We start from the raw sequence: 72,089 nt of genomic DNA, 5'->3' as shown, positions 1-72,089 counted from the left end.
CGAAATCCATCCGTTGTTGATATATTTATCTAGTGTTGGTGTGTATCCTTGCGCGTGCCACTGAGCCTCTTGCATGAATGATTTGCATAAATCTTGCCACTGTTAACCAATAAAAATGCATTATAGAAACAAAAAAGAGATATTGAAATCGAATAGTATTGAGCTAGGGATTATGAAGTCTTACTGATTTTCTCAAATATTTAATGATGAGAATGTCTTGTTCTTTGAGAACATCGCATGCCATCTCATTTATGAAGTTGTTGAGTGTGAGAAAGCAAATTTGCATATAGTTGGGGAGTTGATTCACTGCTTCTAGATCCCATCTGAAAAAAAAGAGATGTATATAGAAAATGAATTTTAGTGGTATGTATCCATTTTGTAGCTTAAAACCATAAGATAAATAAAATTGGATCGTAATCTAGGAAGAAGAAATATGTAAATGATGGTGGAACATGCTAAAAATGTGAGAAATTAAATGCACTTTCATTTGCCTAAGATTATTGTAAAGAGTCTATAAGTTCTAGAACTTATGATGTAACTTACCTGTGAATAACATCATTGAAGAGGTGTAGTTCATCCAAGGTAGCATAGACATCGAATATATCATCGATTAGTGTAATTAAGATGTTTGCTTTGGTGGCCATGATCCTTGAATATCCATATTGAGGTTGTGAGAGTCCACCAACTAAAGTCCACAAATAACACTCCACTATTCTATCTCTTGCAAATGGTAGCTTTTCACTTAGTCTTGTTTGCTTCCACCATCTATAAATATCATTCACAAATAGTAGTAAAGTTTATGAGAGAATATGTGAGAAAGCACTACTGTTATAGATGATTAATTAATTAATATACCTGGAGATGAGTTTGAGTTCTTGTTGATGCATTGATTGAGTAATGTTGAATTCCAACTTTGCCAGCTCAAGAATTGTTGGATTCATTTCGGATCTTCTCCCATAGGCTTCAATAAACCATCTTGCATTCGGCCTTTGAGTTCTCCAATGGATTGGGAGATCCAGAGCATATCGAACCATTTCTAAAAGATTATGATCATCATCTCCTTCATCACCAATTTTCTGCAGATGTTTGGTGGCAAATACATTGGCCAACTCCAAGGTTTCTTCCCCATGTGTAAGTAGGAAAGAAGCTTCATACAATTGCAACATTCCTCTCTTATCATCACAAAGGCTCGTTTTGAAATCGCCATTCTCATTCTTGAAACAATCAAACACATCTATCATACAACAAATTAACCCCGTAAGTTCTAAGCCTCAAACAATTATATCATGTAGTAGTATATATATAGAGGAGTATATAATAAGTCATAACATGCACCTTGAGAAACTCGAAAACCATGCTCTCTAAGTAGTCTGAATTGAAGAGATGTTGAGTACAAATCCCTTTCCGTTGTATCGTCATGATAAATAGAACTCAAGATTTGAGTGATTTCTTGTTCGAAGTGATGAGATATAGCGAGCCTCTGCAGATCATCAATCAACTCCAGTCGTCGATCACCTTCCATTTCTTGGTGCAGCAACAACATCTTCGCTCGCGCAATCAGCTCAGCAACTCGCTTCGAATGTCTCTCTTCCTATAGTGATATTTAGTATTTACAAACCAATTAATTAATTTTTTTTTTATAAAAAATAGTAACTAATTAAAGATGAGAAATAAATGGTGGTGTACCGTATATTGGGTGGTGAGCGACTGAATATAGTTGAAATCCCAAAAGGAAGGTTTGTAGTTTGCAGATCGTCGAGTAGGGACTGGGACAGTCGTCGTCTGAGCGGAAGGCATAGCATTGCAACGGGTGGAGGAGCTCCTCGGCCGGGTATACAACGTAGTTGTAGCTCCGCCGTGGAAGGTGGTGTGGGCTGGCTTGTGAGGAATTGGAAGAGATATATGCATGGATAAATTAACCATTTTGGTGAATTAAGATGATTTTCTTTCTTGCTCGAAGTTGGATGTGTTCGAATTATGGTGTTACAATCTCAACTATATATAGCACTACTAGTTGCAATGGTTAGTAGATGTGGATTATTGTGGGACCATGGGTAGTTTTTTATACAAAAAGTATTGTGTAAATGTATAATGAGGTCACTCTAATAATTTTACCATTATTATAGTTTTATTAAATCAAAACCACGATTCGGGAAGGTTTTTAGGTTGCGAATTGATAATATTTTACGTAACAAACTATGGTGTTGCACTCCCAACTATATGTAATGTTGAAATGGTTAATAGATGTGGACTAACATAGACATTAGACAGTATATAAAATATAAAGTTGAAGTGCTACTTCTCCTTTTAATTTTATCTTTATAATAAAAAAAATTAGTAGTACTGTACTATATAAAAGTGTATCCCCCAGAAAAAAAAAAAAAAAAAAAAAAAAAAAAACAAATAGTACAAATGAACATGAATAACACATGTTTGTAGATTTTTATATTTTGAGTGGCTTATGTTTGTAGATTTGTACTACTCCATGTTTTTGTGGTTGTAGAAACAAATTAAGATGAACAACATGTTGGGAAGATTTTTATAATACGTGGCAGCCTCTGGTTATTAAGGCCACGTTTGTACGTATGCTTCATACATGTATAGAGGAAGAGATAAGAAAGGTGTGATTAATCAATCTAATGGAGTAACGTATCTATAAACCTCACATGAAGAAAGCTACATTTGTGGCCACCTTTTTGGTACCCAAATAGTAGGAATCTGCAATACCCGAAATAGTAATTCACGTTTAACTCCCTATACTACTTAATTCACGTTTAACTCCCCGGCGCTGCAACTGATATGCGCTGCAACTGATATGGCAGTCGACTCGCGCAAGTTAATCTTTAATTTTTATAAATATTGCTTTCTATAAAAAAAACTTGATTTTTTTGCAAAGAATATAACTTCATTTTTAACGTGGGACGATCATAAGCCTATTTAATTGTCAAAAGTAATTTATCAAACTCTATAATAAAAATTTATATAAACAATAGAAATAAGTGCTATGCATATGACAGTAGTTTGAAAATTGTAACTACTGCTTTGCCCCAGTTCAAATTTTCATGCGACATAGTCACATGCTACAAAAATGAACTTTGATATAATATTTTTGAATTTTATTATTTTACTTTTTGATATTTTGGCATATATTGTGCTAGAGATTTAAGGTTATCTCCTAGATAATTAAGTTCAACCAAGGATAATGTGTTTGACACCGACGTACAAACAAAATAATTCCTAACAGATATCGATTCTGCTGTTCTGAAATTTGGATTTTGATTTGGGACTCATTTTGCTTAATTTATAATTAGTCTTCAGTTCTTCACACCTTTACTTTTAGGCTTTAGTAATTGATATATTTCTAGATGCCAGATTATTAATTTTTTACGTATTTAATTTATTAAATTTAGGTATTGGACCATAAATATTGTTGTCTTGTTGGTTTGTATTTGTTGTATGTTTATTTGAATTTTGAGGCATTAATTGTTAGATGCTAGATTATTAATTTTTTAGGTATTTGATTTATTGAATTTTTAGGTATTGGATAATAAATATTGTTGTCTTGTTGGTTTGTATGTGGTGTGCATTTATTTAAATATTTAGGTACGAATTGTTATATTTCTAGATGCAAGACTATTATTATTATTTTGGTATTGAATTATTTAAATCTTTATTCAAATAAATTCAAATTCAAATTACAAACCAATTGCTTCTGAACTAGAACCGGTTCTGAAATTCATGAAAAATTGTACTCTCTCTGTTCCCTTATAGTTGAGTCATTTTTCCATTTTGAAAATTCCATCATAGTTGAGTCATTTCTAACTTTTTCTGTTACTTACTTTACTCTCTCTTGCTTTATTCACTTTCTACTTTATTCTTTCTATTTTTTTTCTCTCTCTTAGTTTTTATCTATTTATTTAACACACACAATATCTCTTTCTTAAACTTTGTGCCGAAAAGTTTCGCTTCAACTATAAGGGAACGGAGGGAGTAACCGACTAACCGGACAACCAGTCCAGTTAGAACTGGAACTAGCCGAATAAGCACACCCCTACGCCTTCTTTCACTTGAACGCCTGTACGATAGGGTTTTGGAAGATATTTGAAAACCACAGTGACATCGATTTAGAGCAGCAGCCGAAATTCCTCGTGATTTAGATGAAGTTAACAAGTTCTGAATTTATCAATACTCATCAACAAGAAGTAACTCCTATTTAATTACTCAGATGCAAAGCAAAATTGCTCAACTGGACGTGTATGCTGGAAGACATTTTGCAGAATTACAACACTCATCGGCTCGAGGAGTTAGGCTTTTTTTACTGTGAAAAAAGAAGAAGAACCCAGCTTGCTAACATAAGATTTGATTTGTAGGCACGTGGAATAGCTGGCATAAAGATTTAATAGCACTACTGAACGAAAGGATGCCAGTCATCCATTCCCCTTGAGTTAACTTCAATAAATTACTTAGTAGTAATTAGTAGTAGTACTACTAATTATTATGAATGAATTTCTATATTCGATTATTTTTAAAAATTTACTCTAAATGGAGTAGAAATTATGGATGAAAATTCGTATTCGATTATTTTAAAAAATTTACTCCTTATATTAGTGACTTTATTCTACTCCTCCTGGTACTTATTAGCCTTCTTCATATGTCTTTATAGTTGATTTAAAATCTGAGTTCCCTCTTCATATCAGTGCTTCATTGTTATTTATTTTCTTTGCCTTGATTTTAATTAAGAGAACTACAAAAAATATTTAGCGAATGTTATTTGCATATTTATGGCACCTTGTAAAAATTAATATATAAAGGTATATACGAAAGTTTTAGATACTTTTTCATCGTTTTAGGACATAGTTTTATATTTTCCATTTTCTTTCCTTTAATGGATATTTTAATTTTTAATATATCCAAATTATTTATTTCTCTCTACTTCTTAAACCAATTATGATCGAATCTCTTCATTCATAATCTTTCCATGTTCTCTACGTAGAGGTGAGCATTCGGGTTTCGGTTCGGTTTTTTGCCTAAATCGAACCGAATCCGAAAAACCGAATTTAGCTGAAAATCCAAACCGAACCGAAACCGAAACCAAACTAAAAAAAAAACAAATAAACCGAAAAACTGGAATTTTTGAATTTTCAAAACTGAACCGAACCGATAAACCAAAAAAACCGAACTGAATTTTGAAATTTCGGTTTGGTTCGGTTCGGATATTCGATTTTCGATTTTTTTGCTCATTCTTACTTTGAGATCTCATTAATAAATCCAAAAGACCAAGACACTTTTTGTTATGATGGAATGAAATAAGGAGAAAATGAAATGGAAATGAGAATAGAATGAGAATGTGTGTTGAGGGGAACAATTATTAAAATTTTCAAAATTTTAATTTTATTATAAAATTTAAAAATTATAAAATTGAGATAATATTAAATTGAAATATAGTATAATATATAATATATTGTATAATGTTGTTAAAATCTAAAATAAGAAAAAAGGAAAATGATATGGCCACTCTTAGCTAAATGAAAGAAATGAATATTTTCATATGAAATAAAATGATGATTCCAAAATGAATGATGACCCCTAAGAAAATTACCAAGCAAAGGAATAAAAATAAAATGAAAGTAAGAATACCATCCATTCCATCATACCTAAAGAGTCACAACCAATCTAAATTTCTCCCTAGACCAGACTCAAATTTTCCACTATTCAAGAAATAAAGCTACAATTCCAACAAGATAAACCAATTATCTACTTATACGTTGTTAATTTTATACAATTCCTCACACCAACAATTTCTTGGCAAAAGCAAAAAACTATTCCAATGCTATCTTTGAATTCACAATATCAGTTGGCTGGTTAGTAGATTCTTAAAATTTTAAGCGGTTGTAGAAAACAAATAGTAGAAAATAACATGATCAACGTGTTTGGAAGGTTTGATGCAATAATAAATTAAAATGTTTTAATGGAAGATGCCCCTTTTAAGACGATAAGTTTGTGAGTTGTAACTTTGGCTAGTAGTCTAGTAGTGCTAGACATAAACAACAAATGTCGAAAGTTACGTGACACCCTCACATTATTAAGGCCACCTTTTTGGTGCCTATGTTTGGTACAGCCGTACGGGTAGTCATATGTTAAATTATTAGGTTGGGCCCAAATTTGAATGGCTACAACAATACCATGTACCGGCAGCTTTGCACGAACACGGAACACCAATAGAAGGGGTGGTCGGTGTTGGAGATTTCGGGATTACAAGAAGGAATACAAGAAGAACTGAAACGAAAATTTTCGAAACTAATGAACCGTAAAGCATGCAGACACAAGCTCAACCCTCGAGAGGTATATAAGCATAAGGATAGGTAGCTTTTAGCTTTGAACCTTCCATAGTCAACGCCATCGGATACACAGGCGGCCTAGTAGCGCGATGCTTTGAACTAGTCCCCCACGGCGTGCACCGAGACAATGGTGTTAACACTTAAACACCTCAACCTCATCCGTTCTCACGTTTTGTGTCCTTTGCGGCCTTGGACACCACTTTGGATTCATAAGTGTGTAATTTGAAGCGGCCACACTTCACACTTACATAGGTGATTCCTACTCAAGTATCTTGCCCTACTCGGTCTCTTTGAGAACTCAATCTCCTTGAGATCCTTAGAAATCATTAAAAGTCATAGACTTATCCTCACCACAAGGCAAGTTTTCAAACACTCTATTGCTCTCTAGGGAATAGATGTAGATGAGTGTTTCTCACGAACTCTCATAGCTTAGTTTTCCCATTGAACCAAGTTCTTGGGATCTCCAGTCATCTTCTCAACATAATGAGATTGGGTTAAGATGATTCCATCGGATGTTCTTAGAATTTTCATTCCAAGAATTACATCGGCTAGACCCATGTCTTTCATGTCAAAGTTTCTCTTTAACATGGCTTTTGTCTCGTTAACCACTTGAGTGGTACTCCCCATGATTAACATGTCATCAACGTAGAGACACACTATAACGTACCCATTATTAGTGCTCTTAATATAGACACATTTGTCACACTCGTTGATTTTAAACCCATTTGATAACATCACATTATAAGAGATAAATGCTTGCCGTAATACAACCCAAAAGAAGAAATACAGAATGTAGAAACTGAAACTAAATTACAATATAAGAATTCAAAACTATAAACCGTGTAATATGAATCTTATATATTGAAGACTCATTAATTTGCCCTGGACTTGTTCTTGTAAATAAACTCAACAAATAAACATGATAAACCAAGAAATGGAACAAGAAAAACGGATAAAAGGATAGAGGATGGATTAGTGTTATAATTTAGGTGAAGAACAAGAAAGAATTCTCAAAGGCACTTTCACATACAAACACCTAATGGCTCCACAAACTAGCAACACAAGAACTAGCAAGCATATCTTTACAATCAACCTTAGCCCGGCAAAAGAATGAATGCAACCCAAAGGAATTTGATAAGTCTTCAAAGATGAAGAAGGTGAGCTCTCAAATATGGAAAAATTATCTCTTACAAATATTCAAAAGCTGCTTGAAATGAACCCTAGCAAGAGTATTTATACTAGGAGTTAAAAAGAAGCAAAACAAAACAAGACTTGGTCAAAAAGTCATATTTCGGATAAAACACCCGACCGGGTGATTCCCACGGCTCATTTCACTCGCCCGGGTGAAGTTTCTGGACAAAATCTGATTTCTCGGCAAAAAACCCGACCGGGTGTTTTTGGGTTGGCAAAACACCCGCCCGCGCGTTTCTTTCTGCATTGCGCGGTTTTCTTAAAACGATCATAACTTCCTCATCCGGGCTCCGATTAAGGCGTGTAAGGTACTCGCGCGAAGCTCTTTTGACAATGAAGACAATGGTGGTCTTAGAAGAGAATTTGGACACCATCTTGATAGGTATATTGATGTTTGAAACAGACCCCAGCTCCGGTGTGGTTCATTGGATGCCTTCGTTCCTTCTATTGGTTTTGCGCTTCCCGGATTCACATCATCCTCTCCTTCTTTTTGAAAGGATTTGTCCTCAAATCCGGTTCTTAGATTCGTCTTTCGAACACCCGGATTCACATCATTCTCTCCTTCTTTTGAAGGATTTGTCCTCAAATCCCGATCAAGCATACCTACAAAACCAAGTAAGTCCAAATCAAATATCATAGTTCTAGAAGATGGACTAGGCTTAACAAAGGTGTAGAGAGCTATATAGCCAAGATTAAAAATCTCCATGTGGAGTATATCTAATGCATATATGGTCTCATCAATCATACCATCATTGTGATCATAAAGTAATAACGATATTGGAAAAATTCGGCCACTAGAGATTAGGAGGCTATGATCAAAGAATGAAGCTTGCACCAAGTAAGGAGCATAAGATCTACACTCTAACCATAATGCACATGTAAACTCAATATCACAAGTAATGGTACCATCAAAAAGTTTTCTCCTAACACATTTGTGCATCTCATCAAGATATTTTCCATACTCTAACAAGTCCAAAATATAAGCACATGATATGAGACACACAACTCTAACAATCCTTTTATAAGGTAATCCAAAACAAACTCATTTGTTGTAAGACCTTTGATAAAGGATCCATAAAACATGCCAACTCCATGGAAAAGTTTGATTTTTATGCAATAGTTTGATGCAGCACCGCAATCGAAACAAGCTCCGGCGAACTGGAATAAGGTGAGGGCAGAGCTTCGACAGAAGAAACTATGCAGAGAGGGAGAATGCTTATGCTGATGTTGGTCTAGCTTCTAGTTGGTGTGTATCGTCTTGGATGCTAGAATGCACAAATGACTAGACTATTTATAGGCTCCATCCACCTGCAGGGGTCAACGACTTGAATCTCGGATGTATCTAGACATGTACATCCTTTGCAAATCTAGTCAGAATCAACTTGAACAAGTTTGCAATCTAGTCTGTGCCAGCTCCAGCCTGATCACTTCGCTAGCTTGAAGTCCACCAGCTTGATCAGGGCAGTTCTACGACTTGATCAGATCTTTGGTCCAAAAAGTAATACCTTGGCGCCTAAGAGCCCAAAGACCAGGTCCAAAAAGTAATACCTTGGCGCCCAAGAGCCCAAAGACCAATTTCCAAGATCCAAGTCCACGGGCGGGGCGGGGCTCGGCTCGGCTCGGCGGGCGGCAGCGGCGCGCGCGTGTGCGCGCATGTGGGCTCTACGGCCTCACTTGATCCACTAGAATTTATTAAGTGTAGTAGAACACTTAATTTATACACCTCAAAGGAAGCCCTCACTTCCAATGTGGGACAACTAACATTAGTTGTTTGCTCCCTACATTCAAGACTCCAAGCTTACATAAAGCTCAATCGTGCTCAACTTTAATCCACTATTTCTCAGTCACTGGGAATCGGATTTGAGAAAGTGAATATACTACGATCATCTTCGCGGAACGTAGACCGATGTTGTAGCATTTAATTTTTGAAAATTAATGTCTCGTCACATTTATTATTCGGTCAAAGTTCATTGACCGGGCACATTTAATCCATGATTCCAACATCCAAATCATTTGTGCATATATGTTGAAGTTAATTATATCAAATGGAGTAACACTTTGATTCTGTTGGATTATTGATCGGAGATGACTAAGAACAGAGGGAAGAAGAAAATGAGAATTGCTAGAGAGTTCTCTGAGATAAAATCGTGTATTGAATCAAATTGGGGAAATTGCAATTACAATTAAGAAAAGCCCTAACTCCTTTCTTCAGCTGAAACTAACAGAAAAAGTAAAACAATAAATCCTACGGCTAGGATTTAATCTTCATTAGCTACATCATCGGACAGCTGTGAGACATCCACTTCACTCTCACTTAATTGCATCTAATCAATTAATCCTAAAAAATCTCCACCTTCATTGCTTAGATGGAATGATCACTGACTACACACACCAATCAGCTTAAGACAAAGTTCAAACTTCTCCTTAGCTAATGGCTTGTCAGCATATCTGCAGGGTTCTCTGCAATGTTCACCTTGAAAAGCTTGACTCTTCCTTTCTCAACTTCCTCTCTATCAAAGTATAGCCGCACATCAATGTGCTTGCTATGCTCATGAAATACTTGGTGCTTTGCCAAACTCAAAGCCCCATTGTTGTCACAGCCTATAGCTATTGCCTGTTGCTCTACCTCAAAATCAGCAACCATTTCCTTGAGCCAAAAACATTCATTCACATCTGATGTTAGAGCAATGTACTTGGCCTCTGTTGTAGATAGGACCACCATATTTTGCAAACCTGACTTCCAGCTCTCAGCAACACCATACATCGTAAAAACATAGCCGGATTAAGACTTTCTGGTGTCTATACTCCCTGCAAAATCACTGTCACACAACCCCATCAGAGCATCAGTTGTAGCATCTGCATCAGGTCTGAATAGAATTCCTAAGTTCTCAGCTCCCTTGAGGTATCTAAGCACCCATCTAAGAGATAGACAATGTTCTCTTCCATGGTTACTCATGAACATGCACATCTGGCATGGTTCCAATCGTGGCATACATCATACTCGCAACAATGTTTGCATATAGGATTGTCTGCAGCTCCAGCTTTTCTTCCATGCCTTTGGTGCTTGCTCTACTGATAATCTAAAATGCATAGCCATGGGAGTCCCTACAGCTTTGGAATCTCCCATTCTGAACTTAGAGATAATTCTGGAAATGTAGTCACTTTGATTTAGCCATATCTGCCTTTTCTCTTTGTCTATGATGATATTCATCCCCAATATCCTTCTTGCACACCCCAAATCTTTCATGTCAGAAGCAGACTTCAGATCCTTTTTCACCTCTTGTATCTCCGTCTTACAAGCACCAGCCATTAGCATGTCATCAACGTATAATAGTAGCTCGTTGAAGTCCACTCCATATTCTTGAGTGAAATCTCTAGCAACCAAACAAGCCTTGAATCTGATTTGCTCACCATCTGTAGATTCAATTTTCCTTTTGAACAACCATTTACAACTAATGATCTTCCTGCCCTCCACCTTATCAACCAATATCCAAGTATCATTTTTTTTAAGTGAATCAATCTCTTCTATCATTGCCTTTAGCCACTGATCTTTCTCTTCACACTGCATAGCTGCTGCATAGGAACTTGGCTCTGAATAACAGATGTGTTCAGCCACACATAAGGCAAAATATAGCATTTCTGAATCAAGAGACCTAGCTGGTGGTTCGATATTCTTTCTCCTGACTCTAACCCGAGCTAATTGGTAGTTTCTTAGACCATCTTGACAATCACTGTCATCAGCATGATCTCCTTCCCGTTCATCCCCAGCTCCACCTTGAGTTGTGTCATCCCTGATCTGACCATCATCAGAGTCAGAATCAGGCTCAGCTTCATCTTGAGAAGTGCTTTCTAGAATTATCTCATCATTTGGAGTTTCTTTCTGGATCTCTTCACTGACTTCCAGATTCTTGTTGTCCTTGTTGAGTGGCATCACATTCTCCACAAAGACCACATCTCTATGCTTCTCAGGCTCAATACACCCAAGCCTATAGCCTTTAACTCCAGCCTCATACCCTATTAGAATCACTGTGGCTTATAGATAGTAGAGATTTCCTCTCCTTTCTCCCTGCATAACCAATTCCCCATCTTTCTTGATGATCATCTTCCCCTCAAAGGACTCAAATGAACATCCCTTGTGTTCAAGCAACCCAAGTGATATGAGGTTCCTCTTAACTTCAGGAATCAGCCTCACATCACTCAAGATTTTAATGGAGCCATCAGCCAGCTGCAATCTCACACTCCCGACTCCTTTAACCGAACAAACTTGATTGTTTCCAAGAACCACAGATCCACCACTCGTAGTTTCATCAAATGACTCAAACCAGTCTATGTTCGGACACATATGAAAACTCACCTTTCATCATCACATTCAGCACCTGAGGGACTTCATTCTCTTGCACATGATCAGAGCTGGTAGTCCCCTGCGTCGCTTCCTGCGCTTGTTTTTTTTTTCAAGCGTAGCAATCCTTTTTTAAATGACTCGGATTCTCGGAGAATGTAATCTCCTTATCACAACCATACAAGATCGCATCTCTCAGCTGGTCATAGGAGTCAGGCAGCGCATTGAGGGCCAAAATAGCCTTATCCTCATCACTCACCTTGACATCACAGGCCACCAAATCATCTACAGCCTTATTAAAATCCTCCAGCTGCTCAAGAATTGATTTATCACCAAAAAAACCATAGGAATATACCCTTATTTTCATGTATAATCGATTAGCCAGATACTTACTACAATAGATCTCATCTAACCTCTCAAGAATCTCAGCTGCGGTCTTCTGCTCCTGAATTTCTCTCAAAACCTTATCACCAAGGCTCAAGATAGCCACACCATAGGCCTTGGAGCTGCATCTCAGCCAGCTTCGCCTGTGCCTTCTCATCCAGAACAGGTGCCTTCCATGTGCTCTGGGGATCAGACTTCTCCAAGACCGCTGCGCATCCCTTATCGATCAAAATTGCTTTAATCTTCATCTTCCATAGGCAGTAGTCGTTCTTCCCATTGAATTTGTTTGACTCCAAAAGCAACGCCATTCTCGAACAGATCTCCGACTTCTTCCAACGATTCTCCTCCCTTCCCACAGACGGCGCCACTTGTTGGATTATTGATCGGAGATGACTAAGAACGGAGGGAAGAAGAAAATGAGAGTTGCTAGAGAGTTCTCTGAGAGGAAATCGTGTATTGAATCAAATTGGGGAAATTACAATTACAATTGAGAAAAGCCCTAATTCCCTTCTTAAGCTGAAACTAATAGAAAAAGTAAAACAATAAGTCCTACGACTAGGATTTAATCTTCATTAGCTACATCATCGGACGGCTCTGAGACAGCCACTTCACTCTCACTTAATTGCATCTAAGCAATTAATCTTAACAGATTCTATCGGAGGGACGCCGACCTCTTTAATTAATTCCTAGTTTAACTCATTTTTTCTTCTTCTTTTGCTATTCATTTGGCTGATCTTCTTGCTTTAGTACTCCATAGTCCATACTAATATACATTAAAAACCGCATGTATCTTTTCTTTTGTTAATAAAAAAGTATAGTACTATTGTCTCTCTTTGCTAGGGGTGTGCATTCGGATTTCAGTTTGGTTTTTCTTCCAAATCGAACCAAACCCGAAAAACCGAATTTAGGCTAAAACTGTAACCGAACCGAAACCGAAAACCGAAAAATCGAAAACTGAAAAACCGAAAACCGAACTTAAAAGCCCGAATTAAACCAAAAAACTGAAATTATATAAAAAAACCGAAAACACAAAGATGGAAGTGATGATACATCCTCTGCCGGACAAGAAGGAGAAGAAAATTCAGATCCCTGACATACTTGGATTTTGCTTGGTTTTAGAGAGTAATCTTGCATGGTTTTGATCACATTTCGTCTATTATCGGATATGATTATGATTACTTCTCCATTATTTTGGTATTTGACCATTTTGTAAAGAATGTGTAGAAAAATGTACAAAACAAGTGGATGTGCAATATCCTTAGTTCGAGACAGTTTTTCTGGAGATTTCGAAGTCCAATCAGCCCGTAATTCATACCATTCTCTTCGTCTTCGAAAGAGCTTCATGTGGGTATCTTACACGCCTCAATCGGAGTCTTGTAGAAGAAGTTATGGCCATTAGACGAACACTTCCCAATCCAGTGAAAATGCCCGACTTAGGGAAGAAAACGCCCGGTTTGAGAAGAAAACGCCCGGGGACAGACTAAACACCCGGTTTGAGAAGAAAACGCCCGGGCACGGCGCCCGGGCGGGTTTTTTGCTTTATATATATGTGCAGCGCCTAGGGTTCACGGATTCAGGCCCATCCGCCTCCTACACCATTCTTCCGCCTCCAAACATCCATATACATTAATTTTCTCCAAGAGCAAGAGGAGGGCGATTGAGAAGAGTTCAACCATCAAGACGAAGGATTCTCAACCCCCAATTCATCTCCGGGACATTTAGTATCAATTTACTTGTGTTTTCCATATTTTCTACCGATGATTTTGTTGAATTCTTGTTAAACATGAGTAGCTAGATACATTTGTGCAGCTTTGGGTGAAGATTACTTTGAATATGTTTAGATTTAATTGAATTGAACCTTCGCCTAGCTCTTGTGGTTATTTTGCTTGTTCTTGTGCTTTTATTGTTCTTTTGTTTGGCCAACTTTAGAACCATGCCCGTTTAACTAGATTAATCGAGAGATAGCTAGTTTTATGTGGTAAAAGGAACAAGTACAACACATGGTTTATCTACACTCAAGAGAGGGGACCCTATGTGAGGGGCTTAAGTCTTAGGAACTTAAGGAATTAGAATCTAATCTATTGGAAGGAGACTTTGATAGTTAGAATATAATCAATTGGGTAGGTGCACTCGAGAGAGGGCTTATCCTATGGTAGCGACTTTCCTAATAATCCTAGAGACAAAAATAGGTGAATCGATCTTTTAATGTTATGCTTGGCTCATGTAGTTATTTTTTCATTCCCGCGCCTTTAGATTCATTGGATTAGCTACTCGTTTGAATGCATCTTTACATTGTTACAATATACGAGAGTTGATTAACAAATGTGTGATTTGGGAGTGGACAACACCTTAATCAATATCATCCGAGAGGAGTGAGGTTTTGCGTGAGGATATAAATCTCAGGAGCCTTTTGGAGTTGTATGCTTACACTATAAGGAGACTTTGGGCCTAGCATGCAACCTACAAGTCATGTGCATTCGAGAGAAGGCATGATCTTACCTTCGTGATAGCTTAGTAACTCTTGAGACCCCAGTCGGCATAGCTCGAAGACTTAGAGGTTTAGTGAGATTAATCAAGACTATAACATTGTAGTTGGATCCCAAAGCTCTACTCTTTCTCCACTTTCTCTTCAATTCACTCATCTTCATTTTATTTACTTTGTTTTGATTCATTGTTCTTAGGATTTAGATACAAAAACCCAATCTTCGGTTGTCTAAATAGCGAATGATCTTGATTCGAGGTACTTAAGCACTTAATTAGTCTCTGTGGATACGATACTCTTGACTTGCCTATACTACGATAGCCCCGTACACTTGCGGGTAATATCGTGGTAAAGATAGAGATTACTACTCTAGATTTTATTGCTTTAATTTTTGTTTTTATTTTTGAGCTCTCAGATCTGTGTTGGCTTTTTCAGGTTGTATGCAAACACGCTCTAAGGGTTTACCTTTAGAGCCTATCGATCTTGAAATCGAAGCATCCAACAGAAGGAGAAACGCTTTGAAGAGGCTAAATCAGCGGATCCGAGTTTCTTCTCCGGTCCAGAGACGGTCACCTTCACCAGTTCAAGAAACACCGTCACCTACCCCCATCACCAGTTCACTCTCCTGTTCAGTTTGAGTCACATCCTCCTTTTCTGATGGACGGAGGAAACGGGGGGTAACAATGGGAATAACAACCCACCACCTCATCTAACGAATGCTCAACTTCAAGAGCAACTCGCAGCATTGCAGAGGCGGTTAGATCAAGGGCAGAATGGGATACCAGTGCAGAATATGTTTGCCTATAATGGGGTGTCAAATCCAGTAATTGTTAGCAACAACGTGGATGCTAACAACTTCGAGCTCAGGAGGGGGCTCCTTCAGAGGGTAGAGAACAATGTTTTTAGAGGCCGATCCACGGAGGATCCTAACAAACATATCACCAAGTTCATCCAGATCTGCAACACGATGAAAATCAATGGAGTTTCAGATGAACAGATCAAATTGAGGGCATTTCCTTTTTCTCTAGAAGATGACGCCCGGGATTGGCTGGAAAATCTGGAGCCCAACTCCATCCGTATATGGAATGCATTGATGGAAAAATTCTTAGCAAAATACTACCCTCCGAGTGAAGCTTTGAATAGGCAATCAGCGATTTTAGCATTTGAGATGACTCCTCAAGAGAGTATCCAAGGAGCGTGGGAAAGGTTCAAGGGCCTTTTGAAACGGCGCCAAAAACTTGACTCGATTTATTTTAAACACGAGAATTACCCGCAAGTGTACGGGGGCTAGTGTAGCAATAAACAAGTACGAGTATCGTATCCACAGAGATAAATTGTGCAACTCAAGTACCACGAACCGATTTTGACTACTATCTAGAAAATCCGTAAAGGTTGGTTTTGATTTTGAAAAACAATTAAACATAAACAAGATAAAAGCACGCAACAAAAGACGAGTTTCAAATAAGAGAACAAGGTAGAGCCTTGGATCCAACTACAACGACCACGATGTGAACAACTCAACAACTTCGATTACCCATTTGAAGTCTCTAGGATTACTAGGAAAGCCGCTAGTCTAGACTAAGCCCTCTCTCGAGTGCACTTAACCAGTTGATTAATCATTAATATTGAAGTCTCCTTCTAATACGTCACAATTAACTCCTTAAAACAAAAGGCTCAAGCCCTCACTCTAGAATTCCTTCTCTCGAATGCAAATTATCTAGGTGATGTTCATTCTTTTATCAATCCTAATTAGGTATCTCTCGATTACTCAAAACTAAGTAAACAAACCCAATTGGTAGCTAAGCAATTGAATTGAAAAGGCACAAGAATGGAACAAAAAATCACAAGAGCAAAGGTAATCAAAAGCGTTCATTGTAGTGTTCACCAAAACTCTACAAAAGATTTAGCTACTCATATTCAATGCAAATTCACAAGAGAAATCCATGGAAAGTGAATTGAACATAGGAAAACTAATAGAGGTACTCCCAAAGGTGAATTGAATGGGCAAATCATCTTCGTCTTCAATCCCCAATCTTCCAAACCAGATTCTTCCGACGACGAAACCGAGGCTGGTTCCTTCTCCAACGAAGCTGAAAATCGCCAAACCCTAGAAAATCTGAAATCCCCAATCCCACAGCACAAATTCGATCTGAAATCGGCCTCGAGAGGTGACGAATTGGATTCCGACGCCGATTAGAAATGAATCCCTTCTCCCACGAAGCTGAAAATCGCCGGACCCTAGAAAATCTGAAATCCCCAATCCCACAACCCAAATTCGATCTGAAATCGGCCTTGAGAGGTGATGAATTGGATTCCGACGCCGATTCAAACGAATCCCTTCCAATTACACGATGCAGCCGATGGAGGGGCGACGGTTTGGTGCCTGGTGGTGCAGAGGTGGCGGGATTTAGGGTTACAGTGTTAGAGAGAGGAGGAGGCAGAGTGAACAACGATAGTTGAATATGATGTTTCAATTTAGGGTTTTAATTTTGAGAATAATTAAATACTACCGTATAAATATATATAAATAATTAAATATAATTCAGTTTTTCGATTATTCGGTTTTTTTTTCTACCGAACCGAAAAACCGAACCGAATCAAAAAACCAAAAAAACCAAACCGAATTTCAAAATTTTGGTTTGGTTCGGTTCGGATATTCGGTTTCCGATTTTTTTGCTCACCCCTACTCTTTGCTCAATTAAATTCTACTATCAATCTACAATCAATAATCAATATCTAGTATCTTTTCTTTTGTTACTAAAAAATTACTATAGAACTAATACTCCCTTTGTCCCAACCAATGTTTTAAAAAACCGGACCAGTAAGTGAACCGGCGAGGCTACTGGTTCACGGTTTAACTGGTCTGACCGGTCGAACCACTGGTTGGACCGGAATACTGTAGCAATAATATATTTATTACATAAAAATATATAATGTATATTTAAATAAAATAGAATTTAAAATTAAAATCCAAAATACTTATCCTAGCTCAATTCCTACATATTTATGTAGTTGAAGTTAATATTATGTATTTATAATTGAATAAAAAAGCATGCATCTTGTATATATATTTTTTTACAATTGAATAAATAAGAATGCAGGCCTCTAGTACACTAAGCCCATACGACACTTACCACTTTTCTTAAATACCCTAACCCTATTTTTCAATCCCCCCAACCCGCCGTCTTTCAAAAATCGTCCCCCTCCCATCTCCATTTTGAAACCCACACAGCCTCCTTGTTTTGAGATATTCTTCCATGTTGTTAAGCCTTTTTAAATCCTCTTTAGTTTTTTATTCTTTCACTCAATCTTGTGATGTTCACTAATCTAGATATACAATTTTTCGATCCATTAATAAGTAAGTTTGAACATTATTGTTTTTTATTTTGAGGGGGCTATGAAGAAAGGGAAGAAAAGATGCAGTGGGAAAGGTATTATCCATCTGAGAGTAGCAGAATCGAAGATTCGCGACGGCAGCAGAATGTGATTTTCAGAAAATATTTCAAAAACTGGTTCAACCGGTCGGCGGTTTCCGGCCCGACCGGCTGATTTTGCCGGTCTAAAACGGCTCAACTAGTCGACGGCTTAAATGACCAAATCGGTCCGGATAGCCTGCCGGTTCGCGGCCCGACCGGTCGAACCGGCCGGTCCGATCTGGTTTTTAAAACACTGGTCCCAACTAAGTTGAATCAAAATTTTAGGGTACAGAAATTAAGAAATTATGTTGAAAAGTAGAGAAAATTAAAGAAGAAAAAATAAAATGAAATTAAAGTATATGATGAAATAAAGTAAGAGTAATTGAATGTTTTTGTTTTTTATTAAAAAAAAAAATTACTCAACTTAGTTGGAACATGTTAAAAAGAAATATGACTCAATTTAATTGGAATTGATGGAATATATTAAGAGGAGCTAAGTCTCTATTTGCTCAATTAACTTTATCAATCTACAATCAATAATCAATATCTAGTATGACTTTGTTTGAAGCTATGTCACGTTTATCTTAATTAATAGTACTACTAAATAGAATAATTTGTGACAATGAATGTCATTGATGCAGAGAAAGGATAAATGGGCACATTCTGAAGGACGATTGTGGACGTCGGAAATTGGCCCATTAGAATTCAATAATACTCGTGGAAAATATTTTATCTCACGCTTCAAGATGTGGACATGACTAAACGCGTTTTAAAATTTGTATATTCAAATTAACATTTCTGTTAGAGTGAACTACAAAAATGGTCTCTGGACTATGGGTTTATCTCGCCCATAGTCCCTGGACTTTAAAAATATCGCCAGTAGTCCCTGGACTAAGGGTTTATCTCGAAATTGGTTCTTTTGGCTTTTTTTGGTACGAAAATACCCTTTGATATTATTTTGGGGGGTTTGGGCAATTTGGTCTTTTTACACTTTTAACATTTTAAATCTGATATTATTTTAGTTATATACTAACTTTGATATTATTTCAAAATTATCATTCTTCTTCCATTTTGTTATCCTTCACTGAATTTGTTTTTTTTTTTTTCAATATTAGATTTAATTTTATAAAATTAAATTTAATATTTAGATTTTTAAATATCAATAAATATTTTTAATGAAAACTATTAATTCATGGACACTATAAATATTGATTAACTATTAATTTTTGTTATTTAATATAATATTCAATTGAATTGAAGAAGTATAGAAAAATAATATTAATCATGATGGAAAAATAAGAGTTATTCTATTTAGCCTCCGTTCGGTTGTTATAATTGCTTGTGATTAAATATTATGAAGTTGACTAAAAATTTGATCCTACTTAAAATTTTATATAGGAGTATTTTTGTTGAAATTTTCTAGTAAATTTTGATTGTTTTCAAATTAATAAACGAAAATTATATTAGTCTTACATTAGATGCATATTTATTTCAGAATAAATTGTGTTATAGTCTATTTATGATTAAAGCTAATTAAATATTGATTAAAACTAGGCATTGTCATACCTTATTGATTACATAGTACTATACACTATCAAATATTGATTATAACTATTAATTTTTGCTATTTAATAATTTTTATAATTAAAAAAATTTATTGATATTTAAAAATTAAAATTTAAAATTTTGTAAAATTAAATCTAATATTGAAATAAAGAAACAAAGTGAAGGATGACAAAAGGGAAAAAGGATGATAAATTTGAAATAATATCAAAGTTAGTACATAACTAATATAATATCAGATTTAAAATGTTAAAAGTGTAAAAAGACCAAATTGTCCAAACCCCCCAAAATAATATCAAAGGGTATTTTCGTACCAAAAAAAGCCAAAAGGGCCAATTTCGAGATAAACCCTTAGTCCAGGGACTACTGACGATATTTTTAAAGTCCAGGGACTATGGGCGAGATAAACCCATAGTCCAGGGACCATTTTTGTAGTTCACTCTTTCTATTATGACAGCTTTGGTAGTGCAAGGATTATGAGTTAATTAATATTTATTTAAAATTTAAAAAATTTGAAGCAACTTTACATGCCAACAAATTATATGAACAAACACACTAAAATTGACTCACTTGACTCCTCTTTCTATAAATGAGGAGTCAAATTTTCCATGTAATTTCTGTCCATAATCTTTGGCAATCGATTGAGAAACGCCGATTTTTATTTGAATTAAAGTTGACCAAAATATTTGAAATATTCTTTAATTCTAAGAATAAAACGATAATTTATTTGAATTAAAGTTGACCTCAATATTTAAAATATTCTTTAATTCTAAGAATAAAACGATAAGAACATAGTCTAAAACAAATAATATCAACTAATATGAGTTCGGGTATACATGGTTGAATCATCGTTAACTATCTTTATTATCTCAACACTAGGAATATTGATGAGAACAATGTGTGCAGATGAAAATAGAGTGAGGAACAAAAAGTTGGCAATTGAATTTCAAGTGCCCGTGGAAACTAGAAAACATGAGAAAAATTTGCGCAATTACTATGTATACGTGGCCTATATATAGTTTGTCCTAAAAATATATAATTGGTCTTACGGGGAGCATTAGAGCGCATCCTTAATCAGAGTCGCAATGTACACCCAATCTCATTAAGTTGTAGATGGATTTCTCATTTCTGCAAATTGCATTTTAATTATAGACAAATTGCATTTTATCTAATTAAGTTTTGCATTTTAATATAAATTGTCTACAATGCAAAATAAACTATATATAAATGCAATCCAACTGCATATAAAATGCAAATTAAACAGTTTATACCTAAAATGCAAAACTCAACCTAAAAAGATGCAATCTGTCTATAACTAAACTGCAATCTGCCAAAATTTATTTATAACTTCTACAAATATATATTATATTTTAAAGTTTACAATACTGCATGTTTCGTGATATATGACAGCATAAGATTAGATGTACAATATAACTTTAAAAATCCATTCTTCATAGTTTAAATCTGGATAGGCTCGGAAACAAGAGAAGCATTTGAGGTTGGGGATAATGGGCCGCCACTTAGGATAATAATTTATTGGGCTTATGGTAGCCTCTAAAATAAATTCATAATGCAGATTAACTTTAGGTTTGATGTCCAGTTTAGGGTAATCAAACGAAATGCGGCGAATCAGGAACATCATTTGTCAAAGATGTGTGTTAGTAAAAGAAAGAAAGAAAAATTATTATTTAAGTGGCAATTTAAAGTAATGTTACCTGATGGTGATGCTCATTATTAATTTCTAATGATAATCTAATTTGTAAATAAGATGATATATAGTGGTATAGAGATATGGAAATTTTTTAATGTCAACTAATTTTATGAGATTGGACGAAAAAATAAAAAAAAAGACTACTTATATGGAACAAATTGCGTGTAACATAATAAAAATTTGAGATTGACGTAACTAAAAGCTATTGCAATAGATAAGTGATAGAAACTCAAAAATATACTATATTAATTATATTATTATAAGATGATGTATTGTGGTATTGAGTTGTGGAATTTTCTCATAAATGGCTATTAACTGATTTAATGAGAAGGACGTAAATGGCTATTAACTGATTTAATGAGAAGGACGAAAATAACAAAAAAAAAGACTACGTGCATGAGACAAATTGCGTGTAAGATAAATGAAAATTTTAATACTCCATCTCTCCCATTAAAAATAAAAGTTTTTCTTTTTTATTGTCCCATTAAAAATGAAAACGTTCCCTAAAATAGAAACATCTCTATCTTTAATTTTTCATCTCTCTTACTTTACTATTTCATCATTCACTCACAAAATAACACTACATAAAAACTCATGTCGATTCTCAAATGTTGCATATTTAATGAGACGGAGGTAGTATTTGCGTAACAGAAAGCTATTGCAGTACGTGCTGGGGATTGGTGCCCCTTGCACAAAGGAAGACATGCATAAACAAATAAATCAGATCTACAGATCTATTTGACCGATTATGGGATTAATTATCTACATGTTAAACAATCAGATTGCATTCAAGAACACAAATAATTCATGTAAAATGAATTAAATCCCTAATTCATGAATTTCCTACGGTTTAGAATTACCGATCTTGTTGGGGGTGGAACTAACAAATAGTTAAGAGTTGAGGACTAAAGTGAAATAAAACAAGAAGTTGATTTCAAATTAAGGCCTCAACGGATTCTGTTTTGGGAGTTGAGTGAGCTAATCTCTGCAGCTCGAAGCTTCGGATAAAAGGGAGCAGCTCACGCCTACACTTTTCTTCAGTTAGAAATTGAGAGAGAAATCAAGAGGGAAAACACTATCTTGGTGAGGTTCGCATTTGTTCCTACTGTGAGTGTAGAGAGCGAGTTGTATGTGAGCTTGAGTGTTCTTGATGTTCTCAATTGTTTGTAGTTCTTGTTGTGATTTCTTTGGAGTGTTTGAATAAAGCTTGGATCACCTTCTCCGTGGACGTAGGCATTTTACGGCCGAACCACGTAACTCTTCTTGTTGATTCTTTTTCTTTGTTTTCGATTTGTTGCGATTGTGTTATTCGAGAATCGGAGCGCGATTCACAAATTGGCGCCGTCTGCGGGAACTTTAAGGGTTTTCAATCGTTTGCAATGTCGACACAAGTCATTGGCTAACAGGCTTCATTTGAAGCAAAGGCTATTCACCTTCAAGATTTCAGAATCTAAGAGTCTCCTTGAGCATATGGAAGAGTTTGGCAAGTGTGTTGATGATTTAGAGTTGATTGAGGAGAAGATCAAGGATGAGGATAAAGCTTTGATGCTCTTCAACTCACTGCCTAATTGTTATGAGCAGTTTAAGGATGCAATTCTATTGGGCAGAGACTCCAAAGTAACATATGAAGAGGTGTACTCGACCTTGAAGTTGAAGGAGATCCAGAAATCAGGATCTAGATCAGTTGATGCAGCTGCCGAAGTCTTGAGTGTAAAGGTTGATTCCAAGAAATCTGGCAAGAAGAAATCTCAAAAGAAACAACAGCCATGGAAGGAGAAACAAGGTGATGGAAAGGAGACAAGGTCCTTCCATCACTGCAAGAAGCCTGGGCACATCAAGAAGGACTGATATGCCTGGAAAAGGAAGCAGGCAGAGGCTGAAAAGGCAGCTGATACTGCTGATATGGTTGAGGGTCTAGAAACTAATCAGATCATGAATGTCAGTGATAAGGGCATTATGAATTCTTGGATCATGGACTCAGGTGCCAGCTTCCACATGACATCAAACAAGAATTGGTTTATGAGTCTTGAAGAAGCTGCAGGATCAGTGACTCTAGGCAATAACCACACATGTGATGTGAAAGGAATAGGGTCTATAAGGCTGAGAATGTATGATGGCTCGATTAAGATCTTATCTGAGGTTAGATACATGCTGTGAAGAGAAATTTGATCTCATTGGGATTACTAGAGAAGAAAGGGTTCCATTTCAGTTCTGGAGATGGAAAGATGAAAGTCTTCAAGGGAAACAACACTTTCATGATGGCTAAGAGAGTAAACAATATGTACTATCTCGATGCTGAAGTTATCAATGATGAAGTAAATGTGACTAAGAATGTGGCACATGAGACTTGGGCATGTAGGTGATGCATGCTTGAAAGAATTGGAGAAAAGAAACTTCATTCCAGCATCTGGTGGAGAGGAGAACATGGCCGGATGTGAAGAACGCATACTGGCAAAGAGCAAGAAACTGAGTTTTCCCCAAGCCAAGCACTGCTCCAAAGCCCCACTAGACTATGCCCACAGTGATGTCTGGGGTCTAGCACAGACACGGAGTATTGGAGAAGGCAGGTACTTTCTCAGCATTATTGATGATTATTCTAGGAAATTGTGGTTGTATGTTATGAAAGAGAAGTCAGAAGCATTTTCTAAGTTTCAAGATTGGTGTGTTGAAGTTGAGTCTAAAAAGTCTGGTTATCTGAGATGTCTGAGAACAGACAATGGTCTGGAGTTCTTGTCCACAGAATTTGATCAATATTGTAAGAAAAGAGGGATCAAAAGGCATAGAATGGTGCCAAGCAATCCACAGCAGAATGGGGTTGCTGAGAGAGCAAATAGAACCATACTAGAAAGGCTGAGATGTTTGCTTTTTGCCTCTGGTATGCCAAAGAGTTTTTGGGCTGAGGCTGCAGCCACAGCTGCAACATTGATAAACAAATGTCCTTCTTCTGCTAAGGGTTATAGGCTGTGGTGTACTGAACCTGGGAATGGCAAAGTAATCATCAGCAGAGATGTGATTTTCAAAGAGCAAGAAATGCCTTTTTTGAAGAAGAGCACAGAGAGTACTCAAGTTGAGGTGGAGGTTTCAAGGCAACAAGCTGAAGAGGTTCTTGACAGGGTATCTGATGATGTTATTGGAGTACAAGATACTCAAAGTGGAGAAACTTCAGCAAGGGAACCAGATCAACCAAGAGTACTCAGAGAGAAATCTAAAAGAACCTAGAGATTGCCTGCAAAATACAGTGATTATGATATGCTCTACTATGCCCTCACTCTGGCTGAGGAGATTGAGTATCATGAGCCATGTAGCTATAAAGAGGCAGTGAGGACTCATGAGAAGGACAAATGGTTGAGAGCTATGCAAGAAGAAATAGACTCTCTGTATAAGAACAAGACATGGATTTTGGTTCTGAGGCCTTCAAATCAGAAAGCAGTGGGTTGTAAGTGGATTTTCAAGAAGAAGATTGAAGCCTTCAACCATGATTCCATCAGATTTAAGGCTAGATTGGTTGCAAAGGGGTTCACTCAAAAGGAAGGGATAGACTACAATGAAATATTCTCTCCAGTGGTGAAACACAGCTCCATCAGGATTCTCTTAGCTATTGTTGTGCAGAGAGATTGGGAGCTTCATCAGCTTGATGTTAAAACAGCCTTTCTACATGGAAAGCTTGAAGAAACCATTTATATGGAACAGCCTGAGGGCTTTATCAAGCCTGGGGATGAGGGAAAAGTTTGTCTACTCAAGAAGAGTCTCTATGGTTTGAAACAAAGCTCAAGGCAATGGTATCTGACCTTCAATGACTACATTCAGAAAATTGGTTTTGAGATGTCCAAATATGACAACTGTGTGTTCATCAAGAAGGTAAATGGATCTGCAGTGGCCTATTTACTCCTGTATGTTGATGATATGTTAGTTTCTGCTGCAACTTTGGAGGAAGTTCAGGGAATTAAAGATCAGTTGAAGATTCAGTTTGAAATGAAGGATCTTGGCAGTGCAAGTAGGATATTGGGGATGGATATTGTGAGGAATAGAAATGAAGGGAAGTTATGGCTGACTCAGAGGGACTACATCAGCAGAGTATTGAAGAAGTTCCAGATTGACTCTTCCAAAACGGTCACTATTCCTTTGGCTCAGTAGTTTAAGTTGAGTGCAAGCCAAAGTCCAAATACAGAGGAAGGAAAGAGAGAGATGGACAAGATTCCTTACTCTAACATTGTAGGCAGTATCATGTATACCATGATATGCACTAGACCAGATCTCAGCCATGCCATAAGTGTTGCTAGTAGATTTATGGCAAATCCTGGAATGGAGCATTGGCAAGCTCTTAAGTGGATTCTCATATACATGAAGGGAACCAGAGAGTATGGAATCATGTTCAAGAGATGCAAGGAAAGAGACAAGGAGCCTCTTGTGGGATTCTGTGATTCTGATTATGCAGTCAGCATTGATACAAGGAAGTCTCAAACATGGTATGTTTTCTGCCTATTTGGAAGTGTTGTTTGTTGGAAATCTTGTCTGCAATCTGTAGTGGCTCTCTACAACCGAGTATATTGCATTGACTGAAGCAGTGAAAGAGAGTTTTTGGCTCAAGGGAATTTTGTCAGATTTTGGGATTGAGCAAAGTTCTGTGGAGGTTAACTGTGACAGCTCAAGTGCCATATGCTTGACTAAACATCAAACGTTCCATGAGAGGAGTAAGCATGTGGATGTAAGACTCCATTTCATAAGGGATGAGGTTAGTAAAGGTTCAGTAAGAGTGGTGAAGATCTCTACAGATGAGAATGCAGCAGATATGTTCACTAAGACACTGCCCAGCTCCAAGCTCAAATTGTGCATGGAGTTGATCAGTTGGGTCCGATGGTGATGAAGGGTGATTAGAGGAGATGGTCTGAAGCTATTCATTAGCTCCAAGGTGGAGATTTGTTGGGGGTGGAACTAACAAATAGTTAAGAGTTGAGGACTAAAGTGAAATAAAATAAGAAGTTGATTTCAAATTAGGGCCTCAACAGATTCTGTTCTGCAGCTCGAAGCTTCAGATAAAAGGGAGCAACTCACGCCTACACTTTTCTTCAGTTAGAAATTGAGAGACAAATCAAGAGGGAAAACACTATCTTGGTGAGGTTCGCATTTGTTCCTACTGTGAGTGTAGAGAGCGAGTTGTATGTGAGCTTGAGTGTTCTTGATGTTCTCAATTGTTTGTAGTTCTTGTTGTGATTTCTTTGGAGTGTTTGAATAAAGCTTGGATCACCTTCTCCGTGGTCGTAGGCATTTTACGGCCGAACCACGTAACTCTTCTTGTTGATTCTTTTTCTTTGTTTTCGATTTGTTGCGATTGTGTTATTCGAGAATCGGAGCGCGATTCACAGATCTGATTCTCCAAAGAATCGACCATTGCTTGCGCCTCTCCACGTGATGTTCTTCGTACTCAACCACGAATCTTCTAATCTGTATCCCGAACTCAGAATCTGACCTTTGGGTGGGCAAAGCTTGTCAGAATCGAAAAGGGCTTGATTAGAAAGAAGACAGAATATCAGTTTTGTCAAAAACGATTTTTCGTCCACTCCTAGAGGGGAGCACAAAAATTAATGAGTTAATTCACTCTAAATCTTCTTTCTAATCTCCTTTTATATAGAGTTATGATGGGCCAGATTAGGGATCCATGGAGGTTGGACTTGGGCCAAACCTTGGACTTTTACTAATTAAATTGAGCCCCAATTTAATACAAGTCCGACAAAATATTATTATCAACCACTACAGTAAAATAATATTGATTGCCCGTCCAATCCCAAATTACGAGTAATCTGGGCTTTACCTCTTTAATTTATTATTTCCTGTGTTTAAGATATAAATATTCAATAATTAATTTAAGTCTGCTATTTGACTTTAATTAATTAATATCTTTTTTCCAAGAGTTGTTTAGTTTAAAATCTTTATTTATTATTCTGGAAAAAATTCCAACTGGCCGGGTTTCTGAATAATAAAACCTTTTTCGAACACCTCTTGAAGATATTATCAAACTGGACTCATCCAGCACACGATTCATTGCAATAACAATACTAGCACCTCTAGACACCACTACCCAAGATATCAGGATTCTTGGATTGCGAAAAATCTGCACCATTTGATAAATCAAAGTAGTGCATAATCAATATCGTATGCTCAATGTTATGTCAACAATGATTAAGAAATAACAATCACCGAGACCTCGTCTTTCGGTAAATAGCAAGAAAGACTTATCTCAGTTGTTAGATCCTTCAGTGCTATGCTACACCAGTGTCGTTAATTTCATAAGGTAAGGAAACATGCGGACTGACACTGCAACCTTTCACGATAGGTAGTCAAAGCCTATTTAGGTTGTGAAATTCTATTTCTCTTCTACAAAGGACTGACTGCGTCACCTTCTGTGAACATCGTTCACGATCAGTCTACTATGCAGAAGAATTAGACTTGTTTGCTTCTTATACATTTAAATGTTTGAGAAACATCTTATAAATGCACAAACAAACATCAATGTGATAAAATTACTTCTTCTCGCTTTGGGTTAAAAGTGGATTGTAGAATATACAAGCAATTCTATCTGTGCAACATGCTCGAAATATGCTTTTCAGTATGCCCAAGGACGGAGACAGCGAGCGGGGGCTTGGCCGGCGCCGAACCCATTTATGTTTATGAAAGATTTAATTTTTTATTTGTATTATGAGATTAGAGAAAGACCTCCACAACTGCATCAGCGTAGAAGAAAAGAAAAATATGCAGATGGGAGTAGCTTTTACCAGAGGGAGGAAGAAGAAGATGCGGCACGCGTTTTTCGGTTTTGATCAATTGGGCCTTTTAAATGGGTTTTGAATTTTGATTAATTTAGTCAAATGACCCCAATATTCAATGATTTGAAAAGTTAATGAACTAAATTGGTTTTGAGATTAATTACTTTATTTTACTAAAATAATTAAATGGCTTTATTTAATTAATGCCTTATTATATTTAATTGGATTCACCTAAATTATACTAACATCAAAATTAAAAACAGTTATTCGAATAACTTACTATTTGAAATACATTACATCAAATTAAAAACCAAATAACAAAATTACAACAAATAAATTAGTTTTTATTCTAATACTTCTTTTTATATGTATTTCGATCTAATACCTCATTCAACTTAATTTTTGATTTCTCAACATTTATGGTTGCTTGTTTTCATATTTCAAACAAAATAGGGGTATCATTGTTTTCTAAATTTGATTGCATATTATTTACAAATCTATCAGAATAATAAATCAAATTAAATAACTATAATATATATAATATTAAATATTAATAATTATTTTATTAAATTTCAACATCGGCTAATTTGTATTTCTGGTTCCGTCCCTGAGTATGCCAATCCTAACAGTACGAGCTATAAGGGTTGCGAGAGAAACATATAATGAGTAAAAATTAGTGGATAAGTGATAGAAACTCAAAATATACGGTGATGGATGATGGTCATACAAATAGGCACTATCATGCAAAAAACATATTGAAGAAAAAAAATGGAGAAATAAAATCTTAAAAACATTGAGCGCGGCGAGTGTCCATGTGATGAAGTTGAACTGACAAAATCGCCAATAGGAATATAGGATAATATATGTGAAATTTTTTTAGTATAATTTTGTTTCAGGCATTACATTTTTAACTGAAAAAAGTATGAGACCATATGTGACTACGATTTTTTTTTTATTTAAAATATTGTCAACTATGGCTTAGTTTTGTTAAATGGGATTTATTTTGTGTTCGACTATCAATAAATAAAACTATAACCAATTAAGTACATGTGTAGATTATGAGTTCTCATCTATGGCTTATAGTATCATAATCTAAAATTAAAATTAAATTTACATTCTTAAATTTTAAAATGAGTAGATAAAACTAAATCTTACAAATTTCAATAAATAATAAACAAAATAACAACAAATGGATAAGATCGTCATTCTGTTATCATATCACAATTTCCGTGTTTTTTTATATCAACATAGTGTATTACAAATACAAAAGAATGACTTGAATATTTCAACACAAGTAAACGAAAATATCAACACAATTTTATTGAGATTTTACATTGTTTTATTGAGATTTTACATGCATTATATTAAATTTTTTGATATATTTTTTGATAAAAATCTGCTTATCAAATTTCATCTTCCGAACGTCGTTGGAACATATGCAATTGAGATCTCGTTAGAATCCTTATAAAGTTACCTTTAATTTGATATATTTTTTGTGAAAAATAATTTAAATTGAGAGAGTTACGTAAATTTAAAATTTTAGGATAATTTTAATAAGAGAAAATTGACCTTAAAACCCTTTAATTTTATTTAATAATTATTTAAATTTAAAATATAATCCACACATTATATCAACCACTAGCTCTCCTAATCTAATGATTAAATTAGTAATTAGTTAGCAATTGGTCACTCCATATAGATTATATAAGCCTTATAATCAAAATCTAAGTATCTAGCTATAATAATTAATTAAAATACAAATGTAGCAGTAATAGATATTTTACTTATCTATATAAAATTATGCTTATAATCTAATAGAAATATAGTGAAATAAAACATAATTTCCTATATTAATTATATAGCTTACCTATAAAAAAAAGCTTAGTCTCGGATGAAAATGGTGAATGACACCCTAGATGATCGCAGAGGCGCACCGCACAGCTTATGGCATGTCTCGAGTTGAGAGGATGCATGACTCGTGCGTCGGCTCGTTGGGCGTGGCTGGGCCTGGTCGCCGAGGGTGGCACAAGACTCGTACAAATGATATTTATCTTCTTTGAGTAGGTGATCCACTTTGATTCTAACCGATTCAAATAGAAACCAACGGTTCTCAAAAAAATGAGGTATCCATCTTCATCAATATTTAATTCACGAGAGTCCGACGCCTTTCGTTCCCATTTAAATGAGAAATCCGTTCATAAACGTCAACATTAATATCATAATCCCAAATCCTAACCCCTACCAAATCTGATTACATTTCTGCTTCCCCAATTCAAAACCCTAGAAACCCTTTTTCTAATAATACCTACGCCTAGTTGAGGAATTATCCTCAAACTCAATCAACTATCACATGGCTAGCGCCCTGGCCAGGGACCAGGCGCTCTCCCTGCTCGCCGCGGCGAACAACCATGGAGATTTGGCCGTCAAGTTATCGTCATTGAAGCAGGCCAAAGACATATTGTTTTCTGTAGAGCCGTCGCAGGCCGCGGAGCTTTTCCCCTACTTGGCTGAGCTCCAGTCTTCCCCCGAACCGCTAGTCAGGAAATATCTCCTTGAGTGAGTAATTCATGCATAAAGTTTGTTTTTTCCTCCGGTTTTCACTCAATTTTAGTTGGCGGGAGGTTTTTTTTCGTTTATGCATGTTTTAACCTTTTAATTTATGACCTCACGTCGCCATGAGCTCATTTTTCAATATATAATGCTAGCATCAACCTTTTTTCCTATGGCGCGTAATGTTAATCGACATGTAAGCGCTCCATAGCGTAAAGGTTATTGTTTTTACTGCTGATGCAGCGTAAGTATCTGTTGCACTTCCATTAAAATGAGGCCTTTTTTGATATGTCTATCTTGACAACTGTCCTCATCTAAAGACACTACAATTGCAGTTTTGGCATATCTCGGTAGTTCTACTTTGTTGGATAATTGCCACATAGTTTGTTTCATCAATTAACTGTGATTTTGGTTGACAGGGTAATTGATGAAGCCCGGGCCAAAGAAAGTGAACATCTTGTCATATTATTTCCTGTCTTATTGACATTTTTGAAAGATAATAATCCAATTGTTGCAACACAATCTATTATCACTGGCACAAAAATTTTCTCCAGCGTGCTGGAAGAGCTGGCATTGCAGGTTTCTCTCTCTCTCTCTGCATGTGTGTCAAAGCAAGTTTGTGTCCATCTTTGTAGTCTTGGATGGAATTGTGTCTTTGGGCATCTCTGTCAAAGCAAGTTTATGTCCTTGATTTCTCTGTCTGCCTCAGTAGCTCTGTAGTTGCTATGTTATTGATAGTTGTTTTGTATATCATGTGTGAAGACAAAAAATGCTTTTTATCAGGAAAAGCTTTTGAAACACGATTTCAAATATCAGGCTGATCCTGTTGAATAATTTTCCCTACTCCCTAGAGACAAGACACCATGCATAGTAGTATATGGAGTATTAGCGATACCTTGTATCAGTATATGTTGATGCGTCAGCAGTTGTTTTTCTTATCATATAGTATGTCCTATACTTGAAAATCCTTGTCTCTTTATTTGCTTTGGCTTAATTTGCTTCCATCTGTTTTATGCTATTAGATTATTAATTTAAGCTCATGTATATCTATGAAATTTTAAAGCTTTTAAAAAAAATACTTATTATAGTTTCTATGGTGTGGTATAGTTCAGAGATGGTTTCAAGAGCTTTGGACAGGCTTGATCAAATTTATGGATTTACCTAATTAACTTCCATCTGTTTTATGCTATTAGATTATTGATTTAAGCTCACGTGTATCTATGAAACTTTAAAGCTTTATTTTAAAATATTATAGTTTCAACGGCGTGGTATAGTTCAAAGATGGCTTGAAGAACTTTGGACAGGCTTGATCAAATTTAGGGATGCTGTTTTAGGCATTATCTTTGAGGTATGTGTAATGTTGTTAACATAATGTCTTTTACTGCTGAAAAATGCCGATTACTACAGTCTCATATGGTAGTGCTTATGCAAACTTCACATTATGTTGTCAATGATTATGTGCAATGAGAAGCATGGTTTTTTTTTTTCAGCTAGAGATTTTTCATTCAACCCAGTGGCCCATGATGATATTGGCACACCCAGCCCCAAATTCGATTGAAAGTAGTTGTTAAGAAACTATATTTCTGCCCGTTCCCTCTCTACTGAACCCCATACCAAAAACCTTCTTAGTTCTATGGTTGACCACTATACAGTCACATAGTAATCTCTATTGATTTGGAAAATTTAAGTCCTTGGCACTACTCACTCTTCCAGAAGTACGTAAATTATGAATATAATCTATGTATTGTTCATTCAATTCTGAGTCTAGCTATGTATTTTTTGTTGTTTCTTGGCCACAACCTTAATAATAATCTATTTTCTCTCCTGTTCAAATGATGGGATATTTTTTAGGTGCTAGCATGCTAGTCACTTTTTGGTGCCCTTTGTCCTCAAAAGAATAATACATTCCAGATGCACTAATAGATGAAGATGCAGAATGCAAGCTAAAAATGAAGAAAGAGCAAAGATGCAAACACATATTAAACTGAGATTACATAAGCTGAAAATAACAGTAAGGAAAACAGTAGATGTGACTTGTGAGGAGTTATTTTGTTATTGGATATTCTGGATAAGAAACTAAAAATTCGATGGTGCCATAAAACACACCTATAATTAGGATGGACATTCACATAATATGCAACGAAAACCACTACAGTTACAATATACAGCTCCCCAACTTTGTTACAAAAACTCTTTACACACTTTAATTTTTGTTATCGTTGTTACAACGTATGATCTTCTGTCTTATTATGTATTGAGATTACTCTTTAGATGCATGCTGTCGGATCATGATTTAACCCAACTTTTCTGTTCTGTGTGATAGTTGCTTTTGATATTGTTATCACTTGGTTTGTCCTTTTACACATCAGCATACACATCAGCAGGGATGTGTTGTATCTGGTCAAGCAACTTTTTCTTATACTCCCTCTGTCCCATTAGAAATGAAACATTTGCTTTTTGGCACGGGATTTATGTAGTGTTGTTTTGTGAGTTAATGTGGAGAGAATAAAGTAAGAGAGATGAAAAAGTAGAGATGATGTTGTTTCCCTTTTAGGAAATGTTTCATTTTTAATGGGACAACCCAATAAGGAAAACATTGCATTTTTAATGGGAGTAAACTATTGAGCCTACCTAAGTGAAGGCAATTAGAGTTTCTCTATGTTCATTATGTAGTATCAGCTACTTTTCAAAGATTCGTAAGTATTGATACTCTGATGTCTAGAATCAGGTAATAGAGATGTTATTGTTTTTCAACAAATACCACGTAGCAGATTAGATATAGTGGCATCCAAACCTGTCTTCACATAACCAATACATCTGGCACCAAAACTAAGGGGATCATCTATCTAGATATCTCCATGTGGGAAGCTGTTGTGCATATTTCTTGTTTCTGTAGTCGAATTATTTTAAATTGTGGCTGATTTCTGGATCTTTTTGCAGGCGGGGCCTATTGGTCCTAAGTTGTTAGCGATAAAGTTTATTGAAACATTTATTTTATGCTTCACATTGGATTCAACTGAGTTTGATATGTGCAACCCTGAAGGTAAGCATTTTTAATGATATATTAATTGGAAAGCCATTTATAATGGATTGCCTTTTAACAACGTTCTTTTCATATATTTATATTTTCTGTATTGTTAATATGACACCTGCAATTTTGCTTTGCCTGTAGTGATAGCGAGGCAAGGAAGGATGTTTAATGTCTCATGGATAGCGGATAGTCATCCTATTCTGAATCCTCACGTGCTCATGTCAGATGCAAATAGACATCTAGAGATCTTATTAGAAATGTTGCTGTCAGCAAGTAAATTTCCTGGTTGCGTGACAATTACTGCTGTCAATAGGTGAGCGTTTTCTCATTGACCCTCACTATTTGTCTTGCAATATGTTGAGTTCTGGGTGATGTCACTTATTAGTTTGGTTAGATCTGAATGGACATTTAATTGATGGTTGAAATGATTGAGCTTTTTTTTGGGTTTGTAATTATGGTTGGGCCCATAAAACAAGACCCATAAACAATAAAATAGTCCTAACTTTAGACGCCTCAGGGGCGCTTCGCACTGACTCAGCACCCTGAGGCATGTGCCTCAGTCTGGCGAGTCTTAAGAGTTAAGCCTCAAACCCATCCACAAAGGCCTCCGCCCTGAGCATCAGATCCATCCTCAAACCCATCCCTCGAAGCACACAGCTTGAGCGGTTTTTACAGCACTAGTTACTGTATGATTCATATCAAATAAATCTACATTCATAGGCTTGGAACTTGGATACATAACATTATTATCTTTTTGGCATGTATCATTTGATGATATGATATATTAATCTTAATACAATTTTTTATATCGATCAGCTTATGTTTCCTATTTTCACATGGTTTGTGAGTTGTGACATCATTGATATTTTTTGTTACTAGTTCGATTTTTGTGACCTAACCAAATGGCATCATAAATGAAGAAAGCAGTTATATAGAAATATATGGAAAATAATTTGAGTTGTTATTTGTTAAGGCATGGTGGGTTGGACAGGAAAGGGTTGACCTCTAATAGCTGTCATGCCTTTTTCTCAACATGATATTTTCTTCAGTGCATCTTAGCTTCTGGAGATGAGTTAATGATGGTATCTTAGTTTAATTTGTAGACATGCTTATAAGTTGTTATATTAATAGTTAAAAGTTAATTCCGATTACCGTTAATTTTTTTTCCTTTTAACAATAATATCTAACGCATTCACACTCATAGTTATATGTTGATGTCTGCTTGTGTTTACATAATGTGATTACATTGTGTGTTTGATTGTGCATTCTCAAATAGACTTGTTCCAGAGCTGTTCCTTTACAAGTTTTGTGTTGTAACCATATCAACTCTTTGCCTGTGTTATAATGTTATCCCCTTCACTCATGCATGTTTATATCTGTGTCTGAGACCTGTGCTGTAGATTCATTAAGTGACTGTATCAATATTTTTGATCAAACAACAAACAAGGTGCTAAAATGTTTGTTGATGTAGATTTTCTTTAAAATTGCACCTATGAGGTAATCTGCATCATAGTGGAGTGCATGTAAAGGCCACCTCTTTTCTTGAGGGGCAACTAAAGTTGGCAACTTGTTTTAGCATAAGTTCAACTGCCTTTTTTGTGCTATCATTGCAGCATGCTGTCCAGCTTTTTAAGTGTGGCGTTATATGGCAGTATGCCTAGGTCTGCCAATCAAATATATATCTATGAATGGAGAAACTGAAAATTCTGCACAATCTTCACACATATAGTTATATTATTGGGAATCTACTTGATAAGTTAGATTATTGTGATACTTGAAGAGTATCACTTCTCTTGGTTTATTTGTTCTTAATACCATGGATGTACCCATCTAGTCCCTTCTCATACTTATTAATTGAGTGCGTATTATACTCTTTTATCTTTGTCACTGGAGCCATTTTTGTCTAACTGGAGCTGCTTCTTGTTATAATCCTGTGCCTAGATCAAATGTCTATTGTAAGTTGCGATCTTTGTAATTGTTTCTGTGGCCACATCTTGCAGATGCTTTTAATCTTTAATATGTATGAGTTTGTTGGTAGAAAACATTAACCTTTTGTCAGATGTATACCTGCTCTATCTGTTGACACAATCTAACATCGCTATGTCCAGTCTTGTAGCTATTGCAAGGAAAAGGCCTGTCTACTACAAAACTGTATTGAAGGCACTGCTCGACTTTAGTCCAAGTATGGAGATGGCCAAAGGCTGCCATACAGTCAGCATTCAATATTCTCTAAGAACTGCATTTTTAGGATTTCTAAGGTGTACACATCCTATCATGATCGAGGTAAAGTTCATATTATATTACTTTGCTGTATCATCATTCTTTTTACAGCATCAGAAAGAATATATCAATCACTATTAAAAATTCTTTTTTCGAAATTGATTAATTTTTCCAGTCGAGAGAGAAACTGCTTAAAGAGTTGCGAGCAATGAATGCTGGAGATGCTGCTGAGCAGGTTATCCGACAAATGGATAAAATCATGAGAAACAATGAGCGTGCTTCACGTGATCTCCAGTTCAATAAGGTACATAGGGACATGGAAGAACAGAAAATCTGTGTTATTTGGTCTCTTTGGTTGCCCATTGCCGATATTGTACATAAATAAAGGACAGAGAAGAGATCATATAAATTCCCTAACTACTGTAGTACTCCCTCCGTACCTCCGTAGTAGAGGCATTTCTTTTCGGCACGGGATTTAAGAAAAAATGTTTTGAATAAGTTAAGTAAAAGGAGAATAAAGTAGAAAGAAAAAAGGTAGAGAGATCAAGAGAGAGTAAAGTACTTTTTGCCAAAAAAGGAAATGACTCAGCTACAGTGGGACAACCCAAAAAGGAATACGACCCAGCTACAGAGGGACGGAGGGAGTACCTTAAATTCCCTTACCAGTGCATGTTGTTAAATAATCCAAAAATGCACAATGTTGAACAAAAGTGCATAAAATGCATTAACTCAAGAAGTCCATATAAATGCATTTTATGTTCAACATTATGCACCGATAAGGGGATGTATGTTGCTCCCTCCGTTCCGCCATAAGCTAGGCGTTTTTCTTTTGGCGATATTTAAGAAAATGATGTTTAGAGTTAAGTGGAGAGAGAATAAAGTATGATAGAGTAATTGAGTTATATTTTTGTCAAAAAAGGGAACTGCTCACTATAGGTGGGACGTCCCGAAAAGGAATACGAATCGCTTATAGTGGGACGAAGGGAGTACTATGAGAGGACTGCAATCTACATGATTTATATATATGTTTATATAATATATATACACGTTATATTTTTTTTGTAATTGAGTCTTTATCCTCAGGATGATCAGCTGTCAAGTCAGTTGCATATTTCAGGGGAGTTGACAAAGAAAAGGACAGCTCAATTGGACAATGAAAATCAGAATAATATCTTTGAAGCCTCTTCTAAGAAGTCACGTCACGGTCCCCATAACAATAAAACTACCACTGCTAGTGATGCAGGGCAGAATCATGTTAATGGAATATCTGCTAAGCCCCCTGTGTTGGATGGGGATCTGACTCCAGTGGAGCAGATGGTTGCTATGATTGGCGCTTTAATTGCCGAAGGAGAAAGAGGAGTCGAGTCTCTGGAGATTCTAATATCAAATATTCATGCCGATTTACTTGCTGATATTGTCATCACCAATATGAAGCACTTGCCAAAGAATCCACCTCCTTTGACAAGATACGGTAACTTATCTTTGAATCATCCTAGTGACACTAGTGATCCTGCCCAAGTAGTTGGATCAAATGGTTTTGCAACTTCTACGCAAAGTTTGGACCATTTGGCTCAGTTACCTGCTTCATCATTGAGCCCGACTAGTGTTGCAGATTCAGATACATTTGCTACTGCTAATCTATCTACAGATTCTAAACGTGATCCACGAAGGGTAAGTTTTTTCTTGGTGAGAGGGGAGGCCATCCCTATATATGTTTTTGTTTAATTATTTCTTCTGCAGCTGTTCCTTAACATTCGGTAAACCTTCCAGGATCCTCGGCGCCTTGATCCAAGGCGCTTGTTGGCTGCTACGGATATGCCCCAAACGTATGTTATGGAAGAAAATGTTGGTACTGTCCAACATCCGACTGTAGAGCCTGATTTCAATCCTGTCAGCTCCTCCAGTGTACTCTTATCAGTACCTCAATCTGTACCTGAATGTGCTCCTCAGCCTCTGCCCACAATTGAAACTGACATAAATCTTCCAGACTCGCCAATGACAATCGAAGTTGATGAGTCTATCCAGAAATATGAAGTCCATGATTTTGATGCCAATGTAATCACTCCAGATAAGGATGCAACCAATTATTTACATCTTTCACCATCTACTGGCAAAGAGGACATTGTTTCTCAGCCATCAATGGGTGTAGCCATGTTTGACGAGGCCTACTCCCCTTCATCAGAAGCATCTGATGAACTACCGCCAGATATTCCAAATGTCGAAGAATCTGAGAGTGCATCTGCTGAGTTGCCAGTGCTTCCCTTGTATATTGAGCTTGATGAAGATCATCAAATACATGCAAGAAGACTGGCACTTGAACGGATAATTAATAAGTACCAGAATTCACAGAGAACAGATATTAAACAAACACAAATTGCACTTGTCGCCCGACTGTTCGCACAGGCATGCCCTGAGATTCCCTTGAATAATTGTTGTTTTAGTGAAATTATTTTCGCTCTTATGTTCTCCTTTTCTGTTGGTTTCCATCTCTCAAAACAGAGGCTTCCTCTCCTGCTTAATATAGTCTTATGTTTCAATAGAAATTTTATTGAGTTGGATTTATTGATAACTGATTAAAGAGAATGTAAATGTTTACTCACTAGAAAGTAGATTCAATGAATACACACCACTTTGAGGAGAATGAAACACTATTAAGCTGTTAAGTTTGGATTTATCTTATTTCTGTTACTAACAGAGAAGCAATTTCTATAAGAGTAAATTTAATCATTACAGCAAATAATCTACTTGGTAATGAACTTAGGTCTTGATGAAATTATGTGGTTCACAAGCACAAAAGGTTCTCCATACAAGGTTCCATCTGCAAGTTTATCAATAGTGTTAATAGAGTTACAATTTTTTCAACTGCTACATGCAAACTATTTAGTTCCTTCAGAATTGGAAATTCATATATTAAATAATTTACTGTACTTATTTGCTAGGAAAAACAATTATGCTGCTGAACAACAAAATTCATAAAAATAAACATGTAGATTCTTACCCATTTTGTTGCTATTAACACTGAAAAAAACAGTCTGACAGATTCTGTATGTTTGTCACTGTGGATTATTGCTGCTTAAATGTTTAGAAGTATAATAATTTTACTTATAAAAGATTGTAGCAATTTCTTTTACAATGTGAACTTTCTTTCAGTTCTGAAGGAGATCAAAGGTAGTGCATGTAGCAGTGGAAACAATTATAGCTGTTATTATGCATGGATCAACTTAAAGGAAGTGTGAACAGTGACCTTTTGTGTTTGTAAACTAAATGGCTGAGATTATTGAAACCTAAAAGTTCATTAACAGAAAGTATCTATTTGTTGTTGCAATTAGCTTTTCACTTCTTTCATCTTTACTTCTCTGATAGCAATAGTATCAAAAGCATGACAAATATAAAATTAACTTTATAGAGTTCCTGGGTCTGCTCAAAGTGAATTTTGGTCATATAATCTGCTATCTAGTGATTTATACTTAAACACATGAGATTCGTTCGGAGGTATACAGAATAGAGGGTCTGGTCATCATGGATTATGGTGTCCTGATACAAAATGGTACATTGCAAATTTGCCCCATTGCTGTACTTCATATATACACTGAAAACTTGACTAAAATTATAAATGGCTCAATTCAAATCATGAACTACTAATCTAAGTTGTACATTTTTTTTCCATTGGCTTGCTAGCTATGTGTATCCCATACTACTGTATTTATTACAACTTTAACTTTTTAAAAAATCAAAATGGAATTTGCAGATCGCAGAAACAATATTGTATGAATTCCAACTGTCTCTTTCCGTAGCTCTGCTGTTACTTTACATTTCTTAGTAAAACTCTGTATCTCTGTCATTGGTCCTGAGTTTTGCCATGTCTTTTTTTTTGTAGATTGACGTTAGTGATGTGATTGAGATGGCACAGAAACTCATAATATCAGATTATGAACAGCAAAAGGTCTATCTCGATACCTTATGAACCTGGATTTTTCTTTGTGTTTCCAACACTCCTAACACTCTAGCTCCCATCTTATTCTTAACAGAATTATGTGATATAGATTTAATTGTTACTACCCTTCACATCAGTGCTGCCTCTGTAAAATGAACAATAGTCAGCTGAGTTGTTTTTTTCTCATTAATTTTTGAACCCTTACTGGTTAGTTTTTCTTGATTATTTTGTTCTCAGGGTCACGAGCTTGTGTTGCATATCCTATACCATCTCCATAGTCTTGTGATCTCAGACTCTGCATCATCTGCTGCTGCTGTATATGAGAATTTCCTTTTGGGAGTGGTAGGAGATCTTTTAACTTATCTATATTAGTGTTGCCCAAAAAATATTTGATGCTTTGAACTTCAAATGCAGGCAAAATCTTTGCTAGTGGATTTACCAGCATCTAACAAATCTTTTAGTCGACTTCTTGGTGAAGTTCCACACATACCTGATTCTGTACTGGGGATGTTGGATGACATGTGTACCAAAAGTCATTCTGGAACCGATGGTCGTGATAGTGATCGTGTCACTCAGGGCCTTGGTGTAGTGTGGAGCTTAATTCTTAGTCGTCCTTTCATTCGTCAAGCATGTCTCGATATAGCTTTGAAGGTAACTTCCTCATGATATGATGCTAAGAAGTGACAATGTGTAGATTATTTTGGAAATTATTGGATTAATTACTCTGGAATTGATACTGTTTGGTGTCTTAAACTCAGAGTCTCTGTCTTCTTCAGTTAAAACTAAAAATGCATGGTAACTAATTGCATGAAGGCTTGTATTTCTATACAAAGTCATGCAAGAAGCTTAGGTGTTGAAAAACTAGGGATTGCTGAATTTAGTTGGGAGGGTATATTTATTAATAAAATTAACTTAATTCTGTAGTTGTATGCTGGATTCAAATCTGGAATATTAGAATCTCTCAATCTAGATAGCTGATCAAGAATGCTAATTGTCAGTATTCTCATCAATAAATATTACAGATGCTTAGACTTCCGCATGGCTTGATTGATGGATCAGTCCGTTAATATTGCTTAGAAAAGATGATAATATTATTACATAGCTGTATCAATATATACCTCCAACGGTACTATTGATGACAAACGCTCATTTTAGTCACATTATCATTTTCAATCATTCATATTGGAAGAGTGTTATGCAAAATTAGTCTTTGTGAGTTCTTGATTGTGAACTATGCTGGTCGACATAATGTTTTATGTCTACAGGGAAAATATAGCATAGGTGAAGTGAATGCTACCATGTCTTGATATTAAGTTATAGTTTTATAAAATGAGACTACACTGCTTGTCTTTAGTTTGTAACTAGGAATTTGGCAATAGTCTAGCCTCTGTTACAAAACAGTTACTGAATGGCGCATGCATTTGTTTTGAATAGTCATGTCGGGTTGTTCGGGTATCCTTATAGTTGTAGACTTCAAGTTCAACCTGATCCCATGAAGTCCTCATTACACAATAGTACCAAATGAATATCATTTAGTTCTAGTAAATCCAAGTAGCAAATGAGTACCTTTAGTTCTAATAAATTCCTTCTATATTCAAAAGTGCTGAGTTAGAGTTTCACCTCTGGATATGTTTTCTTGGCTTTCATAAAGTTTTGGGACCTAAGATAAGAACCAGTGAAGTCTAGAAAAAACAAACAAATGGAAAAAAGAATCAGGGGGAAATGCTTATATTCAATGCTGTATGCTGATCATTATCATTGTAATGTAGCTTTACTAATGCAATGCTCCCTCTGTAGTCTGTACCACTCTAAGTGGAGCATTTCTAATTCGGCACGGGATTTTATGTAGTGTTGTTTTGTGAGTAAAGTGGAGAGAATAAAGTAAGAGATAGGAAAAAAGTAGAGAGAGTGATGTTACTATATTTAGAAATGTGTCATTTAGACTGGGACATCACAAAAAGGAAAATATGTCACTTAGAGTGGGACGGAGGGAGCAACTAATAAACTTTTGTGGTAGATGGCGAATGATGATTTTGAAGGACACAATCCTTATACCTGATGATTTGTTAAAGTAATTGAGTGAAGAGGGCATTATAAATTTGGCACCCAATATCTTGTAGAAGAGGAAATCCTGATTCGTTGAGTACTTCCTAATATGTCCTAGTTTATCTTGAACTCTTGTCTATTTAGCGGCTATTGCAGTTGTTTCATTTTTCCAGATTTTTTGCATGTGCCCTGGAAATGATTACTTGTTCATTTCCTGCATCCCCTATCCAGCAGTTCAGATGATAGCAAATTGACCTTGAAGATAATTTTCCATTGTATGCTAGTAGCCTAGTTCAAACTAGTATGATCTGTATACAATTTCTTTTGGCAGCTTTTGATTTCTTGCTGGTCCAATCTGATCCCCTCCCTAACTTCATAATTCCACATGGCAGTGTACTGTGCACCCAAAGGATGATATCCAGGCTAAAGCTATACGCCTGGTGAGGAAGCTGCCATCTATCTTATTTTTCCGTTGTCTATGCACCTGTTTCTGCTCTAAATTTCTCTACCTTGTTTCTATGTGCCATTGTCAGGTGTCAAACAAACTATATGCAGTCAGCTATATTTCTAACAGCATTGAGCAATTTGCAAAAAACATGTTCTTGTCTGCTGTAGATCAGCATTCTTCAGATGCATTGCTATCAGAGTCTGCAAATTCTGACAGAAGAATTGGAGGACAGGTTCGTTACATGTGATCTTATTCTCAACATTTATTACTTTACTTTTAGGACAAATAATATGTTTACTCTATCTTTGTTTCGTTCTCTTTATTATTGCTATTATTATTATTATTATTATTATTATTATTATTATTATTATTATTAGTATTAGTATTATTATTAGTATTATTAGTATTAGTATTAGTATTAGTATTAGTATTATTAGTATTAGTATTAGTATTAGTATTAGTATTAGGATTAGGATTAGTATTAGTATTAGGATTAGGATTAGGATTAGGATTAGGATTAGGATTAGGATTAGGATTAGGATTAGGATTAGGATGATTATGTGACGTAACCCGTGTTGTAGTGTAATGTTGCCTTGGTTTCATGTCAGTGTACTGGAAGATCGAGTTCCTTATTTTTGATAGATTTGTTAGTTGTACGCTATTGAGCTTTATAACTAGGATCCCGCATGGACTATGTATATGTTATTCTTTCAAACCAAAGAATTAGTATACTATGCTCATGGATTATTCATTGTTTTTTCTAATTAAAGAATGTTTTCTTCTCATGGGATCATTGAATGAGAGTTTTCAGTTGAAGTGCACCTGTTTTTCTGTTCTTGACCACATACCACAAATCAATTTCACTCTGGAAGATAGATTTAAGTAGGTTCTTTCTGTACAGATCTCTCTTTCTAAAACCCAATTTTTCTAATTCTACACCAAATGTTGCAATTATATAGATTGACTTCATCTGTATCGTGATTCTCTATAAAAATTTTCTAATTCTATTGTATGTTTCTTCATAAATACAACCATTGTAGGCTCAAGCATATAGACTGACGGCATAATCATTTTCTTATATTTTCCACTTTGTTACACTTTTTTTAATAAAATTAAAAAAAGAGGAACCAGACATCACAATATACAGAAAAAAAACTAATTGACCTTTTGTAGTACTTGTAGCTCGTTAAGTGTATCTCTTTAACAGTTCAACCATTCCTTTACGTTTAACGTCTTTTTAGGTAGAAAGTGCAGAAACATCCACTAGTGCTTCTCAAGTTTCTGAGCCTGGGATTTCTCCAGATGAGACTATGAAAGGAGTCCAGGATGCATCCCTGGATGATTCATCAAATATATTTTCTCAAGCTCACAGGCTCATGTCCTTATTTTTTGCACTCTGTGCTAAGGTTGGTGGAGATAATATGTGGAGTGATGTATCATGCACATTTCTGCTTGCTTATGCTTTTCTGATGTTTCCTTTGTTTCTTTGCAGAAACCAGCTCTTCTTCAACTTGTTTTTGACAGTTACACCCGTTCTTCGAAGGCTGTTAAGCAGGTCTTTATCTATAATATTTAGTTTAAGAACATTTATAATTATTCAGCGAAGTACCTCAAACTTAATGGGACTGTCGGGACCAACTTCTGTACATCTATTTTATGATGTTATCTGGGGTCATGCTGTCCATTGTCTTTTCTAGCTCTCTGTTCACTATTTGACTGTGAATCTATTCTTTGCAATATTGACTTTTGTATATGTAGATCTTAGATTCTGAATTGATGAAAGTAAAGTACTATCAGATGTAAAATAATTCCTACTGCTTTACTTAGTCAGAATTTGTTGCTGTTTCCTGCTTATTTGCTTTATGGTGCAATTATTTCTAATAGCTTTTACTAGCTTAACCTCTTCCAGCAAGTCCTTTAAAAAAATTGTTGTGCAGGCTGTCCATCGTCATATAACTGTTCTGATGAGGGCTCTAGGGTCATCGTATTCAGATTTACTTCATATAATCTCAAATCCTCCTCAAGGAAGTGAAGATTTGTTGACACAGGTTGCTTGTCCTATTCTTCTCAAATTGTCCATAGTTCTCTAGAATTTTCTTTTTGATTCTGCTCTTCCCGAATGCTGATAATTTTGGTTTCACCTGAAGGTTCTTCATTTGTTGTCTGAAGGGCGAGCACCACCTACAGATTTGGTGGTGACTGTTAAACATTTATACGAAACTAGGCTAAAGGTTCTTTTTTGGGTGTCCTTTGTATCTTTACTGCTAATTACTTCACCTTATGATCTTTTGGTCATTATGTGAATTTTGTCTTGCAGGATGCTACTATTCTTATTCCTATCCTATCAGCCTTCTCTAGAGATGAGGTGCTCAGTCTTCCCTATTTTCTGAAATCCACTTATATAATGAGTCTATAGTTCAACATTGTGGTTCTTTTACATTTATTGACATTGAAGTTTTATGTTGAAGCACAAACCATTCCCTGCATGAGATTTATATTGAATTTTTTAAAATTTGCGATTGTAAAGATCTAATAAATTAGCTTTTCTTGTGTTCCCACTAAAGATAACTTGGATGACTTATCTGGGAGTGTTGTTACTGTTGTATAGTCAAAAATGATCACAAATATTAAGAAATCATATGATTGGATTCAAACATACATAGACAATTTTTTGCTTGAAAATGTCATTTTCTCAAATCCCTGCTTGCTTTGATAGTTATTTTTACATCTCTTTGCTGTAAACACCGATTGTCTTTAAGTTCAGAACCTCCTATACTTGTTTATGAGTTGGTCAGAAATTATCATCTGACTCTCCAGTCTCCTGTAAATTATAGTAGTACTGATTTATGAAAGTGAACCAATCTTCAAGAAAGTTACCTACTTCACCTTTATTGGTTGGATATCATTAGTAAACATTTCAAGATCTGTTACTATCACCGTTCCATAAAATCTAGTCTTTGGACATGTGAGAATTGCCCAAAAAAATGATTCTTGGTCCACTCAAATTTTCAAATTTATCTATTATGAAGAGTAGAAATCTGCTCTCTCAAAAATAATTTTAATTTGCTTTTCTTACATGCCTTTTGTTTTCATTTAAAAAATTCAAGCAACAATTTATTATTTTTGTGGTGCCAGGTTTTACCTATTTTCCCTCGGCTTGTCCAGCTTCCTTTGCCTAAGTTTCAAATGGCATTGGCTCATATATTACAGGTACATATGAGGTCGATAATTTTAAGACTAACAATTTGTTTTTGGTTCTTTAAATTGCACATATCGTAATGCGTTATATGGAGTAAGAAAATAAAAAAAATGAGCAATCCTTCTGTTTTGGGACATTATCGGCTCCATTGGATTTGATTTTTTTTTAAATTTTGGATGACTGTCAGGCTTATATTGATAAATTTGTCTAGTACTCCAAAAAGTTGTCAGGCTTATTGTACTTTTGAAAAATTTGTCTAGTACTCCAAAAAGTCCTTGTCAACTGTCAGGCTTATATTGATAAATTGATAAATATATTAAAGCAGATCCACTTTCTGCGAAGCAACTTCATTCCTTATCAAAGTTGTACAAGCAACTAGAAATAGGTGTAGTGATGAACCCTTAGCATGAGACTGACATCAAAACTGGTCTAGTAAACTTGTAGGTTTTGAGGAATTCAATATAGATCATTGTTATGGCATCTGTTGTGCTAAAGTAAATATGAAAATGGGATACTGTTGATAAAAAAGGTTTGTTGGAATTTTGGTCAAGTTTCTCTCAATGTCTCATGTTTCTAAGATTTCAACTGCTTTGGTCTACAGGGTTCTGCTCATACAGGTCCTGCATTAACGCCTGTCGAAGTCTTGGTAGCAATCCATGACATTTCTCCTGAGAGAGATTGTCTTCCACTGAAAAAGGTGTTTATCTGAGCCTATTTGCATATTTGTTGTTATTAGTGATCTAAAAAAGAAGTTTAGTTTCATATAATATGAAAAAGCATGTATTTCTGATATCAGAAATTATATGTAATCCGATCATTCTTTTATTAAAATGTGATTATTAAGCGGATGAACTGGATTCCTACTATAGTTTTTTATGCACCCATAGTTCCTTTGAAAGTTGCTCACGTTGCCATGATTCTCCATACAAGTCCACTTGATTGCCTACTATAAAATCTCTTGAGAGTCTGTCATATAATTTTGCAAGTGAATTATCTTGTTTATGTTCTTATTCTAATAGTCTTATGTAATTGTTCTTCAGATCACAGATACTTGCTCAGCTTGCTTTGAGCAGCGCACAGTTTTTACACAACAAGTCCTGGCAAAGGCCTTAAACCAGATGGTATATATATGTTTTGTTCATGAATGCAAGTGCTCCCAATGACACTATCAACATTGCTCTTTTTTTGTTTTCAGGTTGACCGAACTCCACTTCCCCTGCTCTTCATGAGAACTGTAATTCAAGCAATAGATGCTTTTCCGTCACTGGTAAATTCACTGCCTCTCAATCTGTCTTGTGGGCCTTAATTGTAATCACAATCTGTAATATAGCGGTTATGATCTGTTGATCTGAAGTTACCGATGGTCCTCGTAGGGTTGTGCTTTTGAACTTCATCTAATGTTCTTCTTTAGTTTCGGAAATAGTATATGCTAGGTGATGTCCTAGTCCTGTATAACCTGTAATGTCTTTACTGGAATCCTGGCTAGTTGTGATTGCACTGACGACACCTGGATTTCGTCATGGCTCCAGTAGTCATTAGCCACCATTTAAATCTTTATAAAGGACCAATTTTTTGTTGGTATTTACCCGTCTGATTCATTGCAGGTTGATTTTGTCATGGATATTCTTTCTAAACTTGTTAACAGGCAGGTACGTCGCGTATCATGTGAAGTTTCTATGCCCCGTTAACTTTGCAGAACTTTATGATTATTATTGACTGTGTCTGTGGTTAGAGAATTATTAGGGAACTGACTTTATGTTATGGTAATGGGCAGGTTTGGAGAATGCCAAAACAATGGGTTGGCTTCTTGAAATGTATCTCTCAAACACAGCCACATTCCTTCAAAGTATTGCTCCAGGTATTTATGGTTCGCTTGTTATGTTATTGTGATCCCTTATTGTTTTGGTTTTCATACGAACTCTATATATCTGCTTGCAGCTGCCGTCTCCTCAGCTTGAAAGCGCTCTAAGCAAGTATCCGAATCTTCGTGGACCTCTTGCTGCATGTACAAACCAATCAAGTATTAAAACCTCTGTGCCTAGGTATGTGAAACTTGTGTAGAGGTTCTCAGCCATTGTGTTATCTAGTATGTCTCTTTTCAGCACATAAACCGTATGTATGAAACCCCTCTTGAACGATATGACAGTCAAGAAAATAGATGCAATGTTTTTTATGGCAAAATGGAAAGGAATAGCAAAATAAAACCCTCTTACTTCTTCACAAGGATCACAAGGTGAAAAGGTGTTGCTTAGACTTGTTAAAAAGAGCGGGACACGAATGCTTGGGCAAGAGGCATAATTCTTTACAATTTACAGTCCGTCATCTATATATATGTATATCATTTAAAGATAAGATTTCTAGACATCTAATCCGGTAAGCCTACTCATTGTTCTGTTACTTTATGATGTCAAGTGGAATATGAATCAAACTTCTCAGAAAACTCTGAAAGTTGGGGACACAAAATAAGATTTAACCCTAAAAAGAATGTGCACGTGTATAGTGCAGGCATCAAAGGTGTTGTGTGAGAAGAATGAAAAGGAGGGAACTAAGACAATGCTGTATATATGGGAATGTGTGTATTGAATTCCTTACCTGCACGGGTTTATGACTATTATTCCGCTCTTGTAATACAGTTTATATGTTGGTAACTGTGGCAGGACAACCCTAGTGCTTCTTGGCCTTGCATCTGAAACACAAATGCAGCAACCGCACTCTGTTTCGTCTCTGCATGCCTCCGATGGCCCAACATCTACGTGACACAAGCAAACTGGAACAGAAAAGTTGTACAGGTTGAAGAACAATCAGGGTGATCATGTCACGTTGCTCAAATGGCTGCAGGGAGAAAGAACACTTGTGCACTCATTACCGGGGTTCACCTCAAATTTGGTGCAGGACAGGCAGCAAAGCATGGCTTGGAGCTGAGGTTTGGAATTCCTGCCTCGTATATTTGGTGGGTAGTAGTCCGTCTTTCCCTGCTCGATGAGGGAGCCGTGAGTCAAGCGATGGTTCCTCCATATGTTTCTAGTTATAATTGTTCTTCTTTAGGCATTCTCTGTAATCAATAACCCCCTCTTTATTTTTTAAAATGTATGGCCTTCTGTATTTGTAGGCAAAGGACATCCCATTTACAGAGTGTAGGATGTTTGAATGGTATATCCATCATATATATATACACCACACTACAGAATTCCCTCTCAAAATTCAAGTGTGTGGCCTCTCGTCATATTTAACTGCTTATATAGTTATATGCCGTTTTAAATTGCAAAAAAAAAGTGATAAACGTACGTGATTGTATGTACATAACCAATTTTTTTTTAACATTTTACGATGAAAATCGTTTTATAAACATTAATTGATTTAAATAAATTTCATAGTACTAGTCATTTTGCAACATTTTAAAAAAAATTACTTAAATATTTGTATATTTAAGAGAAAAAATATTTTCTTACTAAATATTGTATAATTAATTCAAATCAAGATCGAAATCATGTTGCGATTCAACATAAAATTTTTATATTTAAAAATTTAAAGATATTATGTACATATACATTTATCATTGTTCAAAAAAATTATAGCACTAACATTTTAAGTTTGTTCGACTGTTATAACTTGTTATCATATGATTATAGCACTAATATTTTAACGTGGCTTAAAATTTAAATGCACCGTTGAGTTTTTTTTTCTCTACAAAGAATTAATGGGGATATTGTTTACATCTATAATCATTAAGGCTCACTTGCAACTTTGTTTGTTTGCCGAAATTAATAGAATTACTATAAATTACTGATGAATGTATCCTTGTAGGGTTTTTTTTTTGAATCTACGGACATATTTTTAATTAATTATATTGTGTAAAAATATCTGAAGAACAATGCGTATGCTCACTTTTACAAATTAAATTCTGGAGAAATTACTGACAAAATAAATTACGTCATGTGTTACTGATGGGACCTAGTAAATTTACCACGTTTTTTTGTGTGAATATTCAAACCAAGAAGTATTAACTTATCCAACATGTGACGACAATATATAAAAAATTATGACCATGTTCAGTGAATTAACTTAGCTCATAGTATTTGTCTTTAACCTACGATGGTAAAAAATGTGATGGCAAAATTAACCACATTGAAAGAGAGACAAAACAATGCACGTTTCTATATTCCACCTATGCTCCCATTAATTCATACTCTCTCCATCAGCTACTAGGAGTGTGTTAAGAAAAATGGAAGAAAAAAAGTTAGTGAATTAGAAGTTCTACTTGTATATATTGGTTTTAAATAAAATGTGAGTGAAATGAGTCAGTGGAAGATTGTATCCTATTACCATTTATAGTAAAAGTGAATCGAGACTCATATTCGTAGACTGACTAAAAAAAACGAGACTCCTATTTACAGACGGAGGGAGTACAAATTAGTAGTAGTACTTTTTTCTTCATCCACAAGTACATTTACATTTTACTACACCACACATTCTCTCCTAACTTATTTAACTTAGGAGTACGTTTTATTAAAAAATTAATATATAAAAATATAATTCACTTTTTCCATTATATACTTTGTTAAAATTGGTGTGACACTATATATATGGAGTATATGTTTATAGTGTGAGTCTATTAAATGAATATGGCAAAGTTCACCACCTTCTACCAAGGGTGGCTCAGCCGCCAAGAGGATTTTCTCCGTCAGCTCGATTCCCTCCTCTCCGGCCCCGACCGGGATCGAGAATGCAGCGACATAATCCCCCGAGTCATCGCGCACTACCGTGAGTTCTACCGCGAGAAGGCGGCGGCGGTGGAGGAGGACGTCTTCCTTTCGATATCTCCGCCGTGGATGACCTCCTTCGAGCTCTCTCTCCTCTGGGTTTCCGGGTTCCGTCCTTCGATCCTCTTCCCGATCATGGACGGGGCTCTGGCGGCGGCGGACCTCTCGCCGGCGCAGCGGCGGCGGATCGACAAGGTCAAGGCGGAGTCGCGGCGGAGGGAGAGGGAGATCACGCAGGCCATGGCCAGGGTGCAGGAGACTGTGGCGGAGCCGCCGGTGTACGGCCTGGTCAAGAAGTTCGGCGGCGGCGGCGCGGTGGTGGAGATGGAGGCGGCGGTGGAGAAGGTGAAGGCGGCGATGAGAGGGGTGGTGGAGAATGCGGATGCGCTGCAGGGGTGGACATTGGCGGAGGTGGTGGAGGCACTGGATCCGGTGCAGGGGGTGAGGTTCTTGGCGGCGGTGACGCGGTTTCAGCTCCGGGCGAGGAGGTTTGGGGTGGAGAGAGACGGTTAGTGTGTGGAATTTGGAAATCAGCTTTATTGGCTTTTTCTCTCTTTTTATTTCAATAAATTAATTACCGATGGTATTTTTGTTTATTATGGCGTGCACGTTTCTTATCGAATCGTTCAATTCAGTTAAAAATTAGTAGGTGAATACGTTTGATATCGTGACGATGATCCATAAATGCGTAATTTAGTTGGGAAAATGTTTTTCATTAAGGCCTCTCATCGAATCTTTCAATTTATGGGTAGTACGTTTGCTATCGTGATGATGATGCATAAATTCGTAATTTGGGTGGATAATATTTTTCATTCTACTAATAAGTCGATGGTATAAGTTACTAGGATAATAAAAAATTATCAAAAGTGGATCATTTCTTATTGGACGGATTTTAATGTATGTTTGGTAAATAGAAGTAGTAGTATTTGTATAGCAGATATTAGGGATATCAATTGAACTATTCGGATTGTAGGCTATTCGAGTTATTTATTTTTTGGATTATAAAAAATCATAACTCTAACCAGGGGCGGACGTAGAAATAATTATCGATAGGAGTTTAGATTTCTATATTTTATTTTGATGTATATTTTTGAGTAATTTAGATAATTTATAGGGACTTTTACATTATAACTTACACTAAACTCTAAATTTCAAAAAAAAATAAAAAGTATTTCATTAGGATTTAAGCCCCTCCCCCTTTCACTTTGGGTCCACCCATGACTAACTCTTCGAGTTCCAAACTGACCCATCGAGTTAATCAAGCCAAATGTTTTAGAAAAACTCGCTCAATCAAAATAACTAATTGCGAACCCATTTGCATTACTTTCAATTCAATTTATGTTCAAACTTAAAACAAAAAGTTTTAGATTACTACTAACGGTCAAATAGTAATGTTATGTGGCCATAATGTGGCCAGCCACACAATGGCATTTTTGTAAATAATTATAAAGGTCAATGCAATAAATTAGTAGTAATAGTTAGTGCTAAGATAATTTTACTTAAGTACCTTTTTCTCATTTTTTTGCTTAAAATTTAAATTTACAACATTCTCTCCCCATAACAATTTATGCACAATTTACGTCAAATTATATATGTATGTTGTATTGGAAATAATCATATCATACCTATTAACTAAGAGACATGGAGTATATAAGTACACTTTATATGATAAGTACACTTTATATGATATGCAATACAATTATATAACTTTGCACATTCATGAAAATTGATTACCAAATTAGAATAACTAGGAGTAACATTATATTTAAAATTAGTTGATCTTATTAAACATGATCATAAAATATACTATTAACTATTATATGCAAGCATACATACTTGCACATATATACTCCATATAATTTATGCACAATAATACAGTTCTAGGAGTACTGTATTAGAATTGTACCGTGTCTTCTAGACTGAAAATATAAATCACATATACAACTTACACACCAAAAACTAAACTTGCTAATAATACTAATAATAACATACTATAATAGTAACAATATTGACTTATATAGATAACATGGATAAATTTTTAATGCAAAATAATATTATATGGAGTATATAATTAATTAATTGACAATATCAAAATATCATATTATGTTTTTAATATTGAAATACTCTTCTTTGAAAAATATTAAAATAATATTTTTATTAGTTCTAATATTTGTAGGTTATTTAAATATTATGATTAAATGTATTTTAAAACAAAAATTAGTTAAACTTAAAAGTTCACATCATAATTAAAAGTATTTATTCAATTATGGGCCGATAAAATAATTGTTGCTGCTTAAATATTCATCGTTAATGCATGTCTTTAATTACGATGAATTCTGTTATTAGAATTAAATAGTAGTAGTAGTATAGTTAAAATTGATTAAAATTATGAAATTATTCTTCCTAATTATCTTTTGGGATTAATTCAGTTAATATAAGTTCAAATTGATTGTAGCATAATTCAACAAAGAATAGTAAATTGAAAATTTTAATATCCCCCTGTCTCAGAGTATGTACTTTTGGTTTGACACAATTAATAAAGTAAGAGACGGGTAAAAAAAAAAGTAATTAAGGTATTGTTAGTGGAGATTGAATCTCACTTTTCTAGAGAAAAAGAGTTTCCAAATTAGAAAGTGCATAACTCTTGTGGAAAAATTGTACTACTCCATCTGTCCTATAAAAATATTGGAGGATGATATGACACGAGTATTAAGACAAAATTGGTAAAGTAAGATAGATGATGAAAATGGTAGTTAAAGTAATGTTAGTGGATAGTGTGACCAACATAATTATTAATGTTTTGATGGTGATATAAGTTGTAGTAAATAATTTGATATATAGCGATAATATATTGGGGTAACTTTCTATAAATGGAATGCTCATATTTTTATAAAACTGAAAGTGCACATATTTTTATGGGACAGAAAAAGTATAATTTTATGGGACGAAATAAGTACTTAAATTGAGAATTTATCTGTGACAATAAGACTTCCTTGCAATTTTGTACGGAGTAAAAGTTTATTGTGTCACACTTTAGTAATATTTATAAATATAATGTCTCACACTTATGAAATTATTAATCATATTATTTCATACTCCTACAATTTATTTATTTCAAAAATATTTTACAATTTGTTCATATATCAATTTATATACTTGAAAATTGATCACTGAAAATAGAATTGAAATATCAGGAGTATATTTTATGAATAATTAATTGAAATTTTGAAATAATTTGAATAATTTTTAGTACTTCATTGATAAATTTTCACTTGAAAATTGATCACTGAAAATAGAATTGAAATATGATAAATATATTATATTATGATTTCAAAATTAATTATACAGTAGTACATATTAAATAATTTGAATAATTTTTGGTACCTCATTTTGAATTATTAAAATACGTGTTTGATTATAAATAAGTGCATGTTTGATTACTAAATAATTTATAATAACTAAAGATTAGTATAATTTAAATTGATCAAAATAATTAAATTACATAACTAATGGTTCAATGTTTTTCAAATGCTGGCATTGGGAAATAACTAGGAGAATTTTTATTTTTTTTCCATCATGCCTTAGAGTTGGTTCTATTAATTTTCGCATCAAATAAAAAATGGAGAATGGAATTTAAAGTCCTAATTGTACGTATTATTGGTTGAATATAAATAGATACTACTACTACTAAATAGATATTCAACATAACTATTTTATATTTGAGGGTATATTAGTCTTTAAAAAATTGTTACTCTCTAGATGCATTAATTTCAGCGATATGGCATTAACTATACAAAATTTTAATAATTTTTTAATATTATGGCTGGCCATAATGTGGCCATTTAGCACCACTCTTAATCTATTACTACTGTTAAAGAGAAATAAAGTAATCCAATTGAAATAAAATCTAAGAATTTATTGATAACGTTCTACTGCATAGGGGTAATAACTTTTGAAGCATCGACTAAATCATTGGCTTCGAGCTCATAGTCTTCACCATCTATTAATAAATATTTGAAAAAAAAAGTATTTGATTAAATCGCATTTATGATTAAATCGTTTTACATACAACTATTAGCACTATTTGAAAATAAAATTAATTTTATCGAGCTAGAAGCACTCAAATAATTAATGTATAAATTAATCTGGTTTGATCACTAGCAAAGCTCAACACATGCTCTACATATACATATATGGTAGGAGAAACATATCACAAGATTTAAAAATTTAGAAAATTGAAAGAGAATACTTTTGAATATAAGACGTGAATAACAAAATAGGCAAACATAAATTAAGAATTGTAATGAATCAATATGAATGGTAATGAATGAATATACCACATGAAGCCTAGTATTGAGTTGCACATTTGTATGTTAGTTTTCACAAAACTAGAGAACGCGAATGAAAACGTCCCAAAAAAAAGTTTAGGAACGCTAATTGTTGTTATTTTTAAAACTTTACAACTCGGGTAATTCTCAATATTCGTGTCCTCATAAGTTTTTCTTTTTAGAAATTTTCATTCACCATGGCTACATTTAAGAGGGAATACGTGCAGCGTGTTGGACGCTTTAATAGTTGGTCTATATTAGTGGTTTTTTTGTAATTTGCAACTAATGAATTTCTAGAAGATTGATTTATAACGAGCGGGTCTAGGATATTCTAATAAAATAGAAATTGATACATTTTTTAGAATGTCGAAAAAGAAAATTGTGATTTTTTTGCACCATAACTATAGAATAATCTATTGTTTACTAGTTTGATGCATATCTTATTCAAAAGAATAATTCATAACCATGAAAGATACAATACTAATTATATGTACACTATTAAACACGAAAATGAAAGCTCTTGTAATGCGGTTAGAAAGGTAAAATTACACTTTTTTTGTTAGACCAGACGTGTATCGAATTCACCTTTGGCGAAATCCGATTAATCCTACTCGACCAAGTTTGCAGATTAAGGCCGTAAGTCACCCAACAAATAATTACTTAAATCTAAAATATTTGTATTTTTCATCTAACATATCATGGATTATAAAATTTAAATCAAGAATAATAAAAATAAATCACAATAATTTGAAGGGCAATGCTTCTCGGAGTTGGGGACTAGTCATATTAGCCCAAAATTTAGGATGGGCCCAATGGGCCTACACTTTAGAAATTAATGGACCAAATGAAAGGTTTTCAGATTTTGTAAAAGATCGTTATATTCTAGACGCCAGAGAAACTAGTCAGTTTATTGTTCAATGACCCAACGCGGCCCAAACCCAACTCAGCCAAATCAAGTCGAACTCAATCCAAATCCATCTTATGATCCATTCTAATTTAAAAAAATATCGTAATTTATTGTTATTATTAAAAAAAGTTAGTATTATTTTTGTACATAAAACTTACAAAAAACTGGTTTAGATCAAGTTCTTTCCCATATAAAGTATTACTATTAATTAGTAAATGCAAGATTAAATAAAGTACAGACTTATAATAACATTTTGTAGTAATATTTATTAAATCTATTACTTTTCAAAAAAAAAAAAATTCTTTAACGTAATATTTCATGCTAAAATTCCTGATGTATATATCTACTACCCATGTGAATACTTTTCTTCCTACAGCATTCCTTTCCTTTCCAGCTCCCGCACTTTTGTCGTTCTCCTAAAAGAAATAAACAAAAAGTCTTCCTCCTAAAAGGAATACAACAAATGTAAGGAGAGGAAAACAAATGTATCTCACTTATTTGGTGTGGATAGTGGGTATCAACTATCAAGGTGTATAGTATAATCATGTACTCCATATTTTATTCGAATCGTATTTTACTAGCCGTCTTAAGGTAATTTTTTTTTCTTTTTTTTTGTAAACAATTTTTTTTTCCTATTCTCTTTGTCTATTATAAGGAGTCTCATTTGAATTCGACACATAATTTAAGAAATATAATAGAATGTTGGTCCAAATTTTATATATTAATTTTAAAATAAAATATGAGTTGAATGAGTTAGTCAAATGTAGAGTCTACTAATAAAAGTGAGGCGGACAGACTAAAATAGTAAACCAGGATTCCTAATAGTGGATGGAATGAGTACTTTATTTTCTTTTTCTCTTTCATATTTTATTTTTTTATTCTGTATTTTATTCCATTTAAACATTTATTTTTTTGATTTCGTAAAAAAAAGGTATAATTATATTGGATGAATAAAGTATGTATATTATCTTACTGTATTTGGTATCATAACTGTATTTGGTATCATAACTGTATTTGGTATCATAACAAGGTCCTCCAAAAATCCAAAATCATTTAATTATACTACTAATTTGTGGGATTCTGCTGCCGCCTCATTGCTGGTGTATTTATTACAAATTTTGATTGTAAATAAACAGAATTTTTCTTAATACATCTAACGTAACAAATTACTTTCTGGTTAGACATTTCTTTCCCGTACATGAAAGATTTAAAAAAATGCATTTAGTATGTCAGGGAAAAGGAAATAAAGTAGGTGAATGAATAAAATTATAAATAATATTAATCAAAAATGAATAGCGAATAAATTAAGATAAGGAATAAAGTATGAAAAAAAATGTACATAACCCTTCAATGAACATAACTCTGTTATGATGGATTGTCCCAAAATTCAAAATTAACTTCGGTGCACTTTGATGCATAGTAACTCTCCATCTATAGCCATATGTATATCAGGATTAGTAATAAATAATTAGATGTAGTAATAGTTAATTACATGGGACAGAAAGAGTAGTAAATAATTAAATGTAGTACTAATACTTAATTACGTGCTGAATGGTTATTTAATTAAGGGGAAGTTAGCTATTGAATGGTTTCATAACTGTGCCACGCGAGCACACAAAGACTGTCTCTCTCAATAATAAAATAAAAAGTATCTCAATAAAAAATATCAAATCTATCTCCAACGTGTATGAAAATATGCATATTGTAAATAATAATACTTATGGTTACCAATATTCTTGTTCTACACGCTCCTCTCTTCCAACTACATTTGAACCTCTTGATTTTCAAGTGTTATCTATCCACTCGTAAGATTAGATATTATGCTAGACTTAGGGCTTAGGCAGTAGATGCACGCAAATCATTTATGTTAGTGAAATTTTGATTAATTCTAAAATGAAAACCTTAAAGTAGGTATTTATATAGTCATGTACATAATTAAGAATTGGAATAATATTTTAATATTCCATCTAGAAGATTAACATCTTGCACGCCAACTAACATCTAAAACGCTATTTAAATGCGTTTCACATATCCTACAATTATTTTTGTTTGATACCATATGCTATGCTATAGCCTATAAATATTGACATGACACCAAGTTATTGTTTACAAAAATTAAAATTGCAATATCATACTAGAAGATAAAGAACCCGCTAAATATTCTGGTCTCTGAAATCAAATGATGACACACCAAAACAAATATTGAGTGATGTCTTAATGAAAGTATATAATTAGTGTATACAAAAACAATTGGTTAAAGGAAAATGACATTAACCGCTGTTAGGACAAAGATTAGACAAGAGTTACAAATTGATTGCTTTTCTGTTACTCCTGTCACTGTATTGTCACAAGCATGGTTGGCATATCGTTGTATTCACATTTTTAGGATTTAATTAAAAGATGCTCGATTGCATCATATAGTTATACATGTGACAATAGTAGAATTCAACATAATCTTACGACGCTTATTAACTTTCTAATGTCTTACAAGGTTACAACTATTTGGCGACATAATCTTACAACTATTTCGCATTTCTTTCGATAGACTGGAATGCTAACTAACTTCCCATTCTTACTTCTTTCCCTCAAAATCTTTAGTGATAACAATGCTAAGTAATTGAAGTGGCTGAGCTTCCTCAAGCATTTGCACCACACTTCTCATTGAAGGCCTCAACGTGGGAAGCCTAGCCGTGCATAGAATCGCCACTTTCAACACTTTGATCACATTCTCTTTGTGTATTTGAGGAATGCTTGAATCCACCAAACTTAGCACACTCTCCTTAGTCTTGAGCTTCCCACACACCCATTCCACAATGTCCTTGTTCTCCCCGAACTCCGTCTCGATCGGCCTCTTTCCCGTCACAAGCTCCATCAGCACTACTCCAAAGCTGTACACGTCGCTCTTCTCATTCACCTTGTTGGTGTATGCGTATTCTACAATCCCAAATAACAAAATATCAGACTAACCGCGTCACGATATATATTTGCATAAAACAACGAGAAAGAAAAGGAACGTAGGTTTACCTGGGGCGATGTAGCCATAGGTTCCTGCAACGACTTGGGTCGACTCGCTCGACCCTTCCGGCTGAAGGATCTTGGCGAGCCCGAAATCCGCGATGCGGGGCTTCAGATGCTCGTCGAGGAGGATGTTGCTAGACTTGACGTCGCGGTGGATCATCGGCTCGTCGCAGCTGTGGTGGAGATACTCCAGCCCTTTGGCCGCGCCGAGCGCGATCTCGTAGCGCGCTTCCCAATCAAGCGACAGCTTCTGGCAAGTGTGCAATCTATCCCATAGGCTGCCATTAGGCATGTACTCATAGACCAACAAGCTCGAGTCCTCACTACTTATGCTGCAATACAACTTCACCACATTCACGTGACGGATGGAGCTCAGCGTCTCGACCTCGGCCTCGAACTGGCGGTGCTTGGAGCTCCGAGGCCGGCCCAGGATCGGAGTGGCGCTGCCGGTCTTTCTCCCGGCGTACTCATCGGAATGCCAAACATGTTTGACAGCCAATTCTTTGCCATTTCCAGCCGTAACACGATACACATGGCCTGAGCCTCCTTTCCCTATCAAATTGTCTTCTTTGATTGCGTCGATGATCTCATCCTCTTTGAAGGTGAGGACATGGAAGGACCTTAGATCCCATGAGTGATCCTTGAGCGACCGTTCCCCGGTGCGTTCGGCCTTCCGCTTTAAGTAGCAGAAGCCGGCCAACGAGGCCAGCAACGCGACGAAGGCGATCATGATGCAGAGCAGGACAAGGCGGAGATGATCCGGCATCCTGGCTTGGGGAGAACACCGGCGGAATCCGGACAGCGTCTCGCTGCATAAGGCCGGATTCCCGGCGAAGCTGCCGTTGTTCGCCTCCGTGAGAAGCGATGCCGGAACGGAGCCGGATAATTTGTTGTGCGAGAGGTCGAGGAGATTGAGCCTTAGAGAAGACAGAGTCGCCGGAATTGGGCCGGAGAGTTCGTTTCTTGATAAGTTCAAGAAATTGAGAGTGGGCAGAGAGCCTAAGGACGGCGGGATTTCGCCGGAGAGGGCGTTTTCCGCCATGTTAATCTCATTGATCGAGTGGCAAGAGCCTAAGGATGCCGGAATAGAACCGGAGAACTTGTTCCCCTGCAAAAGCAGAGTAGTGAGCTGCTTCAGCTCCCCAATTTCCGCGGGAATCACGCCGGAGAAGCCGTTGTTTCGCAGGTCGATTGACACCAACGGCGAAGCCTTGGAAATTTCAGCGGGCAATTCGCCGGAAAATCTATTATCGGAAACCAAAAGCTGCGTTAACGACCTGGCATTGCCGATATCCGCCGTGATCGGGCCTTCAAAGTCGTTTTCGCTGAGGTCGATTAATTTCATCTCCGGCAGCCCCCATAGGCCGCCGGGCACCAGCCCCGACAGCCGGTTCTTGTTCACCCGGAACCGGGTCATCGTCGTGCAGCTAGCGTAGCTCGCCGGAATCTCGCCGGAGAAATTATTCTGCAGCATCAGCAGCATCCTCATATTGCCCCCCTTGCACATCTCAGGCGGAATCGGGCCGGTCAGGAAATTCTCCGAAACATCGATGAAGTAAAACTCCGACCACGAGCCGAGCTTCTCCGGCAGCGGGCCCGTCAGGCTATTCGTGTAGAGAGACACATTCACCAGATTCCTGAACTCCCCCAGCTCCGCCGGAATCTCGCCGGAAAGCTGATTCTCAAAAAGCTGCAAGCTCACCAGCTTATCCAAAAACCGCACTTCGGATAAATTGCCAGTGAGAGAATTGGAGGAAGCATCAAACATTTCGAGATTGGTCAAATTCCGCAGCCCCACCGGCAATTCGCCCGTCAAATTGTTGGCAAAAAGCTCGAGCTGCCAGAGCTTTTTCAGCTTGGTTATCCCCGCCGGAATTTCTCCGGTGAGAAAATTCTGCCCCATTTCCAAATTAACAAGCTCCACGAGATTCCCAATTTCCTCCGGAATCTCCCCTTGGATGCTGCAGTTCGTCAAGTAGAGCCAGCTCAGCCGCGTGAGATTCAAAATCACCGCCGGAAACGGTGTCGGATCAAACGCGTTATCGCCGACGCTCAGAACTTGAAGACCACTCATTCCTTTCAGAGAATCCCACGGAAAAGCGCCGGTAAATCCGCTGCAATTAGCGTAGAGATACACCAATCCATTGATCGAAGACACATCGGGAAATTGGCCGGAGAAGAAGTTGTTTCCGACGTCTAAGTATTTCAAGGAGGAGCAGTTGCTGAGATCCTCTGAAACGCGGCCGCGTAGCTGATTATACCCCAGCGACAGTTTCTGGAGGCGGTTGAGGCTGCAGATGGCGGTTAGAGGAATCTCGCCGCTGAGGTTCTGATTGGAGAGTTGGATTTCTGTGACGAAACCGTCGGAATCGCAGGAGATTCCTTTGAAGCTGCAGAGGTTGGAATTGGATTCCCACGAATCGAATACTCTGGTGTTGGAATCTTTGAAGGCGTCTTTTATGGATAGGAGCGTTTGGAGATCGTCTGCGGCTGCGGCTGCGGCGGCGAGGAGGAGATAGACGGCGGAGAGGAGGCGGAGAGTGGCGGCGCCCGCCGTGAGGGACGGTGGTTTCATTTTTTTTAAGGGGTGGTTAAGAATTGGAGCGTGCAAGGAAGAGTCGTGGAGGTGTCATGGTTTTTAACTGACTGATGCTTACTGAATTTCAAGTGGACAATCATTGCTTATTTTATTTTTATTTTATATTGATATGGCTTTGAATATGGTGTGAATAGTCAATGGGGATAAATATAGATGCAGGTGGATGTGTAGGATGAATGGATGATGGGAAATTTTGTTTCTGTCTATATGAAATTTGGATTATTAAATTTTTTTCGATTTAGGGTGGGTGGATGGGGAAAACCTTCTAGATTGTGATAAGAAAATTTATATTTTAAATTGTAGTATATTATTAAAAATATTTAATTGAATTAGAAATTATCATGCTTGTATACATAGTATTTTATGTACAAATACTACTTTGGTTACCCGAAACCATTCTTGAATAAAATTTTATTTGGATATTGATCTTTAAACTATGAACTTTCACAAAAAAATTTGTATTTCCCACAAATTTGGTACTACTAGTATATAATTACTAGCATACTTAGTACAATATAAAGACTACGTATATTTTATTTGGATAAATGTAACATAAAATGTGGAGTACTAATATAGAAATAAAATGCTTTTATGATCCCTACGGACAGTGTGCTCAGAAATAATGAGAATGCAAAATAGTACTCTCTTCTCTTCGTTCCATAATAGTGGAGACATTTCTTTTCAATATAGAGATTGAGAAAAATTGTTTTAAGTGAATTAAGTAAAAGAAGAATAAAGTAAAAAAAAAATAGAGAGAAAGAAAAATAAATAATAGAGAGTAAACTAACTAAGAAAAAATATGTTAACTTTTTATAAAAGAAAATGGCTACACTACTATAAAACGCATCGAATGGTAAAATGACTCCACTAAGTTACTCCTCCTGCTAATATTTTATTCTTATCACGTTTACAAAATCAGCAAACTACGTGAGTTTGATATGCTAAAGTTTGTATTACTATCAAATCGAATAGCATCTAAGTAGCTTTTTGAATTCGAAACTTAGAACAAGGTACCAAATATTTTTTTGTGATGCAGTGATTTGGCAATGAATGATGTAGCAACTCAATAGAGACAAATATATGAGCAATCATTGTTGCGTTAATTAGCGACTTTGTAATTGTATAGGGAATTATTGGGACTTTTCCAATTAAACTAGACTATATGTTGTTCAAGGAAATGGGATTCTTGCATAAGATGCAATAAAACAAAAGCAACATAATTCAAATCATGACTCCACAATCTATCTTTGTCACACTGAGCAAGCAGCAATGTGGTATGTGGATGTGTTTTTAAGTACAATAGTCTCTACCGCAACGAAACTTCAATCAGCCGCCCACTTTGACTCTCTCTCTCTCATTCAGCCGCCTACTTTGACTATATTTGCTCTCTCTCACACATACACACACATTCCCTATTTCTGATTACAATGCGTGGTTCGAGACAGGATTCGATCAAATTAATTGAACTCAATCCTTCTATATATCTTTTGTCATTATTTAAGCTATGTACATTACACCAATTTGTACAATTAAACAAAAAAAAAAAAAGAATTGCTTTACCTCATCAACCGACATCACCAGCTCGCCGGCCGATCAGCCAGCAAGTCGAGTTGTCACTACCAATGCTTGCTCTAATATTTTATCGTCAAATTTTGACTCTAATATTAAGCCTTAATTAGCAACTATACTTGGAGTGAATTTTATATGAGAGATTGAACTCAATGCATCTTTTAATGTAAATGTCGTAACATGTTGACTTTGTTACTTAATTTAGATATGATAGAAAATATTTGTTTTTTTTTTTTTTTTAATAAGAATTAATAGGGCTAATGACAGATTCAAGTAAAGTCGGGGTCAATCGAGCTATCGTCGATCTATGAGGCCGAAAAATTAAATTGAACTTAGCTATTAAATTTGTTGATCTAACCAATGTGCGATTGTTCTGCTATTTTTTTAGCGTTGTGTTTACTTATGTTCTTAGTTTGTCGTCTAAGTCATCGCATCGCATCACCTCCACCTATTACGCCCGAGTTTTGTTTGTGGATCGGCAAATGATTGAGCCCACATTACAAACTTCAAAGGCCAAGTGAAAAACTTTCCATAATAGTAGTACTCCTCCTCAGGTGTAGTGTGAATGTGAGGCAGTGATGAATGCTTAGTGTTGACCTTTCCTCTTAAATTATCACTTTAATTGATCCCAAGACCAATCGTGCTGAATGATTGCTACTTGGAATTCATGTCCGCTTAATGATAAGACAGTTTTTTAGATATAAGGTAATTTAAAAGGATAATGCTATGTAGCCACGTTATGGCTATCGACACAAGGGTATAATAATACTAAATATTATTAAAATATTAAAAAAACTAAGCCTAGTTGTTAGTGCATAAGTATTTTACATAATAGCCCTTTCCCTTTTAAGCTCTATTCTTCCACCTTTCCTTCAATAGTACAAACTAATTCGGTCCAAATTCTACAAACAAATGAGATTAGTTTGATTAAGATGATAATTTATTTAGTTTGAGTTAATGATGATTTATAGATTCAGATATAATTTAAACGATTGATAGTGGTAATAATGTTAATAATAATAATGATATTAACAACATTAATTATTACTATTATCATTAGATTATCACTCCTTTAAATTATTAATTTATAAAATATAATAGGATTATACTTTTATATTTTAATATTATTAAATAATTTTAAATGAAAACTGGGTCTCAATTTGCCACTTTTTTTTTTTTATTAATAAAATCAAAAAAGTTAAAAAAAAAGTCAAAATTGGGTTTTTGATTTAAAAGCAAAAATTTACAAAATATCGTTGGAATCCTTATAAAATTATCTTTAATTTGATATATGTTATATGAATTTAAAGTTTTGGGATTTCTTTTAAAAGTTAGTTATAACTAAACATGTAGTTAATTGACATTAATACCCCTATATTTATTGACGTTTTTTGTTGATCGTATTGATATTTCTTGGTTGATAATCTAGGCCCTTAATTTGAATATCTAATGGCTATTAGTTAGTTGTAGTTAGCAATTAGGTATTGAGTTAGCAATATAACACTCCCCTGTAGTACTAATTATTATTTTTATGTATATTAAATTAATAAGTATAATATGTTTAAATTGTTATATTTTAATGTTATTAATCGACTGAATAGATACTTAGAGATTTTATTTGTTATCCAGTTCAATTGAATTGAACAATTTATGATTTCTAAACACGAGGTATAACTTAAAAGCTAAAGTACACGCCGATAAATTAATTTATTATAATTAATCCTAAACACAAAAGTTTAAAAATTATTTTTTAATGTCAAGAATATTTATAATGTAACTTCAAAACTTAACTCACATAAATAAATAAAAGTACATATATATAAATTGAAACTCCTAGTTATTTAATTGAATTGGATTTATTAGTATGAACTAAATTACAAATATATTAGATTAAAAATAGAGTATTAATTTTTCCATCAAAATAAATATAATAAATTAAAAAAGTTAGTACTAAAAAAGAAGTAATTAAATATTCAATTTCAAGATCATATTTCGAGATTAAGTATATATTTTGTTTGGTTTTTGAGATTGAATCCCACAATTCAAGCCTAGATGAATAATCACGTGATAACTAGTAATAAACATCCCTCTTCTAACTGAAATAATTTCACAATTCAATCATAGATAACGTCTCATGATTATTTTGTATAACAAACCAAACAACCACTATGTATATTATGTACTACTACTATATTCAGTTCTCCAATCATCCAACCAAATGTAAAATTAATTAATATTCCAATTATACAAATAAATCAAAGATCAACTGACTCCATGATTATTATCAATTAGAAAAATATAAATAAGATGTAACTGTTTAACGAACGATAATATAACACTACAACAGTATATAGTTAGTATTTATATTACATGCACTAATTAGTATATAAATACAAAATAAACAACGTTAAACACGTATCGAACGAGAGTATGGAGGTCGCATAAGGTTTGTAGCTTATTCCGATTGTATACTATATATATTTAGTACAAAAATTAATTATTACTGTATAACTATAAAATTATATTATTATAATTTATATTTGTATAACTATAAAATTATATTATTATAATTTATATTTTTAAAAGTAATTGATAAAATCAAAATATGATAGTGTCCTAATCATATGAAATTTGTAAATTAATAGTATTATTATTTTAAACAATTAAATTTTATATAACAATAATTATTATTATTTGTTAATCTTATTGATATTGTCATATTATAGATTTTATTATGGTGTCGTGACATTATTTAAAATTTATCATTAACAAGTGTTAACTATGTATTTTAGTTATATCACTATACTTATATTATTATTCCTTAGTCCATAAAAATATGGGCAATGAGTATTGCACTATTGCACGAGAATTAAGACAAACTTAGTAAAGTAAGAGAGATGGAAGAATGATATAGAAAAGTAAGAGAGGGGAGAAGAATGATGGTTAAAGTAGTGTTAGTGGATAGTGAGACTTACATTTTTAAAATGATATAATTTTCTAAAAATGAAACGCACATATTTTTTCGGGACGGACGAAAATGGAAAGTGCACATATTTTTATGGGACGAATGATTTATTTTATTAGTATTATTATTTAATTATTAGTGTAAAACATGACACTACACTATAGCATGTACGTATATATAGTAAATATAATTTAAATATTTAATTATAATATTATACTATACTACTATGCTATAATACTGTTAATTCTTATTATTAAAATCTGGGAAAATAAGGAAAGAAAGTATGCGTATATCTTACCGAAAACAAACAAAATTATTTATTGATGAATTAACACAAAGGGTAGAATAGTCCTGAAAATTTTGATACTTTCAAAGTGCATTAAATTAGTTTTCTATTAAAAATTAGATTATGGCCAGTTATAATGTGGCCATTTAGCATCACGCAATTTAAAATTTATGAATATATATGATCACTAGATAAAAAATTCAGTAATTACGAATATCACTAGATAAAAAAATTCAGTAAATAAATGAATTTTTAAAACTTTGAGTTTTAACACGCGAACTTTGTGTTATCATGATGTTTCCCTCAGGAAAAAAATTATGTCAAATTTTATGCTAAGGTAATTATAAATTGAGAGACTTAGTAAAATCACTCTATAAAAAAATATTTATCAGTAAATAAATGATTTTTCATTGTTTTAATATTTTTTCAAACTTCTAATTTAAACACACGAACATTGATGTTCCCTTTATGAAAAAAATTACAGTAATTCGAATAAAAATGATATGATCTACATATGTCAACATCCTGTGCTAAGGATGAAATGACCTATTTTTGGTTTATAAAAAATTATTGATAATAAATTAATATCAAAATGACGCACGATCTGTGTCATAAAGTGTAATTAACTCCAAAATACTGTGACATCTATCTTGGAAATTAAAAAAAATGTGACGAACTATGTGTCACGAAATTTTACTACTCATCTAAGCTTCAGATGTAAAGGAATATCGATAAATGTTGATAAGGATAAAAATACAGTTCCTATTAGAAATTAATGCATTCTGTATGACACCATTTCAGGTGGATAGTCCACAAACTCTAAATGAAATGATTATCGGTTGATAATATCAACCACATTATAAACAATTTTAAAATAATATTATCTCCATTTTCAGTTGCACACTTGTACACTTCATAGTGGGATGCCAATAAAAACATAAACCTCAGATGTATTAAGTGAAAATTATAGTTTGTATAATATTTCATTGTATATCACTTAAGAAATGTTAGTTTAAACTAGCACTATTTATTGAGTACCGATAATATTCATCAATCATCAAATCAGCACAGTGGCAAAAGGGGAAAAAGGAAAGTGCGAGGTTGAAGAAGCAGCCAATAGCCATGATTATGAAATCTCTAAATTCAACATCTTGAATATTTTGGCCATTAAGACAAAAGAATGTAATAATTAGTTAGTCAATTTGAGTTTAAAGTGAGAAAGACTATCTCTGAATTAGTGGCACCAAAATTGAACTGTTGTCTATTGAAAACTTGACAGTTGTTGACTCATCCAACATTAAATAAAGGTGCAAAAAGTGTAAATTAAAGGAGTTGCACTAAAATGTTTGAATATCTTATTGGGCCACACATCCAAAGCAATTCCAACATTGAAATTGAAATGTGTAGTATATGAATTCTATCAAATTTATTGGATCAATTTTCGTGCTCGAGAATAATCCCCTCTTTTCTGCTGTTATGTCCCAAAGAATAACTAGGGCCAATAATTAGTAGTAGCATAATACGTTTCATATTCCAAAATAAATAAATATTTAAGAAACTAAGTATAAATTAATAAGTAATGAAAGGCAGATCCATAATTGCTGAAATGTACCAAACCTCCGCAATCAATTCTTAATACTATTACTAAATTTTTGCTTAAATTGCTATATAATTTATAGTAAATATAAATATGTATGTTGATGGAATTTCTTTTTCAATCAATTCTTAATACTATTACTAAATTATTGCTTAAACTGCCGTATAATTTCTAGTAAATATAAATATGTACGTTGATGGAATTTCTTTTTCCTATGACAAGATAATGTTGGATGTATATTTGTTGTTGTTGTGGAATTTTTATTTGCCTTTTCTTAGATATGACAAGATAGTGTTGAATGTATGTTTATTGTTGTTGTCGAATTTTTATTTCATATTTTTATATTCTAAAGCCAATGGCTGCATGTATGGATGTTTATTCGATCAATTTGATTATAATTAATCAAATCGAATAAGAACCCTTTTAAAGAATTGTTTGATTTACCAAAAATATACGTTTGTAATAATTAAAAAAGTTTAAACCTTTGATTAATGGATGAGTAATTCATTGATTTTTATCTGTCGGTCAAATGTAACTTTATTAATGAAAGACGGTCAATAATATATCATGTAAATGAAATAATTGGGAAGTAGGGTCCAAAATATTGTTTAAGATGACTATACCAGCATTAACTACAAAGTGATTGAAGCTATAGATATGTTTTCCAAAGTGAAACACTAGCTAGCATCGTGGATAAAATTTAATAATGCGTAATAGGTCAAAATAGGTTATTGTGTATCCTTTTTTATTCTACATAAGTTACTCCATTAATTGTATATGTGGATTAACAATATACTATTATGATAACGAATTTAAGTGGAGAGTTTTATAATGGAAGAGATGGCTAGTACATATCAGATTATATATGAAGATTAATATGAAAACATTCTCACGCACTGGATCAAATTTTAATTGCGAGACGAACTTTTTTAAAATTATGCTTAATAGTATATGATATTCAAATTATTGACAATTACATGATATATTGACCGTCTTTAATACGACTATACCTCACCAAGCACCGGAGTTCACATCAGCCGTGGAAGAGACGTCTGAGGCTAGCGTAGAAGACATGTTGGAGTCGCCGGAGGCAGAGGAGCCGCGAGAAGAGAGCAGCGATGAAGAGACTACGGACCCGGGCCGTCCGTCAAGGAAATTAAGGAGGCCCACATGGTTCAAGGATTACATTTCTAATTAGAACTATTATTTACTAGTTTTATTGCTTTTAATATTTTGAAATACTTATTTTTGGAACTTTTGAGTCGAGCAATTTATAAGCTCCGTTTCGGGTTTTTTCCATCGATACGAAGCTCCTTCGACAACCGGGGGCTTTCAACCCATCTCTCCCCTTTTTGTGCCCCCGACGACCAACAAACAGGGGGGACGTACCGAACCACCGGGGGCCCACCACCGCCGCGCCACCGCTTCCCTCTCCGATCCCAAAAGGGCAAAAAACAGGGCCCCAGCGGTAAAACCACCGCCAAAAAGAAAGGGTTTTTGTCGCTCCGGGGGGTAATGGCGACCCGGTTTGGTCGGGTTTTTCCCCCCGCGCCGGGGCCCTACTTTCCCTGCCCCACTCCCTTCCCGACGGGTTCCCCTACCCGGATTTTTTCCCCCGGCGGTATCCGCGCCGGGACCGACTCCGACGTTTGGGGCGTTCCAATCGGAGCAAACACGCCCCAAGGTGAAGATGGACCCTCTGAGGTTTGATGGTACGGAGGTAAATAACTGGATTCGGGGCATTCAATTTTATTTCGACCATGTACGTACGCCGGAAGCGCAACGGCTACATTATGTTATCATGCTCTTTGAGCAGCAGTGGCTGATTGGATTTGGAACTATTGCTCTAGCCACGAATTCGTGACTTGGCCTGAATTTTTGGATGACGTTAGACGACGATTCGACCCACAGTGTTACGTAAGTCATGTGGGCCTTCTCAAGAAGCTGCAGCAGCAGTACGTTCGACTCATCGCTGGCTTTTGAGAAATTACGACCAAGGTTGTTGGTTTTCCCTGACCACGTCGCTTGACTTGTATGTTGCCAGTTTGAAACAACCGATACAGGACGAGGTACTCCTCATCGCCGCCTCCCCGGCTCCGCTCGCTCGCCACCCATACAAGCCTCGCAGGCAGATCCGCGGCCCTGCAGCCTCCTCGAGCCGTCGCCAATGGCAGACCAGGGAGTTCCGACCCACCAGCCCCCTGCCACCACAGCGCGCCAGCCAGCATCCGGCTACGGTCCCACGCCGTCTCGGCGCGCGCGGAAGGAACCCCCATGACCCTATTATTCGCCTTCGCGGCACTGGCTCGAACGCATGCGACTTGGGCTATGCTTCTACTGCCCTGAGAAATGGGTCGAGGGTCACGTCTACACACATCGGTTCTTGGCATACATGGGAGTGTGCAACGACGAGGATGATCCGATCGAATCAGCGGAGGAAACAGTCTCCTGAGAGGTCATTGCAGCGGATCTTTCTCACTTATTGGCGATGGAGGGTAGGCGCCAATCTAAGTCGCTCACTCTTTCCGGCATGATTGGTTCCGAGTCCGTTGAGGTCTTAATCGATACAGGCCGCAGCTCTCATGATTTTTTACATTCTCGTATTGCGGAGAAACTGCATCTTCCGTGACCGCTGTCGCCCTTTCGAGTTTACGTTGGGAATGGTCTTCCCTCCTATGCTCTCATTTGTGCAAGGCTACTCATTTGACCATGCAAGGTAGCCTTTTCGCGTCTACATGTTCTCGCATTCATGGCGAACGTCATCCTCGGATGGAATGGTTGAGCTCTCAGGCAGGTGACCACAACATTTTGTTGCAAAGTCCATGGAGTCTCTTGAAGGACAGTAAGTTGATAGTCCTTTCGTAGCACGATGTGCTCAGACGCAGCGGCCGTTCACGAATTCTTTCGCCTTTAATGTCGCACTCTTCCCCCTTTGACTTTATAAACCCGGTGGCCCCTTAAAACCCCGGACCCCGTCACGTTGCCCGGGGGGTTTACCGCGACGCGGCCCCTCCGCCAGGGGTTTTTCAACCGGCTCCCCTCGGAAATTATTCGACCATCGATCCCCCTTACCCAACACAAAACCGGTGAATGTACGCCCGCCCGGATCAATTTTTGAAAATTGAGAAGCAGTCAGGAAATTTAAAGGGGGGTGATTCATCAAAGTCCATTTTCTTCTCCCCTTTGGGCGCAAGAAGGATGGCATTTCGTTCTTTGATTATGAGTTTTAACAAGGCCAGGGTTTCCCCGACCATTTCGACCCCGCCTGGGCAAATTTGATAAATTTGGGGCCCCTTTTTTTTTAAAAAACTGACCTGTTTGGGATACCCCCAAATTCGGTAGAAGTTATATTTATAAAACCGCTTTCCCCGGACCCCGAGGGCCCATTTCGAGTTTTTGGATGCCTTTGTGACCATCTTGACCAGGTTCTTTCTATTTTGGAGATGATCTTTTTTTTTGAAATTGCAATGCTCATTTTCAAAACGACGGGGATTTCTTTGGGGGATCTTATATCAAGGTCACCAAAACGATCCGAGGAAGACGGGCAATGGTCGCATGGCCCCCTTTCCCCGGCGGGCCCTTGGGGTTCGGGCTCAGGGTCTACCCCGCTTTATGCCCATTAAAATCCCCAAAAGGGAAAAAGCCCCCATGGGGGCCATTCTCCCCCGCCACGTCGCCAAAAAAAAACCACCCCCCCATTTAGGCCGCCATAGGGCCCCCAAAAAAATAATTAAAATATACTATATTTACAATTAAAATTACTAAAATACGGGAAATTTAAATTTTTAAAACATATCGGAAAATAATCCATTCCATTAAAAAAAAAATAAAAAATTTTTTTTTAAAAAAAACATGATTCTTTCTAAAAAAAGGGCCAACACACGGCCCCGCCCCTCTTTCCCCTCGTCGCCCTCGCGCCCCCGGGGCCCGGGCCCCCCACCCGCGGATTGCCCAATGCCAACCCGTAAACTGGGCCCCCCCCCGGGGGTAAACGGCACGTAGCTTGGGATCTCCCGAAAAACATCTTCTCCGGGGGCCCCGGGCGGCCCCCACTCTTGTAAGACCTTGTACATCCCTCCCGCTATGGTTGGAAGGGAAAGGGACTCGAGCGGGGGGGGTGGGGCGAGGGTGGGCCCCGGGGGGTGGGGGGTCCCCGCCCCGCGCCCGCTTGCAATCGGGGGGGCGCGACCTAAATGAAGGAGACGGAAACCTCGAACCGGGGGGCCACCCCCGGCCGTAGTCGCCATAGTTCGCCCCGCTTCTTCCGGGCCGCCCCCGCCCGGAACCCGGGTCCCGAAAAAGCACTCCGGGGGGAATCCCATCTTCCCCCCGGCCGCCCCGGGGATCCCCCGGGGGCCCTCTTCGCCCATTAGCCGACGGAGGGGGTTGGGGGTGGCCCAAAAACCCCCCGCGGCCCCGTGCTCCCACCCCTTCCGGACCTCCCGTT

General features: G+C 35.8%; 4 protein-coding genes across 5 annotated transcripts in view; 2 read left to right on the top strand and 2 right to left on the bottom strand.

Moving 5' to 3' along the window:
* Positions 1-1,952, bottom strand: part of LOC125193586 (terpineol synthase, chloroplastic-like) — a 2,673-nt gene extending 721 nt beyond the window's left edge. The window contains exons 1-6 of the mRNA XM_048091413.1: positions 1,687-1,952; positions 1,336-1,591; positions 856-1,234; positions 544-765; positions 185-323; positions 1-99 (exon numbers count right to left, since the gene is read on the bottom strand). The exon at positions 1-99 is cut by the window's left edge and continues 150 nt beyond it. Of these exons, the coding sequence (XP_047947370.1) occupies positions 1-99; positions 185-323; positions 544-765; positions 856-1,234; positions 1,336-1,591; positions 1,687-1,923 (1,332 nt within the window). The 5' untranslated portion in view covers positions 1,924-1,952. The remainder of the gene's footprint in view (positions 100-184; positions 324-543; positions 766-855; positions 1,235-1,335; positions 1,592-1,686) is intronic.
* A 28,333-nt stretch (positions 1,953-30,285) lies between these two features.
* Positions 30,286-48,813, top strand: LOC125193807. 2 transcript variants are annotated; one of them, XM_048091698.1, is made up of 27 exons: positions 30,286-30,741; positions 31,155-31,314; positions 31,991-32,083; positions 33,676-33,778; positions 33,908-34,079; positions 35,875-36,049; positions 36,162-36,290; positions 37,070-37,657; positions 37,757-38,389; positions 39,864-39,929; positions 40,158-40,262; positions 40,335-40,571; positions 42,359-42,406; positions 42,500-42,646; positions 43,656-43,820; positions 43,907-43,969; positions 44,352-44,462; positions 44,562-44,645; positions 44,732-44,779; positions 45,550-45,624; positions 46,215-46,310; positions 46,654-46,734; positions 46,809-46,880; positions 47,218-47,262; positions 47,388-47,471; positions 47,552-47,655; positions 48,271-48,813. In XM_048091698.1, the coding sequence occupies exons 1-27, from the start codon at positions 30,536-30,538 to the stop codon at positions 48,368-48,370; spliced, it is 3,990 nt and encodes a 1,329-aa protein (XP_047947655.1). In that variant the 5' UTR covers positions 30,286-30,535; the 3' UTR covers positions 48,371-48,813. The 2 variants fall into 2 exon arrangements, with proteins under 2 accessions (XP_047947655.1, XP_047947656.1); XM_048091699.1 differs by lacking the exon at positions 31,991-32,083.
* A 1,401-nt stretch (positions 48,814-50,214) lies between these two features.
* Positions 50,215-50,967, top strand: LOC125197291 (protein RESPONSE TO ABA AND SALT 1-like). The gene has a single exon (XM_048096015.1). It carries the CDS (start codon positions 50,230-50,232, stop codon positions 50,884-50,886), a length of 657 nt encoding a protein of 218 aa, XP_047951972.1. The 5' UTR covers positions 50,215-50,229; the 3' UTR covers positions 50,887-50,967.
* A 7,029-nt stretch (positions 50,968-57,996) lies between these two features.
* LOC125193976 (receptor-like protein kinase 7) lies at positions 57,997-61,345 on the bottom strand. Its single transcript, XM_048091951.1, has 2 exons — positions 58,633-61,345; positions 57,997-58,542 (listed from the first exon to the last, which is right to left on the bottom strand). The coding sequence occupies exons 1-2, from the start codon at positions 61,199-61,201 to the stop codon at positions 58,181-58,183; spliced, it is 2,931 nt and encodes a 976-aa protein (XP_047947908.1). The 5' UTR covers positions 61,202-61,345; the 3' UTR covers positions 57,997-58,180.
* Positions 61,346-72,089: the final 10,744 nt, after the last annotated feature.

Source organism: Salvia hispanica, chromosome 6, assembly GCF_023119035.1.
Source record: "Salvia hispanica cultivar TCC Black 2014 chromosome 6, UniMelb_Shisp_WGS_1.0, whole genome shotgun sequence".
NCBI classification, from domain to species: Eukaryota; Viridiplantae; Streptophyta; class Magnoliopsida; order Lamiales; family Lamiaceae; genus Salvia; species Salvia hispanica.
Note: the sequence above shows the minus strand (reverse complement) of the source record. Positions and strands in the feature narration are given on the sequence as shown.

Bases quoted from the DNA above. Each gene is read 5' to 3' on its own strand.
- LOC125193976 (XM_048091951.1), bottom strand. From the start codon at position 61,201: ATGAAACCACCGTCCCTCACGGCGGGCGCCGCCACTCTCCGCCTCCTC. The intron at 58,543-58,632 runs GTAAACCTACGT...TTGGGATTGTAG, and splicing joins CTATGGCTACATCGCCCCAG to AATACGCATACACCAACAAG.
- LOC125193807 (XM_048091698.1), top strand. From the start codon at position 30,536: ATGGCTAGCGCCCTGGCCAGGGACCAGGCGCTCTCCCTGCTCGCCGCG. The intron at 40,572-42,358 runs GTAACTTCCTCA...TCCACATGGCAG, and splicing joins GTCTCGATATAGCTTTGAAG to TGTACTGTGCACCCAAAGGA. The intron at 47,263-47,387 runs GTACGTCGCGTA...GGTAATGGGCAG, and splicing joins CTAAACTTGTTAACAGGCAG to GTTTGGAGAATGCCAAAACA.
- LOC125197291 (XM_048096015.1), top strand. From the start codon at position 50,230: ATGAATATGGCAAAGTTCACCACCTTCTACCAAGGGTGGCTCAGCCGC.